Source organism: Amblyomma americanum, chromosome 11, assembly GCF_052857255.1.
Source record: "Amblyomma americanum isolate KBUSLIRL-KWMA chromosome 11, ASM5285725v1, whole genome shotgun sequence".
In the NCBI taxonomy this organism is placed as follows: Eukaryota; Metazoa; Arthropoda; class Arachnida; order Ixodida; family Ixodidae; genus Amblyomma; species Amblyomma americanum.
In genome coordinates, this window is record NC_135507.1 from 59,872,268 (window position 1) to 59,931,646 (window position 59,379).

Here is a 59,379-nt window from a genome sequence, read left to right on the forward strand (position 1 = left end):
GGGGCCACGTTTATTTACTTTATACATAATTGACATTGTCAACATTCCATTAACTCCTAATATTATGCTGTATGCCAACGATACTGATGCCTTTCTTCTGGCTCGTCTTCAAGTGTTTGAACAGCAATCTGATGCCTGGCTTAAACTGAGTTCGCGGTTTGACTCTCTGTTAACCGACTGAAATAAAACATCAACAATACAAATTTTATGCTCTTCCATCCAAAAAACAAACTATTAGATCATCACATCAAATTAGCTTTTAATGACTTGAACATCGAGCAAGTCCATACTTGCCAATTTCTATGTGTATATTTTTACAGTGATATGGGGTGGACAGATCACGTAAACTGCATGAGACTGAAAATGGCCAGGTCTATTTGTGTTATCTATCATATAAGGCATCTGCTCCCACTACAGGTTAAAAAACAATGTGCCCTTGTTCACTCCCACCTTGTGTACTGCAACCTGGTTGGGGTACCTGCAACAAAACTGATTCATATAAATTTTACAGTTCAGAAAAGGGCTCTGCGTTCATTATTTTCATGCCCAGATGTCAAAGCAAATCTTTTGCAAACATTTCATGTTCACTGTTTCTTTTATTCCTGCAATTTGAGTTTGGCTGTTCACATTTTTTAAAAGTTAAGCATAATTTCAGTTCTTTCCGGAATGCTTATAATTCAAGAAACGTTACATATGGTTTACGTGCGGTCGCCCCATCCACTGCAAAACTTGAAACGAACTATGGAAAACAAGCTATAGATAACCATATTGTATTCTTATGTACAATCAGTCTCTTGCATAAATTCCTGTAAAAAATCATAGTGTATGTGCATTTAAGAAGAAACTGGATTCTTTTTCCTCGTGTATAAATTTAAACTAAGTCTGTATACTTAGTTTTCGTGCATTGTTTACTTTTCTACCCAAATGTGCATGTCATGAAAGTGTTTGCATTTACAGCTAATTGTTGTTCAGCATGTTTTGCATTGTTCACTGTTTCAATTGCGATATATTTTGTTTATTGTTGTGAAAGTGTTCTTTTGTTGTGAACACTGCCACCGTTGTTCAGGATGTATTATTCGGTGTGTAGACCTCGTCAGGAGGCATATTTCGTCTTCCTCCTGTAGCCTCACCTTGAGGGCATATTGTATATTAAATAATATCGCCAATAAATTACTGTTACTACTACTACTACTACTACTACTACTACTACACTGAACTATGCTCAACACATAGTCAGATCAAAGGATACACTGTTTTAGAGGACACAAGCATTAACCAAGGAGTCCCTTAAGATTATGCTAGCAATTTGCAGTGCTCGTCTTTTCAACATCAGTTAGGATACCTGCAAAATGAAACAAAGCAATGCAGTCCAAATCAAAATAAAACTCCAAGGCCCCAATCAGCAACGTCCATATGCCTCGCGCATTTAACAATATTACCATAGATGCTTCGAGGGCATGTAGAAGGAAAAATAAATACTCCAATAGAAAGGTATCAAGGATTTATTCTGGCATGACTCCGGCTATTAAAACACTTAATCGTTACTCATTGCTACAGCAGAGTGCGGTGGTTTCTTTGCTGAAGCAGCAATGTTAATAATCTATGCTCTTTCTTTCAACTTTTCGGCGCGACCAAGTGGCTACTAGTACCGCCGGATGCACCGCCTCCATGGGGCCCCGGAAGAGACAGCAGTGCTTTCAATGACAGTTATGACAGTTGCTCGGCGCATATGTACCACGCTTTTTATGACCACCGCGCAAAATCAAACAGCGCGACAATCGGAGCATTGCGCTAGCTGTGCGATGAAAAGCAGAAGGGACCGCATAAACAAAGTAAATGGTGCATCGATAGTCACGACCGCCAAAGCTACGATAATCTCTCTCGCGACTGTGTGAGCAAGACTCGCACAGAAAAACACAGAGACGCGTTCACTTATTAGAGGCCAAGCGCCAGTGCAATCAGTGCCTTAGCACTTGTTGCGTTTACTTGTCCGCTGGTGCACGCGATATGATTTATCCACTTTGAATGAAAGTACTTAATTCAACCTGCATCAAAGTCAACTGTGTTAACCCTGGCTACCCGGACAGCTTTGACCGCGGCAAAATGATTTGAATCTGTCTACACATTTGCAGAGCTTTGCTCCGATTGGTAAAAGCGCGAACGCGTCAGGAACCCACAAAGCACGCGCAAAGGCAAAACCCAATTTCATTAGCGACATGCTGCGGCTTGACATGCATTGAGCCGCATGCAGCCAGATCTGCAGTACAAGAACAAAAAAAGTTGTCGCGCAGAAACAGGCAAATGCGACAGTTTTTGCATGCTATGATCACGCACCTCGCCACTCGAATTTGTTGCAATCACTGATGCTCATAGCGATGCAGCTTTATTTTCTGTGTCAACCTTGCAAGTGGTTTGCCAGTGCCAGTGGTTAGCGTTTCGTTTTCTTCTGTTTCGCACATTTGACTCGTGAAATCTGCAAGCTGGCTGCCATGCAGTTTACTGGTTGGGTCGCAAACTAAAGCGCTGTGGAATCATACAGCGCGTAAGTTGAGCAATATTTTTTTCCATGGCACTTACGCCCAACGTTAATGGAACTAAGTTGGTTCAATTAACGTTGCTTACGCCAGCAGACTACTACGGCGCTTGGGGTTACCCATAGGATTCTTCAAGGGGTCCACACACCCAAGGCAGGCATTCAGATCATTCCTTTCAACTTTTAAACCACCCGAATACCGCTCCGAGGTGGTCTCACCTGATTTGACTTGGTGGTTAGGCCCCACTAACGTCGTTGGACTGCTGATTCAGATACTTGGAGTAGTGATCAGAACCCTATCTTTATCTCCCTCGCTCCTTCGCGTCTACAGAAAATATACGGCAGCGTACGCATAACATCATGGGACTTAGAACGCGCAGACAATCGTTTGTTTACACTCAACCTGTCTTCAGCACTGTCTCTACTCTGTCTGCTGTTTTCGCGACGCACACTATTACCACTATACTGTAAATCGACTACCCAAAACCGGACATACACCCCCCTGAATCTGTGCACCCTCCATCGTCGTCAACCCGACGACCCACCGGCACTTCCCGCTGTTGTTGTTGTTGCCTGAAACATGATGGCACATACCCACGGTGGGTGATTGGCCAGGGTTTGGTGCAGATCCAAACATGGAAAGTCTAATCCAGGTTTATCTATTTCCCGCTCTTCACCGGGCTACCGCACGTGCACGGCGCTCTGCAAAGCGGCTAGGCAGCTGGCGACGCTGGGCGGCATGGTGTGCCCGCTTGTCCTGTACGCAGGGCAGTCGACATCTTTGGACGACAGTGTTTCACGCCATGGAGCTCCCAATTCTCAGGTTGTAGATTACACAGAGAGCATTCGTCTCGCGCTAAATGTGGATAAGGATACATTTCCACAATAATCAGCCTGTCAGTTTTTTCCACAACATGACTGCACCTTTACATCTGCTGACTTATCCGTTACAGAGCCCTCCGATGGTATTACTTCTGTCCTAACCATGGCAGAGCTGCTGGCCTCCACTGACCGCCTAAAAACTACTACTACTCCCGGGCACGACAGCATATGCCTAACTTCGTATTTCGTAAACTAGGGAGGGACAGTTTTGCAAGCCTTACTTGACTCTTTCAGCGAACTGTGGCATTCTGGCCTCATGCCAGGAGAGTGGAAGCATTCCATTGTGGTTCCAATTAATATCCAAGTCAGCTGGTCAGCCTCCAGTATCTCTCTCGGCCCTTCATCCAATTTCCCTCACGCCTACCATCTGTCAATCTCATTCTTGGCAAACTCTTGTCCTGGTGGCTGGAATCCCATGACTGTTACCCGGATTCCAAATCAGTTTCTGCCAGCAAATTGGAACGGAGGACGGTCTTCCTACTTTGGCTGGTGCTTCACCACTCTCCGCAGAGTCACCTTCTTTGAACCGTGATCGCTACAGACTTAGCAAAGCCATATGATAACATCCTTCACTCTGCCATTCTTGACTCCCTTCAAACTCTTAGTTTCCCTCACTGGTTTCTCCTCTCCATTCACGCTTTTTTATCAAATTGAACCTTCAGTGTGCATGTCCATGGAAAGCCCTTTGGTAACTTCACTTCCAATAGAGGAGTGCCCCAGGCCTTCGTTCTCGTCCCCAGATTATTTAATGTAGCTTTTATTCCTTTTGTTCGAGCCTTAGAGACCATCCCTTCTGTCCGTGTGCTTGCGTATGCCGATGATATAGCCTTGTGGCGCTGTCATCCAAATGCCATCCAGATTGAAATCTTGCCTCCCACCTCTCAGTCTAACCCTCTCACTTACAAAAAAGTGTTTCATTTGCATTGAAAGTAAAGCTGGCTCACGGAAAGTTCCCTCTTTAAATTATATGATAGATAGTTCTCTGATTCCTCAGGTAGAAACTGTTCGTATTCTTAGCCTTCGTCTTCATGAATCTGCGACTGGCGCCCCACCGCTAACAGCCACTCGTCTAATTCGTTGCATAGCTGCGCACTCTGGTGGCGCGCGTGCTCATACGACCCACCAGGTTGTGCGCTTATCCTTCAGGCACTTATATCAGGCACAAATTCAACGTCTCACCCGAAGACATATAGTAGTGTGGGCCATAAAAAGAAAACATTGGCCAATATTAGTCCCACCCGAAGACACATAGTAGTGTGGGCCATAAAAAGAAGACAGTGGGAATCTTCTGAATTAAGCAATCAATCGTGACGCTATGCGTGCCATAACATATCTGTCCCGTTTAACACCCATACCCATGCCTCAGGAGTTCTCCCAACTTAATACACTCAGTGAGCTCATTGACCAACGGGTGGCAAACAGAGTTCGCAAACATTCTCTCCAACTTCATCGTTTAAAGACATTCGCTCTGTTGTCATACTGCCAGCTCACATACAATCACCCCACTGTTTCACCGTCGGTATATCAGCTGTGTATCTGACTGAACGGTGCATATTGTACACGGATGCATCACATACTGCAGAGAGAGGGGAGTTACTGCTCTGTATAGTCCCTCCCATTCGCATCTTAACTCTCATGCAACATATACCGTGGATATGTGCACTCCCTGGGCACTGGAACTTCAACCCATTTACAATGCCACTGCTTCCCTTTGGCTCGTTCTCACATTCAATGCAGTTCACATTTACACCGACTCCCTCGCCGCTCTTAATTAAACAGCTTAAGGCTGTTCGATGGACATTGCAGATTGCACAATCAAGTCATATGTGCCCTGGGCACAGTAGACATGTCCTGTGTGCATACACTGGATTCGTGGCCATGCTCAGGATCCACATAACATTCAAGTGGATGCTACGACTCATGCACCTTGACACACCATACGACCCGCCAACTTCCCCTCTTCCACCAGATTCGTTCCTGTCTCAAGTTTACAATTCCCAAGCTCTGCGCCAGCGAATACGCTACAGTTCCTCAGTGTTCGCACTCTCTACACGTAATCTTACTCGGCAGGAGAAGGTTGCCGTGCGCCAGATTCGGGCAGGGGCGGCTCTGACACCATATCTGTCCATCATCGGTGGCGTGCAAAAGATCTGCCAGCAACTGACAGGTGCCCTCACTGTGGCGCTGCAGCGGACATTTGTGATGTGCGGCACTTATGGACATGCCCAGCGACGGCTGCTATTAGAAAACGGCTCTCTCGGAGGTGGGCCTGCGGTGTAACTGTGAGCGTGACTACGTGAAGTAGACCATGAACAATCATTTTATCTGCAACCTCTGCGGCTACCTCAGCAAAATGGGTCTTTACTCGTTTTAACTTTTTATCTCCTCCATTCCTTCCCCTTTTCTCAACTTATGCCTCACGGCACACTTCTTGAATAAAAAATAAACTAGGCACAAAGTGCAAAGGATTGATATTGCAGAAAGCACAAAATTGCTATGCGTACGGAACAGGCTGCGACGTTTTTAGTTCCTTGCGATCAACCACGTGTTGCTGTCACGTTGCAACAGGTCTGTCTTACCTCCACTTTCTCCGCTAGAAAGGAGCAGGCAGGCCGCAGTGCTGGCTCAGTGGTTAGGGCACTCGGGTATTGACCTGGAGTACCCGGGTTTGAACATAACCACGGTGGCACCGTTTCAATGGAGGCAAAATGCAAAAGGTGCCTGTGTGCTGTGTGATATCAGTGCACGTTAAATATATCCAGGTGGTTGAAATAATTCCTGAAACCTCCACTACCCCAACTCGCAACCCATTGTTCCTTTCTTCTTTCATTCCCACCTTCCTCCCTTCCCTTATGGTGGGCGTTCTGGTGTCCATTGAGATGATGTGAGACATTTACTGCATCATTTCCTTTCCTCAAAAACCAATTTTTCAATTTTCAGGGCCTGTTGTCCACTGTGCACTTATCTGTTCTCAGAAATAGCCTATATTCAGCTAGGTGGCGCAGTTAGGTTTGTTGTTTCTGTCTTGGTGAATGTAGCCTCTCATCCCGTCGGCTGCTTTCCTCCTCAGTTCTCCTTGAATTACACTCTCCCACTGGAGGGCGCGTTGCGCACAGCAATCTGAACCTGCCTACACGCACGAGAGAGACAAGACGCCTCGGGAGGGTCAATGGGGGGAGGGCTTGTTGTTCCGGCTCCTGAAAGTAAAACCTGCTGTGCACAAGTATTATCATCCCTCCGTATTATCCCAAGTATTATCATCCCAAGTATAATCATCCTCAGTATTATCGTATCCCTCATGACAACAAAGAAGCAAACCACAAGGCTTGCTCTAAAGGGCAAGAAAATTTTGCACTTCAGGCATGTAATTGAAGGCAAGATAATTGATGGTCGCTAAGGGTAACTGACTGGATCCCAAGGGAACGCAAGCGTAGTAGGGTGCGGCAGAAAGTTATGTGGCCGGAGGAGATTAAGAAGTTTGCAGGTATAGGGTGGCTGCAGCTGGCACAAGACAGGGCTAGTTGGAGAGATATGAGAGCGGCCTTTGTACTGCAATGGGCGCAATCAGGCTGCTGCCGCCGATATGATACAGATTGCTGAAAATAGCTTTCAAATGTAACTAAGGGACTTTTGGTGTGCAAAAGACATCTCATAGAGTTTAGTTTAGTAAATTGTAGACATTAACAACAATGTTATATGCCATTTATGAAGAAGTTGAGAGGGAAGGCCAGTTTTGTAAAGAAGAGTTCAGAGGGCAAAGAAAAAAAAGATGCCCAATGATTAAAATTAACTTCGATGCGCATTAGAATCATGAATGATAGAAGTTTGTAGCTTTGCTACCACTGATTGCGAGTTCACCTAGATTCAGTGTTCTCAACAGCAGAAAGGCCACTTCCATCAAGAAGAGCTCAGCAGCCAGAAAAGAGATGTGCCCAATGATTAAAACGAATTTAGATGCACATTAAAGTCATATACGATAAAAGTTTGCAGCTTTAGTAAGGCTGATTGTGAGTTCACCTGGGTTCACTGTTCTCAACCTACCACCTAATCCAGCGCGGACATAAACTTTTCTGAAAATGGTCACACAAACAAAAGCAACTGTGAGAAGACAAAAATAACGTGGTTTCTTAAATTTTGCAAATGCTCCGCAAAGCATGCTGGAAAACACCAAGATATCTATAGTACTTCACACAAAAGAGTCCCTTTCGTCTGGACAAAGTCCGTCTTGCCTATATGTGCAGCCATTGTTTTATAAGCAGCTCGTCGCATTTCCCTTTTTCCGGCCTGCTTTAACATTTAAATACGCAGCAGCACCACATCACGCAGTGTGGGCACGTGCCAGCGGACACTCCATGATGCAGGCTAATCGCGACGATATAAAACTAAAAAACAAGCAAAAAAAGTTTTTGCACCTCATGGTGACGCGGTGACCACGTCAAGAGGCATTGTGGTGCCCGGCAGCCGACGAGTGCGCAGAAATACCTGCGCATTCTCTTTGAGGAGGTCAGCGTAAGAGAGCGAGTTGGAACACGGTAAGCGGGACAAATCCAGGGGACGTGTTGGGGGGGGGCAGAGATCTCACATTTTTGCTACTTTCTTTAGGTGCACTGCACCATCAACAGTTTGGAAACAAGCAATCCCGATACCATGAGCGTTTGGAATATTGTGCTTTTCCTGCATTGAGCGGAATTCACACAATGGATATGATGCCACTTGAAGGGAAAACGAGCATTTGTTGCTCTCAACCACTGTCCAGGGACACACAGTATTAGGTTATATGTAGTTATTGGGAATCAGCTTACAAAGCTTCCGTGCAAAAATTGTGTGCCCGGGTTGACGAAGCTGTGTGATACAAGTTTCCTTAATATTATCTTGAATCATTGTGGCAATTACATCCCTCGCCTATAGATCTCACAATTTAGCTTTCCTGCTACATTTGTGAAGCCATGTGGGCTTGTACAGCGGTCACCATTTCATTGACATTTTACATTTCTTTTTGGCATGTCGTCCATGAATTTTGCATGACTATTTTTGGAAATCTAAAGGGAAGAATGGTGCAGCATCAAGTAACGAGGACGACAGGAGAGTACACACATGCACAAGTGCCAAATTTCAAGTTTATTGTTTGGCTGCCACAATGCTGAACTTATACAAGGCAACAGGCTTCCACACATGCACACACGCTCAAGCGGGTGTGTCCTCTCCAGCTGTCCTCGTTACTTCATGCTGCGCCATTCTTCCCTTTAGCATGTCTGCCCAACTTGCCCAATCCTATGCAGTTCTTAATTTATTTTCTACAATATTCTAACATCCCTGATCGGTTATTGAACAAGTATGCAAATTTGTGCTTAGTAGTGTAAAGCCTGCATTTACTGCTCGATAGTAGACGTGAATGTACAGCTGGAGTACCATTCCGCCAAATAACATCCTTTCTGTGCAGTTGTCTCTAATTACTACAATATTACTCTTTTTCAACCATCAAGAACATGTGGATGCCAAACTAAATTAGCAACACCACCTAAATTACGCTGCCACCCCATGGAGGTGTATGATTCTAACCTTCTGCATGCAATATGTAAGGGATATTTCACCGGAATTCTCCTATAGTTTAGTGCTTGTTCCTTGCATGTCACATGAGGTTGTGGTATAAAGACAAGGGCCCAATAGTTTTAAATATCTGTTGGGATAAAAGTATTAATACATATATATAATGGTAATTAAAACAGGTTTAAAAGTGCTGTTCACACAGTGTAGTCATCCCAAATAGTGATGGACCAACCTGCCAAATCTATATTTCTGTTTCAGCAAACTGAAATATTCCTTGTTAAAACGAAGCCGACGAACATGCAGACGTGCGCACACAAATAATCCGAAGTGCTGGATCTATAAAGAAGGAAATGCTTGCATTCATATCGCATCAATAAGAGTCGAAGTGCTTGGTTTCGTTTTCTTTTAGTTGCTTGATCCGTCGCTCTTTGCAACATGTGTGCTCCATCTAAGAATGGCTGAATAAATTATTTGTATTTTTTTTTAGTTCATCTCTGTATACTCATGCCATATCTTTCGGCCCATAAATTTAGAAACACTATAAATGGAGCGACCAGTTGTTATTCGGCGTATCTCCGTGTCATGTCCACAATGTGCTTGCACTGCCATCACGTGTAAAGGCAGTCGTTTCGCCACAGTGCTCACATTTGTATGGACGCTCACCCATGTGGGTACGAACGTGGTGCATCAGGGTGCTATTGAGAGCAAAGCTGCTGACAGCTTCAGCTTTCTGTGGGCGCTATATCCTTGTACTTCGCATGGATGAAAAAATTTTTATTGATTTGATTGACTACAAATCCTGGAAGCTGGTAACGCAATTACAACTGATGAAACACTCCCAAGCAGGAAGTAAACCATTTGCGACCAAATCAAATTCATGAAAAAAAAGATCTAATACTGAAGCGCAAATTTGAGAATGCAATGGCATACTGTCTAGACATAGGGTTCATCTGAAAAACAAAGACACGCCAACCAGCAGAATGCATCTTCGATATGAACAAGGACCCCATGCTGGGAGCAGAAACGTCAAGTAAAACCTTTTTTCTGGTATACACCTCTGTTTTCAAAAGTATTAATGCTCACAACACATAGCTAAATCTAAGGATGAAGTAGAAGTTTCTCGAAGTTCACTGGTTTTTAACAAATGCAACTCCACAAGATGCTCCTCAAATGAAATAATTTTTTAAGTCAATGGCGCCTTGAGAAATGCAGACACCAAAGCATGTTCACTTGAGTTTCTGTAAGTAAAGCATAATACTATAAAGAGGCTTGTTATAGAAATCCTTAAACACCCCAAAACTGCCACTGTAAAATGGAATCAGAACAACACTGAAGAAGGATGGAAAGTTGAGCGAGTTGGTAACAGTTCATGTTGGATGGAACTGTGCGAACAGACGAGAAGAGAAAGACAGAGACAAGCACTGACTCGCAACTAATGATTTTATTGAGAAGAACATACATTTTATACCCAAAAAACACGTGACATATCAGCAACATAGCAATTACGTTGGCATTTACAAAGATTACATCGCTAAACACTTATCAGCTACAAGGTACACTTTCATCAACAACGAGCCTCCCCTCACCCCCCTTATTTTCAGTTCATGAATTATCTAAAAACGAAACCTCCTTATCAACCAGAAGCAAGGAAGGCTGACTAACACACTCTGCTTGTCTTTTTCGAATGAAATATGCCTCTATCATTTCCCTGGCTGTTTTATCTCTGTGGTGAAACAAAATCTTTGTTTTGGTGACCAAGGGGCGGCATTTTTTCCTTTTCTTTTCCTGTTTTCTGCACTCGCGGCAGTGATCTTTCAGATGGAAATAACTTGAATCCGAGAGTGAATTCAAGTGTTCACACAAACGAATATTAAATGCAACGGCCAGTTTGGCCTATGTAAACTTTCTTATAATAGAGTGGAAGCTCATAAACAACTGAGCAGGCGCAATCGACCAACCGTGACCTGTGACTTGGCATTGGACGGGCTAACACTTTTTATTTGTTCATGTTTCTCCAACACAAAGTTTCTCCAACACGGAGTTTCTCCAACATGGAGTTTCTCCAACAGGAATTTTTGTAAAAGCTTTTCACAAGTTGATGAAATAACTGTCCGGCAAACCTGCGGTCTTTAACCTACGGACTTGTGACAGCACACTATGTGGAATGCAAAGATGACACGTGTTCAGAAGGCCAGACCGAATGCAAGACATAGCAATTTCATTTTTTACAAATTTCGAGTGCCCGGATGAATAGTTTAATACAGATTTCTGGGACCTTGGTGAATACCCCCCACACTTGTGGTCGTTTTTGAAAAACAATTTAAGGCTTAAAAACTGGAGAGCATCTTATGATGGAAACACAAACGTGAATGACAATCCCTTTGCACTCTCGCGAAAGAGATTCAAGATGTCCACTATCCTCCTGCTAAAGTTTTCTTTCTCAACCAGCACCAGAAAATCGTCTACAAGTCTCAAAATGCGTATCGCCAGTCCATCAATGTGTTTGTTAATAGCTCTGTCCACTAGACCTAGAAAAATATTGCATAATGTACGTGGGTGCCACCTTCGATCCAATACATATCCCTTTTTTTTGCACATAAACTTCACCTCGCCACCCAACGTATGTGGATTTTAAATAAAACGACAATATTTCAAGAAAGGTCTCGGCAGATACCCCGCATTGACCCATAAAACGTACTTCATCATTTTCTTCAGCGATGCACTTTTTGGCTGCTTCCAACATGACTTTGTGAGCCAGAGAATAATATAGGTCTTCAATGTCGGCACTGAAGCCCGAGCACAACGTCGGATTACTAAGCTTTAGGAACTGGGCCAACCTATCTGCTTTGTCAACCACAAATGGATCGTCCACAACTAACTTTGAAAGATGCTTTTGCAGCTAACTGGATACCGAGTATTGCCAAGTGCCTGCTTCTGAAACGATGGCTCTGATAGGAATGTTGATTTTATGAGTTTTTGCAGAGAAAAACAAATCTAACTTATCACCTTCCACTTTTAGTGTCGTCGTCGCCAGGGACCCAAAATTACACTCGTTTAGCAGTGAAACAGCCCGCTACTTTACACCACTGCAATCTACATTAACCCATTTGAAGCACTTCTCGGCAGCTTCGAAAGCCTTTTCTGCAAATATGCCTTCTGGGGCTGCAACAAAAGGACCTTCTTTATCGGACAAAACAAGCCGCTATTTGTTGTGTTCGAAAAAATCAACCAGAAAACGTAAGTCCTTACTTCTTCGTGACGCTCCCGGCGAAGCTACCAGGGCATCTTGAAGCTCTTTCACGAGAGTGTAAAGAGAATAACATTCACGTTAGAGGTTCCATCAAATGATGCTCTCCAGTTTTTAAGCCTCAAATTGTTTTTCAAAAATGACCGCGTGTGTTGGGAGTATTCACCAATGTACCAGAAACCTGTTTTAAACTATTCTTCCAGGCACTCGAAAATTGTAAAAAAAAGGAATTGCTACGTCTTGCATTCGGTCTGGCCTTCAGAACTCGTGTCATCATTGCATTCCACATAATGTGCTGTCACAAGTCCGTCGGCTAAAAAGCACAGGTTTTCACACAGTGTTATTTCATCAACTTGTGAAAAGCTTTTGCAATTGGTAAGGGCGGAATTTGTGAAACCAAAAAGCGAAAAGTTACATAAGAAACTGTCTGTTATTCCGTATGTACACAAGATAGCACACAATTTGCAAATGTGGCTGGACGTTTCGAAGTCGACGTCGTTTTTTTCAGCTCCGTAAATGTTGAGTGGGCTATGCCGAGCCATTAGCAATCACCATGAACAAATAAAAGTGTTAGCCTGTTCCAATGCCAAGTGGCACACAGGTAACGGTTGGTCGATTGCGCCTTCTCTGTAGTTTATGAGCTTCCACTCTATTGTAAGAAAGTTTACATAGGCCAAACCGGCCGTTGCATTACTATTTGTGTGAGCACTTGAATTCACTCTTGGATTCAAGTTATTCCCATCTGAAAGATCACTGCTGCGAGTTCGGAAAACAGGAAAAGAAAAGCAAAAAATGCCGCCCCTTGGTCACCAAAACAAAGATTTTATTTCACCACAGAGATAAAACAGCCAGGGAATTATGGAAGCATATTTCATTCGAAAAAGGCAAGCAGAGTGTGTTGGCCAGCCTTCCTTGCTTCTGGTTGATAAGGAGGTTTCGTTTTTATATAATTCATGAACTGAAAGTAAGGGAGGGGGGAGGCTCGTTGTTGATGAGAGTGTACCTTGCAGTTGATAAGTGTGTAGCGATGTAACCTTTGAAAGTGCCAGCGCAATTGCTGTTACATGTGACGTGTTTTTTAAGTATAAAATGTATGTTCTCAATAAATACATTAGTTGCGAGTCAGCGCTTGTCTGCGTCTTTCTCTTGTCTTTCGTCTGTTTGCGCTGTTCCACCCACCATGATGAGGACAACAACTTTTGTTGAGACAGTGAGGTGAATGTTTGCCTCCAAATCTATAAAGCAAGTTTGTCAAGACTGGCAATGCAATTTGTATTAAAAATATGCAACATGCAATGATAGCAGATTATTCGAACACAGACAATGCACAGGAATCTAGTGCAGTAAAGCCTTCAAAAATTTAAACCAAGAGAAAACTCTAAAAACCTGCAAACAAAAGCGAGCAATCTTTATCATCAGGCGGCTAAGCTTTGTTTCTCTGCTCTTGAGTCCCAATAATACAGCCACAATATAAGCAAGAAAAGAATAATGAAACAGCATGCTTCTCTGGTGGCATTAAACCCCCAAAAGAACGCAACATTGCACTGACGTAAATAAGTCAATTTGCTCCCTAGTGCCAAACACTGCAACCAGAATTCACGTACATCATTCAATGCACTGAAACTAATAAAGTGACGACATGATCATACCTGCACATGGCACGATTTAAGTCTCATTCATGACGGTACCAGCTTGGTATATTCAGGTTTCTCATGGAGGAGTATAAGCAACCGAAGGATTGCTCTGTGCGGTAGTACTTTGAAGAAATGTAAATGCCATTTTTTCGCAACAAAGCAAATTAAAAAGTGAGACAAGTTAGCTAGCAATAGTTTTAACATCTAATGCTGGGAAACGGTATCAAAATTTTAAGGAACTGTGGTTTTTGAAGCATGTTTGTTGTTCTCATGGCATTTTAAACTGTATTTTTCTTTAAACATCACTGTGCAAAACTGACACTGATAAGGTCTTTCACTCTTATGTGCTCGCACATGCTTAGCAAGGGCTGTACTCCGTTTAAAGGCCATGGGGCAGAGCTGGCACTGGAATGGTCTTTCACCTGTGTGGGTGCGAATGTGTTTCACCAGTGTCTCCTTTTGAGTAAAGCTACTCCCGCAGTGGTCGCATTTGTATGGACGCTCACCCGTGTGGGTACGAATGTGGATTCTCAGGGTGCTCTTAAGAGCAAAGCTGTTGTCACATTGGTCACACTTGTATGGACGCTCACCCGTATGGGTACGAAGGTGGTGCACCAGGGTGCCCCTTTGAGCAAAGCTGCTCTCACAGTGGTCACACTTGTATGGACGCTCACCCGTGTGGGTGCGAAGGTGTCGGTCCAGGTGGCCCTTTCGAGAAAAGCTGCTCCCACAATGGTCACACTTGTAGGGATGGTCATCCATTTGGGTGAGAAGGTGCTGGTCTGGGTGGTTTTTTTTCATGAAGCTCCGATTGCAGTGGGGGGACTGGTGCAGCTGCTGACTCATGTTCTCCCCAGACAGCACTCCAAGCCTGGGATCAGCTTTGACCAGGCCTGCACAAAGAAAGGCAGGGTGTTTTCAGGGCAATACGAGAAAATTCATGTTATATCTAACTTGGTGGTGGCAATATTACACATTTAACTTGTTTATTTCAAGGTCAATGGGTTGAGCCTTAAAGCAAGATGTGTTTTTAAACAAAATTTCCTAGTATTTGTAAATATCCATGGAGCTGGAGGGAGGTTTTACCTTGAAACAATTACTCAGAGCAATGAGCATACTCTGTAGCCAGCTTATGAGTTGGAACAACTTAGACAAAGTGCTCGTATAATACCTGGCTTCATGGAGATCTTCCAAACCTGCCCAAGAGTTTTGCACGAATAACGTAATGACTATGAGCTTTCAGTAGTGATACAGTACGCCAGAAATGAGTGTATTCCTTCTGTCTCTCAAAGGGAAGTAAAAAAAGTTACTAAGGCAAAACTTCTCTACTAAATCTAGCATAAACAAGGATTGGTCGTGTGACGAAATGAATGCAGAATGGAAATGGTCAAATTGAAAACCACAAGGACAAAACCATTTCTGTTGGCAGTGTCACCAATGTAATACATAGCAATAAAGATAAGCATGAATTGTTAATAGCAAATCAGAATGAACCAGACTAGATAAGTATTTCCCAACAGTAAATAGGATCACAAGCACTCGCATTAGAAGCTCCTGTAGACATCAGATAAAACAGTAGTGATTAAAATCGCCCTACAAAATATGAAAGCACACCAAAAGGTATTACTATTGCTGTGCAGAGCTCACATTTTAAAGATGTATGCAGAAGCGTACAGAAAACAATAAGCCATGAAATAATGAGACACAGAAGCTCAAAAGGGTGACAAAACGACAATGGAAACTGAGAAGCTAAACTGGTGAGACAACAGCGAAAAAAGCAAGAAAGAGTATGATGCACAGAAGGCACAGCCACACAAACACATGCACTTTTTGTACTGCAGTTTTTTTTTCTGTCTACGCTCTAGCTTTCGTCTGCAACTTGTGCTGATGTCTACTGGATCCCAAGGTTCCCTCAGAAATCATGAAAAATTCCACCTGTAGAATGTTTCACGATATCCATTGTTCACGTTGCAATGATGGTTGGCTGTTTTATGGGGTTTAGCATCGCACAGCAGGTCAGGATATCAGGGATGCCATAGTGGAGGGCTCCAGGTAATTTCGACCACCTGGGGTTCTTCAACATGTACTGACATCACACATTACATGGCCTCCTAGTAATTTGCCTCCATCAAAATGCGACCACAGCAGCTGGGGTTGAACCCGTGTCTTTCGAGTCAGCAGCCGAGCACCCTAACTACTGAGACATCATGGCGGGTTGCTGCAACGATGAGGTAGTGTTCCAGGCGTTAACAAGGCAGGGTCTGATACGTCTTATTTTGTGCAACGATACCAAAGTCTGAGATCACTAATTATGCTATTTTACATCATGAACATCAAGCAGTACAGCCTGACTATGCTGGAAGCAGTGGTTTTAGAAGATGGTCCGTCCGGCAGCTTGTGCACTCATTGGTCGCCAGTATTGCATTGGATGCCTGCAAAATGAAACAGAGCAAAAAGTTGATTAGAATAACTGCAAGACTGCAGACCACAGTATTTTGTTAAAGAAGCATGAACACCTAATTTTGATGGAAGGTTTTCGTCTCTACAATGATGCAGAAGACACTACTATGTATGAATCATCACGTCATCTTTGGCTATGATCAGTAAATAATATATAGTCAAATTCTTCAGTCCTGCTTCTTCAGTTTCAACACCTGAACAATGACTGTGACGTCAACGTGTGCATATAGGTCACGTGCGGCATGACATAACTGCAATTGCTGCTTCTGCATTTGCTGTCATTCCATCACTTGAGGCAGGCTGGGTTTAGCATTACAGTGAATTAAAACGAGGAAGCAGCGATTTGATCACAGTTCCTTCGTTACTCACATGACTCATAAGCAAGAAAAAGCAAGAACAATACCAATCTTCGAATAAAGTAACCTCCCAAGCTCCGTTGACTATGATCCAGTATCTCCGACAAGCATCCCCTCAAAGCTGCTTGAACGTATAACATGAAGCCTTATGGCACACTTTGAGGCAATTAATTTTTATCCTCAACAGTTGTTTTAGACAGCTACTCAACAGCATGGACTACACAACACAGAAGACATGTTCAAATAAACGCAATTCCACAATCACTTATTACAGTTTTCCGGCCCTAAAGCAATACAAAAATTATCAATAGGTATTAAACACTTCTTGGAAAGGCCTGTGCAATTTATGTGCGCAGTAGTAGGGTACAACTTAAAAAATGTTATCTATAAGGTGCCACATTACTCCACTGATCGATCCCAACAGTAAACAAAATTAGCTACCTAAAGTTCTAGTGTGTTGAACAATTAAAAGGCATAAAAACTTTTGAGCTGATAATAATGTCGTGTGATCAGCTTTTTTACGTAAACACTTTAACAACAGACTGTTTATTCATCACACAGAAATTTTGCCCAGCAATCATTAATCTGAGCAGTTTCCCTGCGGACTTAGTGTTATCCAAACATACCAGTCATAATTCATCTCTTCCAAGCGTCCCATCCAATGTTACACAGCATGCCGCTTTGTTCTTTTAGTGTGTGATTAGCCTTCTCAAGTAACAGGAAACGCTTTGACAAATTGCTTTTTCTTAACAAAGAAATTCTCTGCAGTGGTTATGAATGTCGGCAGAGATTCACTTCAGACTTAGTAGTATAGGACCATACAAATCATAATTCACCTTTTTCGAGCATCTAGCCAATTACACTGAGTGCCATGCAGAATTCTTTAGGACACGATTAGCTTTCTTAAGAAGAAACACTTAAACGACACACTACTTTTTTGTCATTGAGAAATTCTGTGCGGCAGTCATGAATGTAGGCAGAGTTTCACAAGCGGCGTATTCATATTTATTTATTGATTTGTTTATTTATACTTACTGCAGCCCCACAGGGCCTATTGCAGGAGTAGGGATGTAAGATAGATGGTAAGCAGTTGCGTATATATGTTGATTCATGCATGCGTACATACATAAAGGTACATAATAGATACAACATAAAACGAACAAAGAATAAGTGTTAATGACATTCAATGGCAGCCAAAAAATATGGAAGTGTAAGTGAATGAATTTCGCCCAGCAGGCAGCTCCAGCTTATGATGGTATGTGGGAAGAAGCTGTATTTACATGTATCAGTGCATGCGTAAAGTGGAGAAATATTTGAACTATGATTGCGCATAATTGATAATGGAGTAGAAAAACTAACAAGGTGCTCGCTGCCATGAGGTGCACAGAGCTAATGAACATATATATATGCCTGAGGCACTCGGAGCACCTTCGCCATGAAAGTGGGGTTGGACATAGTGTGTCGAGACTAGACAGGGGTGAAAATTCTCTGTCGTAGCAACGGTAGATAAAGCGAATTGCCTTCTTTTAGACAGATTCAATTTTTTCGCAGTACTTATTGTGGATATGGGTTCCAAACAGCAGAGATGTATTCTATAAGCGGTCGGATTAGTTTTGCAGGCTGAAAGTTTTTGTATGACTTGGTGCTGTGTGTAATGTGCGCCGTAGATACCTGAGTCTCTGAAGTTCTTTACTGCAAGTTAAACTGATGTGATTGGACCAAGACATGTTGCACATGAAAAGCAGTCTGAGGTATCCAGCCGTATCAATCCTAATTAACCTGTTTCCAGTGTCCCGTCCGTTGCTACACACGGTGCGTGCTATCCTTTTTAATGCTCCTACAGCAGATAAACGACCTGCCACTCGCTTATAGGCATCCTGCGCCTGCCAGGTGCCTCCACCATCTGCGATGTGAGTTTAGTGCCACCAGTGGCCAGTTTTCCAATTTTGCATCCCGACAAGAACAGTGCTGTTGAAATTCCGATGGTGTTGTCGGGCTGCAAAAGGAACAAGGGAGATCGGCAACGGAAAGGCAAGGAAACCTCTACACCACTATTTATATATTATACAATGCAAGACCAAATGAGAATGCTAAGATGTCCAATCAAGTGAGCAGATGTAGACAGTGCCGAAGCAGCAACATACTGCAAATCTCTAGGAGCTGTGACGAGCTACCTTAGATACAATGTCCAAGGGAGGCTTCGGTTGTGCTTCCATGTCAGTAGACACTAGCAACAAACAAATACTGCAGGAAACCTTACTAGCAAAGTCACATAACAAAGGTGACAAACTTAAAGCTCGAAGGAATCTACGTCACATTGGCCCATTAGTTATTTCCCTGTACTTCCACTTGTCAGCGGACACTGTCACAATGCGCAGCTAAACCTATGTACAAGTGCATGCTGCAAAGTGAGGCTCCAGCGCAGGAGTTCTTCGAAGGGGTAGCCTGTTCGTGAGCCGCACCTTGCGCGGTCGCAGACTGGCTTAAGTAGCTGCGACGAGACAAATACCAAAGGTCTTAAGTGCATGTTGACATCTGCGAGCTCCAGACGCCATGCGACAATTATATGTTCCGTACCCCGGCCACACCTCCCCAACACCTGGGCAGGAGAAATCCTTGTATGTATTCCTCTCGATTCCAGAGTTTTGACTGGCGGACAGTGCGAGCTACTCTGTCGCTTGCCCCAAGTTTCACTTGCCGTGAAAGAACTTCTGCAGTGTCGCCACAATGGGGCCAGTGGCTTTTGCTTTTTCTGAACCCGTCTGGTCAGTTTGGCCTTAGAGCGGTGCTTATCGCATCTGGAAAGCCGCGGTGACAGTTTAAGGCGTTTACAATGTTGACCAGTCCTCAGTGCTACAATGTTTTGTGCCCATACTTTGTCCTTTCTCTGGAAACTATCGCATGGTTTGGCTCTCCTTGCGCACAGCCACCTTCTGGACACTACCCTGGTTGTTCAGTCCTGCGTGCCTTCCTTTCTAGCAGTGCCCTCACCTTTCACATCTGCTTTTTGATGCAGTACCGAGCTGCATATCCCACTTGAATTCTAACTATTGGCTCATGCTTTCGATGAGTCACTGCACGCCTTACCCCCAAACTGTCTCGACTGCACTTTACTTTCTGCGGGGCCTAACAACTTTCTCTCCTGAGGCTTGCTATCCGACCTTATGATCCTAACTCCCTGTCCCGCAACTTGATCTCAACCACGCTCTTTCACCAACGTTGCGTTCTGGCCCGAGGTTTCAGCGGTGCATTCAAGTGACTCACTGTCACTCTTTTACAGCAAAGCGTTGTCTCCATTACTTGGCTAATATTGTGTCACTAGCTGACCTAATATTGTGTCACTAGCTGTGTCACTAGCTGACCAAGCGGGGTTCCTGGGCAGGTCGCATGACACTCAGATGGGAGCGCTGCCAGCTTCCTTCACTTCGTACTTTAGAGTGGGCCTCTACACGAATGGCAAAATACCCCTAAAGAGCTCTTATCGCCTTCTGATAGTTGCTGACCTCCTCGTCGGTCAGGTGCACTAATACACCGCTGACATCACCTGGGAGGATGGTCAGCAGCATCTTTACCCAGCAGTCCTGGTCTAGCTCCTCCTCAGCGCAAATTTACTTGAACATTTGCAAGGAAAGTTGCAAAAATTTCTCCTCTTCGAAAACTTCTCAAACAAGTTCTTCCTTTTTCCATTTCAGCAACTGAAGTTTAGGTGTGAGCTCCTGCAGCTCTTGTGCGTGCAGTTTCTCTAGCTCAACCTGTCTCTCACGACACTTGGCTTGCCATTCCCTTTCTCATTCCTCACAAAGTTTTTGCCTTTCCTGTTCTTTCTTGTCTAGGAGCCTCCGCTCGGGAATCGTTTCCGAAGTTTTGTCTGCCTCCTTGACTGTCACATCCTCCACCCGCAGAATGCCCAAAGTCGCTTCTCTTTTTTTAGTGGGGTCTACTGTAATGCCCAGTCTTCCCAAAATTTCAAGGAGGTCCTCTACCTTGAAGTTATCCATCGCGGATGACACCTTGTGCCGGTTATGCCTCCTGAACACAAGCCCCATCTTGATGCGAACAAAATACAAAATTGCCGAAATCTCATTTCCCAGCCAGCAATCAGAAATAGCCCCATCTTGATGCGAACAAAATACAAAATTGCCGAAATCTCATTTCCCAGCCAGCAATCAGAAATAATCAGGATACATTCCGTTCAAATGTAGTCTGTCAGCCGCTATCTTTTGCTGCCGGCGAGGAATGCACGCATAATCTCGACCAAAGAGCTGATCAGCTGGCTGAATGCATCTAGAGCAAGCAGGTTTACTGTACAAATTTAGCTGCGTATCGTATCTGTATGTAACACAGCTCTACCATAGTGGCTAGCAGTTGACTGAAAGGGACTACAATCCTGCTTTGCGTGTCGGCGGTGCATTTGCTTGCATTATGATCCGCGCTGGAGAATTCTCTTTAGTTTTTTAATTAGCCAAACACGAGCAGATGCATGCGTATGGTACTTCTTAGATGTTTTAACCATTTGTGGCAGAAGGCCCGAGCATCAAGCTCTACGACAGTTGACGACGACAGAATCAGCGCACCTAGGCTGCCGTAATGTGAAAACTGTGTTTCCAGATATATGCCCGCATAGATGCCTCGAGCAATGTGCTGGTGAGGGCTTTTAACAAGGGACATGTTTCAATCAATCAAGCATTTCTCAAAGCATATCTGCCTTTCCTTTGCGCAGAATGCAGCAAATACTATACGATGCTGTGTCAATGCTACAACTCGATGAACACGTTCAGCACATGAATTATGTGCACAGACTGGGAGCAGGAATCCGCGGCCGCTCTCAAAAGAGCCCTCGAACACCATTGCAATATGAGCTGGGCGAACGAAATTAACAGCAGAAATATTTTGTGCATATCCATGCGATCATAATATGAAGCGAAAATTTGTGCTTCCGAGGTGGTGAGATGATCGAACTTGGATCACACACACGTATGCAAACCAAATAAATGAACAGCGAAAACTACCACAAAAGGCGGCCACTACTGGCGACAGAGACGATATGCACCATGGTCTAGTCGAGAAAAGCGCTTGCATCGTGCAAAACATCGCACAAAGAACCGTGGTCCTTCTAGTCTATATAAAAATGGCCACAACCATTTTTCGCTACCATACCACCTGTCTGTTGTCTGCTGGTTGCCCGAGCACTGCCAACACAAAATCGTCCTGGCAAGTCTGGCTGGCCAGTGGTAGCCCGAAACCGCTGACCCAGCCAGTAGGTACACTGTCAAAATAAAAAAAAAAGTGAACACATTCTGGGCAGCCACCGGAAGTGCGCAGGGCAGTTGGAGAAAATCGAGCACCTGGCTCCGCGCTCTTGCAACCCAAAGTCAGCCAGCAGGCAGAAAGAGGTGAATAATCGAAGAGGCCCAATGTGGTAATGCCCACGGCAGGAGGCGGTGTTGATACTCTCTCACAGCTCGGTCAATGGACAGGGGAATCCTCGAACACTGTTGCATCGACGTCACCAATACGGTCCCGATCCGGTCGATGCCTCCGTAGGAAAGGAGAGCCACGCCGATTCCCAGCAGGTGAATGAACATTCTTGTACCCTCCGGCCTGTTGTCTGAAACATGGGACCTCCGTCGAGGTCGCAGCTGTCTTTCAATTAACATCCCCAACACAACCTTGATGCTGCTTCTGTCGCCGCCGCCGCCGCCGTGGTCACCCCAGTCGAGGGAGTTTGCGCCTCAATCCACTTAAGCTGGAATGCATTCGGATCATAACCGCGCCCTATAGGAATACATGCCAAGAAAATTTTCTAACCAGTTTTATGATTTCGCAGTAAACAGATTATTGTTGTCGTCCCTTTGTAAAGAAAAGCCAAGTGCACCTTAGAACAGATAATGAAAGTCTGGAACGCCATTTCAAAGGCGATGTATATTTAAAGCACCGTGGAACGGGGGGGGGGGGGGGCACGTGTCACCTTTGGATGGGAGCGCCGGGGGTGAGTGCAACACACGCATAACAAAACTTCAGAACAATTTTTTCTGTTTCACAGTCTACTCGTGGTGGCAGCCATTCGCTTACAGTTGGCAAGTGCTTTGAAGATGACATGACAAAGTGTGCAATGTCATTCCAAAGCCAAATATAGCGAGCGCTATATTTGCTCACTGATGCAGTCGTTAAAACTGGACAGCCTAGACAGCTCTACATAAAAAGTTTTCAAACGGCATGATAAGCGAACGAAAGCAAATCGGGTACCGTAGCAGACAAAACCACTGGCCGCCTCCACTGCCCGCTTGAGTGTTTGTAAAGGCAGCAGGGTTTTGGGGGTCAATGGACTCACAGGATTCTATTGATGTGGAAACTCGAATAAAAGCGTTAAGCTTTTTGAATCCAGCAGTGTTCACGATGTGAGGGAACTTGTAACTGAAAATGGGAGCGAATGAGCGTCGCCTCCTGCCACAGGCTGCCTAGAAAGATGCCACTGCAAAATAAGCATTTTCAAACCACTCCTTCATTGCAAATAAAGAAATAATATGCACTCCTCAACACTAAGCCCATCGGCATCTAACTGACCTTTTATGCCACATGACACAAGTTTATATGTATATAACGTATCTCCACTGTCATCGTGTACAGGCAGTTGCCTGAAAAAGCTATCAATAGCTTCAGCTCCTTTGGGTTAATCCATTCTTGTACTCTGAGAAGATGAACAGAAAATTTTATTGATTTATACACAAATCTCATAAATTACATCATACAGTTACAATTGATAAAAATTCTCAACTACAATGCAGTTAAACACTGGTTAACCCACAACATGAAAAAAGCAGCTGAAGTATTGGAGCCCACACCACACTGCTGAAATTCTAAATGCACAGGAGAAAATCTTTTACTCAAATTCTGTCTGAAACCTTTACTTCCGCAAGCTGCTTTAAACTACGATAATTTTTATGTCAATGGTCGCCTGTCAAATCCTATCACCAAAGCAAGTTCACCGAGTTTCGATAAGCCCATCTGTGAGGGCTGACAGCAAAAATACTGAAATGTTAAAGCCACTAAGGTCAAATGGAATAAGACAAGAAGTGCTGTTGTGACAGCAACACACAACTCTGTCACCTAACTGAAATAATATTTGACAAGACTCGCTTTCCTGAATATACAATGCCTAAAAAATTTAAACTACATTAAACGTATTTACACTATTGTAAGCCTAACTATTTTTCAAAATTTGAAAATCCAAAGTGAGGGGGTCGATTTACGATCGAAACCAAAGCATGACATCATAAATAAAGGTGAAATAAACAATATATCAGGGATGCTACAGCGTGGTTACATTTTTGCTGCACGGCTCTGTCGCATCGTTCCTGGTGCTGGCCTTGAGAAGCTGCTATGTCAACGCGCAGAACCGGGATCCCCCCCGCACGACGGCCTAAGGCGGCTGTTGGTAAGCAGGAAACCGGCACCCACCTTCTCCCCTCCACTTCCCACGTGTGGTTGCAGATCGCGGCTGCTGATGAGCGGCGGCCCAAAAACTCATTCGTGTTCTACTCTTAATAACCATCCTCGAAGTTTTTTTTTGCTTTTAACTGCGCCCTCAGCGCTCAAGGGAGCGTCAATATTTGATGGAAGGGCTGCTGTTCCAATCGCGGCGACACCGCCACTTGGAATGATAGCGGCGCCTGGGAGTGTCGGTAGCCTATGGAAGACCCGACGCTGCTCATGCGTAGTTTCTCTTTGGCTCTGACGCATTTCACTGCTGCCGGCCGCGTTTCACAAGTTTTTAATCTAGTGCTTCGTCAGTCGTCATTTGTGCTTTGGGTCCGGTAAGCGACCGGTGCTCGTTCACGACTAAACTCAAGATTCCTGTCGTTCTTTACGGCAAAAAAACAAACAACTGCATGCCAGGGTGGAAGTTCGACGTTTGCAACACGTGATACAGGTGTGGCAGCTGAAGCGAGGTACAAATTTCAGCTGTTCCACGCAATGTCGTGATGTTGCTGTTTGCGAAGTGCGGGATTTCTCTAAACAACAATCACGACAGCAGCGCTAGTTGGACGATGGCACAAGTGTGGAGTAGTCCAGTGACTAATAAATCTTCATTTTTGAATGTGCCCGAAGGCATGCCCGCACGCGGCAACGGATAGCGGCTGATGATAAGTGGTGGCCGCAGGATAATGCTATTGCATTCTATTTTCAAAGGCCAAGCTTAAACAACCTCTAAGTTTTTATTTTTTCTGAAATGTGATATGGGGGGCCTACTTACATACGAGTCGACTTACAATCGTGTAAATACGGTATTTAACAAACGGTAACGCACAAGACTGGTGTGGCAGAGTTTTCTTTCTTTTTTCTAAAATTTACACAATAAGAACAGCCTCAGAACTTACCAGTAAAAGCAAGAAACGTATATCATTTGGAGGTTGGGCTTTGTCTCCTTGTCCTTGCCTCCCAATAAGACAGCAAGCATTATGTACTCATGGTAGTATAAAACACAAAAAGAACACAGCACACTGTAAAACACTTTTCTTTCACCTGCCTATGCTTTTTCTGGTGGAAGGACAAGAAATAATGCCAGTAATGCACAGAGTAAGAGTTCGTTAATTAAACCCTCATTAATTTGGAATTACGAACATAATTTGAATTGCTGGCATGGTCCGAACCAATCTCTATACAAGGCTGTGGCATCAGATGCCCACTAATTCGGACGCTACGAATCTCGCATTGGTTAGTTCGAATGGGCTCCCGAAAGGAGGTTGCATCTAGGAATGACCGGCATGGAAACAGTTCACAAAAAAGCCCTTTTTAAACGTGAACTGTATCCTGTGGAGAGGCCGGCACACCTCTCTCGGGGAGGCCCTTCAGGGGGGCCCTTCCCATTTTGAAGACATTATGCTTTGATGCTCCCGACAAAGCACGTGCAAAAAGGACTTGATGCAAATGCTAAAAATAACCGTTGTTGCACTGTTTTCATCTCAAAAGCAGGCGACTATTTCCCAATCTTTCATCAAGTAAACTTGCTATGATACAAGCTGTGCGCGTTAGTCTTTTTCGAAGGGGTTCAATAATTCAAACATTTCTACTGGTCCCATGAAGTTTTAATTAGCAAGGTGTAACTAAATTATACACCCAAACTTTACTCTTGGTGCAAAATACCATGTTCCAATGAAAGATTTCCCTTGCACATACCATGCCAGTCCCAGTCAATTACAGAAACAGCTCAGTATGATCACACTTCTTATGGATAAGAGAAAGGACCTGAAAAATTGGCCAATGCCAGTTTACTTTGAGGCCATGGAAATTTGCATACTTTTAGCCAATCAGGCTATTATGCTGTTAGCTGGCAATGCCTCCCATATCCAATTTAAGTAAAAGGCAACAAACCTTTACAGAAGTGCAGTTTTTCCAGAGTGTGTATTGAGCTCATGGCGTTCTAAAAGGTGCTTTTCATTGAACACCTTTGTACAGAACTGGCATTGATATGGTTTTTCTTTCTTGCGGGCTCGCACATGCCTTGCAAGGGTTGCATTCCGTGCAAAAGCCATGGGGCAAAGCTGGCACTTGTACGGACGCTCACCAGTGTGGGGGTGAAGGTGTGCCACCAGGATTTGCTACTGAGCAAAGCTGCTCCTGCAATGGTTACACTTGTGTTGACGCTCACCGGTGTGGGTACGAATGTGCCTCATGAAGTCATATTTTCCTGCAAAGCTCTTTCCACAGTGGTCACACTGGAAGTGATGGTCACCCGTATGGGTGAGAAGGTGCGGCTCTATGAGGATTCCAACTGAAGTGGGCGGACTGGTGCAGCTGCTTGCTCATCTTTTCCCCACGAAGCATTGCGACCTTGGGATCAGCTGTAACCACACCTGCAGCAGGAAAGGCAGGGTATTTTCAGTGAAAAGTGGGGCCACACGTGCTAAAGCTCATTTTGTAGTGTGGCCAGTAATCTATAAATAAACAAGGCAATCTCGTGCAGTAATTAGGCTAACAAAATTTGCTGACCATGGTTTCCAGCATAACAATACTTGAAAGGGGGCGCATGCATGGATTTAATAAGTCTTTATTTCTGTTATACAACCCTATATTACTTTCTCAAGCTATTAAGGCCATCAAAGAGAACAGGGAAAATGATCATCCTTCTGAGCTAAAAATCAATCAATGGGATGAATTACACCAAAGACCCACTTGCTAATATACTCAACAAACAGTTTTTAACTGCCAGAGCATACCAATCTTCTCTTAGCTGCCGCTTAGCTCAGACTGCAGATTCTTACTTGCCCTCCTGCAATACTGATTTTATATTTTTGTCCCCTATTTTAGTAGATGTTTTTCCATCATTAAAGCTTTTGGAAACACATGCTCATCTGGAGTTGATGAAGTTGCTGTTTTTTCCATAAAATGTGCTGTTAATGCTATCGCTGCACTCCTTACTCATATTTGTAATAGAATGCTGCTCTCTGGTGTATTCCCCAGCAAATTAAAAGTTGCATATGTTGCTGTGTTGTTCAAAGGAGGCAACAAAAATTACCCGTACAATTATCGTCCTGTTTCGGTATTGCCTCTGTTTTCAAAATTAGCGGAGCGCGTACTTTTCAGGCCAGTAAATAACTTATTACAAGCTAAGGCAGGTAAATGAACCCAATCAGCACTGTTTGATATTAAAAATGCTATAATTAATAATTTTCAAAATAGGCTTCTTTTGTTAGAATTTTGCTTTGATTTGAGCAACGCCTTCGATTCCGTGAAGCATTCCATACCATAATATAGAGGAGACACTTATGGAGTCGGTTGCAAATGCACTTTTGGAGAGTTATCTAACTGTACGGATCCAGTATGCTCAAGCTGACGATGTAAAATCCAATCTAGTTTTGGTTCGGTAAATTTCGGTCTCTGTCAGTGTTCAATTTTGGGGCCACGTTTATTTACTTTATACATAATTGACATTGTCAACATTCCATTAACTCCTAATATTATGCTGTATGCCAACGATACTAATGCCTTTCTTCTGGCTCGTCTTCAAGTGTTTGAACAGCAATCTGATGCCTGGCTTAAACTGAGCTCGCGGATTGGCTCTCTGTTAACCGACTGCAATAAAACATCAACAATACAAATTTTATGCTCTTCCATCCAAAAAACAAACTATTAGATCATCACATCAAATTAGCTTTTAATGACTTGAACATCGAGCAAGTCCAGACTTGCCAATTTCTATGTGTATATTTTTACAGTGATATGGGGTGGACAGATCACGTAAACTGCATGAGACTGAAAATGGCCAGGTCTATTTGTGTTATCTATCATATAAGGCATCTGCTCCCACTACAGGTAAAAAACAATGTGCCCTTGTTCACTCCCACCTTGTGTACTGCAACCTGGTTGGGGTACCTGCAACAAAACTGATTCATATAAATTTTACAGTTCAGAAAAGGGCTCTGCGTTCATTATTTTCATGCCCAGATGTCAAAGCAAATCTTTTGTAAACATTTCATGTTCAATGTTTCTTTTATTCCTGCAAGAGTTTGGCTGTTCACATTTTTTAAAAGTTAAGCATAATTTCAGTTCTTTCCGGAATGCCTATAATTCAAGAAATGTTGCATATGGTTTACGTGCGGTCGCCCCATCCACTGCAAAACTTGGAACGAACTATGGAAAACAAGCTATAGATAACCATATTGTATTCTTATGTACTATCAGTCTCTTGCATAAATTCCTGTAAAAAATCATAGTGTATGTGCACTTAAGAAGAAACTGGATTCTTTTTCCTCGTGTATAAATTTAAACTAAGTCTGTATACTTAGTTTTCGTGCATTGTTTACTTTTCTACCCAAATGTGCATGTCATGAAAGTGTTTGCATTTACTGCTAATCGTTGTTCAGCATGTTTTGCATTGTTTATCATTGTTCACTGTTTTAATTGTGACAAATTTTGTTTATTGTTGTGAAAGTGTTCTTTTGTTGTGAACACTGCCACCGTTGTTCAGGATGTATTATTCGGTGTGTAGACCTCGTCAGGAGGCATACTTCGTCTTCCTCCTGTAGCCTCACCTTGAGGGCATATTGTATATTAAATAATATCGCCAATAAATTACTGTTACTACTACTACTACTAGTACACTGAACTATGCTCAACACATAGTCAGATCAATAGATACACTGTTTTAAAGGACACAAGCATTAACCAATGAGTCCCTTAAGATTATGCTAGCAATTTGCAGTGCTCGTCTTTTCAACATCAGTTAGGATACCTGCAAAATGAAACAAAGCAATGCAGTCCAAATCAAAATAAAACTCCAAGGCCCCAATCAGCAACGTCCATATGCCTCGTGCATTTAACAATATTACCATAGATGCTTCGAGGGCACGTAGAAGGAAAAATAAATACTCCAATAGAAAGGTACCAAGGATTTATTCTGGCCTGGCTCCGGCTATTAAAACACTTAATCGTTACTCATTGCTACAGCAGAGTGCGGTGGTTTCTTTGCTGAAGCAGCAATGTTAATAAGCTATGCTCTTTCAACTTTTCGGCGCGACCAAGTGGCTACTAGTACCGCCGGATGCATCGCCTCCATGGGGCCCCGGAAGAGACAGCAGTGCTTTCAATGACAGTTATGACAGTTGCTCGGCGCATATGTACCACGCATTTTATGGCCACCGCGCAAAATCAAACAGCGCGACAATCGGAGCATTGCGCTAGCTGTGCGATAGAAAAGCAGAAGGGACCGCATAAACAAAGTAAATGGTGCATCGATAGTCACGACCGCCAAAGCTACGAAAAGCTCACTCACGACTGTGTGAGCAAAACTCTCACAGAAAAACACAGAGACGCATTCACTTATTAGAGGCCAAGCGCCAGTGCAATCAGTGCCTTAGCACTTGTTGCGTTTACTTGTCCGCTGGTGCACGCGATATGATTTATCCACTTTGAATGAAAGTACTTAATTCAACCTGCATCAAAGTCAACTGTCTTAACCCTGGCTACCAGGACAGCTTTGACCGTGGCAAAATGATTTGAATTTGTCTACACATTTGCAGAGCTTTGCTCCGATTGGTAAAAGCGCGAACGCGTCAGGAACCCGCAAAGCACGCGCAAAGGCAAAGCCCAATTTCATTAGCGACATGCTGCGGCTTGACATGCATTGAGACGCATGCAGCCAGATCTGCAGTGCAAGAACAAAAAAAAGTTGTCGCGCAGAAACAGGCAAATGCGACAGTTTTTGCATGCTATGATCACGCACCTCGCCACTCGAATTTGTTGCAATCACTGATGCTCATAGCGATGCAGCTTTATTTTCTGTGTCAACCAGTGCCAGTGGTTAGCGTTTCTTTTTCTTCTGTTTCACACATTTGGCTCGTGAAATCTGCAAGCTGGCTGCCATGCAGTTTACTGGTTGGGTCACAAACTAAAGCGCTGTTGGATCATACAGCCTGTAAGATGAGCAATATTTTTTCCATGGCACTTACGCCCAACGTTAATGCAACTAAGTAGGTTCAATTAACGTTGCTTACGCCGGCAGACTACTACGGCGCGTGGGGTTACCCATAGGATTCTTCAAGGGGTCCACACACCCAAGGCAGGCATTCAGATCATTGCTTTCAACTTTTAAACCACCCGAATACCGCTCCGAGGTGGTCTCACCTGATTTGACTTGGTGGTTAGGCCCCACTAAGGTCGTTAGGCTGCTGATTCAGATACTTGGAGTAGTGATCAGAACCCGATCTTTATCTCCCTCGCTCCTTCGCGTCTACAAAAAATATACTGCAGCGTACGCATAACATCATGGGACTTAGAACGCGCAGACAATCGTTTGTTTACACTCAACCCGTCTTCAGCACTGTATCTACTCTGTCTGCTGTTTTCGCGACGCACACTATTACCACTATACTGTAAATGGACTACCCAAACCCGGACATACACCCCCCTGAATCTGTGCACCCTCCATCGTCGTCAACCCGACGACCCACCGGCGCTTCCCACTGTTGTTGTTGTTGCTGCCTGAAATATGATGGCACATACCCACGGTGGGGGATTGGCCAAGGTTTGGTGCAGATCCAAACAGGGAAAGTCTAATCCAGGTTTATCTCTTTCCCGCTCTTCACCGGGCTACCGCACGTGCACGGCGCTCTGCAAAGCGGCTAGGCAGCTGGCGACGCTGGGCTGCATGGTGTGCCCGCTTGTCCTGTACGCAGGGCAGTCGACATCTTTGGAGAGTGTTTCACGCCATCGGAGCGCCCAGTTCTCAGGTTGCAGATTACACAGAGAGCATTCGCCTCGCGCTAAATGCGGATGAAGATACATATGCACTGTAATCAGCCCGTCAGTTTTTTCTACAACATGACTGCACCTCTACATCTCCTGCTGGCTTATCCGTTACAGAGCCCTCCGATGGGATTACTTCTGTCCTAATCATGGCAGGGCTGCTGGCCTCCACTGAATGCCTAAAAACTACTACTACTACCGGGCACGACAGCATATACCTAACTTATATGTTATCCTATGGCTTTGATCCGTCTGTAGCGATCACGGTTCGAACATGGTGACTCTGCGGAGAGTGGTGAAGCACCAGCAAAGTAGCAAGACCATCCCCCGTTCCAATTTGTTGGCAGAAACTGAGTTGGGAATCCGGGTAACAATCATGGGATTCCAGCCACCAGGCGAATACGGCGAGAATGAGATTGACAGATGGTAGGCGTGAGGGAAATTGGATGAAGGGCCTATAGAGATACTGGAGGCTGACCAGCTGACTTGGATATTAATTGGAACCACAATGGAATGCTTCCACATCTCCTGGCATGAGGCCAGAATGCCACAGTTCGCTGAAAGAATCAAGTAAGGCTTGCAAAACAGTCTCTCCCAGTTTACGAAATAAGAAGTTAGGTATATGCTGTCGTGCCCGGTAGTAGTAGTAGTTTTTAGGCATTCAGTGGATACCAGCAGCTCTGGCATGATTAGGACAGAAGTAATCCCATCGGAGGGCTCTCTAACGGATAAGCCAGCAGGAGATGTAGAGGTGCAGTCATGTTGTAGAAAAAACTGACGGGCTGATTACAGTGCAAATGTATCTTCATCCACATTTAGCGCGAGGCGAATGCTCTCTGTGTAATCTGCAACCTGAGAATTGGGCGCTCCCATGGCGTGAAACACTCTCCAAAGATGTCGACTGCCTTGCGTACATGACAAGCGGGCACACCATGCCGCCCAGCGTCGCCAGCTGCCTAGCCGCTTTGCAGAGCGCCGTGCACGTGCGGTAGCCCGGTGAAGAGCGGGAAATAGATAAACCTGGATTAGACTTTTCATGTTTGGATCTGCACCAAACCCTGGCCAATCCCCCACCGTGGGTATGTGCCATCATATTTCAGGTAGCAACAACAACAGTGGGAAGCGCCGGTGGGTCGTCGGGTTGACGACGATGGAGGGTGCACAGATTCAGGGGGGTGTATGTCCGGGTTTGGATAGTCCATTTACAGTATAGTGGTAATAGTGTGCGTCGCGAAAACAGCAGACAGAGTAGATACAGTGCTGAAGACGGGTTGAGTGTAAACAAACGATTGTCTGCGCGTTCTAAGTCCCATGATGTTATGCGTACGCTGCAGTATATTTTTTGTAGACGCGAAGGAGCGAGGGAGATAAAGATAGGGTTCTGATCACTACTCCAAGTATCTGAATCAGCAGCCTAACGACCTTAGTGGGGCCTAACCACCAAGTCAAATCAGGTGAGACCACCTCGGAGCGGTATTCGGGTGGTTTAAAAGTTGAAAGGAATGATCTGAATGCCTGCCTTGGGTGTGTGGACCCCTTGAAGAATCCTATGGGTAACCCCACGCGCCGTAGTAGTCTGCCGGCGTAAGCAACGTTAATTGAACCAACTTTGTTCCATTAACGTTGGGCGTAAGTGCCATGGAAAAAAATATTGCTCAACTTACGCGCTGTATGATTCCACAGCGCTTTAGTTTGTGACCCAACCAGTAAACTGCATGGCAGCCAGCTTGCAGATTTCACGAGCCAAATGTGCGAAACAGAAGAAAACGAAACGCTAACCACTGGCACTGGCAAACCACTTGCTAGGTTGACACAGAAAATAAAGCTGCATCGCTATGAGCATCAGTGATTGCAACAAATTCGAGTGGCGAGGTGCGTGATCATAGCATGCAAAAACTGTCGCATTTGCCTGTTTCTGCGCGACAACTTTTTTTTGTTCTTGCACTGCAGATCTGGCTGCATGCGTCTCAATGCATGTCAAGCCGCAGCATGTCGCTAATGAAATTGGGCTTTGCCTTTGCGCGTGGTTTGCGGGTTCCTGACGCGTTCGCGCTTTTACCAATCGGAGCAAAGCTCTGCAAATGTGTAGACAAATTCAAATCATTTTGCCACGGTCAAAGCTGTCCTGGTAGCCAGGGTTAAGACAGTTGACTTTGATGCAGGTTGAATTAAGTACTTTCATTCAAAGTGGATAAATCATATCGCGTGCACCAGCGGACAAGTAAACGCAACAAGTGCTAAGGCACTGATTGCACTGGCGCTTGGCCTCTAATAAGTGAATGCGTCTCTGTGTTTTTCTGTGAGAGTTTTGCTCACACAGTCGTGAGTGAGCTTTTCGTAGCTTTGGCGGTCGTGACTATCGATGCACCATTTACTTTGTTTATGCGGTCCCTTCTGCTTTTCTATCGCACAGCTAGCGCAATGCTCCGATTGTCGCGCTGTTTGATTTTGCGCGGTGGCCATAAAATGCGTGGTACATATGCGCCGAGCAACTGTCATAACTGTCATTGAAAGCACTGCTGTCTCTTCCGGGGCCCCATGGAGGCGATGCATCCGGCGGTACTAGTAGCCACTTGGTCGCGCCGAAAAGTTGAAAGAGCATAGCTTATTAACATTGCTGCTTCAGCAAAGAAACCACCGCACTCTGCTGTAGCAATGAGTAACGATTAAGTGTTTTAATAGCCGGAGCCAGGCCAGAATAAATCCTTGGTACCTTTCTATTGGAGTATTTATTTTTCCTTCTACGTGCCCTCGAAGCATCTATGGTAATATTGTTAAATGCACGAGGCATATGGACGTTGCTGATTGGGGCCTTGGAGTTTTATTTTGATTTGGACTGCATTGCTTTGTTTCATTTTGCAGGTATCCTAACTGATGTTGAAAAGACGAGCACTGCAAATTGCTAGCATAATCTTAAGGGACTCATTGGTTAATGCTTGTGTCCTTTAAAACAGTGTATCTATTGATCTGACTATGTGTTGAGCATAGTTCAGTGTAGTAGTAGTAGTAGTAGTAACAGTAATTTATTGGCGATATTATTTAATATACAATATGCCCTCAAGGTGAGGCTACAGGAGGAAGACGAAGTATGCCTCCTGACGAGGTCTACACACCGAATAATACATCCTGAACAACGGTGGCAGTGTTCACAACAAAAGAACACTTTCACAACAATAAACAAAATTTGTCACAATTAAAACAGTGAACAATGATAAACAATGCAAAACATGCTGAACAACGATTAGCAGTAAATGCAAACACTTTCATGACATGCACATTTGGGTAGAAAAGTAAACAATGCACGAAAACTAAGTATACAGACTTAGTTTAAATTTATACACGAGGAAAAAGAATCCAGTTTCTTCTTAAGTGCACATACACTATGATTTTTTACAGGAATTTATGCAAGAGACTGATAGTACATAAGAATACAATATGGTTATCTATAGCTTGTTTTCCATAGTTCGTTCCAAGTTTTGCAGTGGATGGGGCGACCGCACGTAAACCATATGCAACATTTCTTGAATTATAGGCATTCCGGAAAGAACTGAAATTATGCTTAACTTTTAAAAAATGTGAACAGCCAAACTCTTGCAGGAATAAAAGAAACATTGAACATGAAATGTTTACAAAAGATTTGCTTTGACATCTGGGCATGAAAATAATGAACGCAGAGCCCTTTTCTGAACTGTAAAATTTATATGAATCAGTTTTGTTGCAGGTACCCCAACCAGGTTGCAGTACACAAGGTGGGAGTGAACAAGGGCACATTGTTTTTTAACCTGTAGTGGGAGCAGATGCCTTATATGATAGATAACACAAATAGACCTGGCCATTTTCAGTCTCATGCAGTTTACGTGATCTGTCCACCCCATATCACTGTAAAAATATACACCTAGAAATTGGCAAGTATGGACTTGCTCGATGTTCAAGTCATTAAATGCTAATTTGATGTGATGATCTAATAGTTTGTTTTTTGGATGGAAGAGCATAAAATTTGTATTGTTGATGTTTTATTGCAGTCGGTTAACAGATAGCCAAACCGCGAACTCATTTTAAGCCAGGCATCAGATTGCTGTTCAAATACTTGAAGACGAACCAGAAAAAAGGCATTAGTATCGTTGGCATACAGCATAATATTAGAAGTTAATGGAACGTTGACAATGTCAATTATGTATAAAGTAAATAAAAGTGGTCCCAAATTTGAACACTGAGGGACACCGAAATTTACTGAACCAAAACTAGATTGGATTTTGCTTCGTCAATCTGAGCATACTGGATCCGTACAGTTAGATAACTCTCCTAAAGTGCATTTGCAACGGACTCCATAAGTCTCTACTTTGTAATATAGTATGGAATGCTTCACGGAATCGACGGCATTGCTCAAATCAAAGCGAAATTCCAACAGAAAGAAGCCTATTTTGAAAATTATAATTATAGCGTTTTTAATATCAAACAGTGTTGATTGGGTTGATTTACCTGCCTGAAAGCCATACTGTTGGGGCAGATTAGATGCTTAGCTTGTAATAAGTTATTTAGTGGCCTGAAAAGTACACGCTCTGCTAATTTTGAAAACAGAGGCAATACCGAAACAGGATGATAATTGTACGGGTCATTTTTGTTGCCTCTTTTAAACAACACAGCAACATGCGCAACTTTTAATTTGCTGGGGAATACACCAGAGAGCAGCATTCTATTACAAATATGAGTAAGAAGTGTAGTGATAATATTAACAGCACATATTATGGAAAAAACAGCAACTTCATCATCTCTAGGTGAGCACGTGTGTCCAAAAGCATTAATGATAGAAACAACATCTGCTCACATAGGGGACAAAAATATAGAATTAATATTGCAGCAGGGCAAGTAAAAGTCTACAGTCAGAGTTAAGTGACAGCTAACAGAAGATTGGTATGCTCTGGCAGCTAAAAACTGTTCGCTGAGTACATTAGCTAGTGAGTCTCTGGCATATTTCACCCCATTGATTCTTATCTCAGAAGGAAAATCATTTTCCCTGTTTTCTGTGATGGCCTTAATACCTTGAGAAAGTAATATAGGGTTGTCTAACACAAATAAAAACTTCTTGAATTATAAATTTTTACCGAGAATTTTTAAATTCATGCATGCGCCAATTTTCATGTATCCTCATGCTGGAAACCATGGTCAGGGAAATTTGTTAGCCTGATTACTGTGTGAGATTGCCTTGTTTATTTACAGGTTACTGCCCACACCAATAAATGAGCTGTAATATGTGTGGTCGTGCATTTCACTGAAAGTACCCTGCCTTTCTTGGTGCAGGCATGGTATTCCCATCGTCACAGTGCTTCCTGGGGAAAATACGAAAAAGCAGCTGCACCAGTCCGCCCACTGCAGTCGGAGCTTCATTAAGAAAGACCCCATAGAGCCGCACCTTCTTACCCAAACTGACGACCATCAATTTCAGTGTGACCACTGTGGAAAGAGCTTTGCACGAAAATACGACTTCATAAGACACATGCGTACCCACACTGGTGAGCGTCCGTACAAGTGCCAGCTTTGCCGCATGGCTTTGGCACCAAATGCAACCCTTTCAAGGCATGTGCGAGCCCGCAAGAAAGGAAAACCATATCAGTGGCAGTTCTGTACAAAGGCATTCGACGAAAATAGCCTTTGACTGCCGTGAACTCAATACACACTGTGGAAAAACTGCACTTCTCTAAAGGTTTGTTGCCTTTTAATGGAATTGGATATGGCAGGCATTGCTAGCTAGCAATATTATAGCCTGTTTGGCTAAAAGTATGCAAATTTGCTTGACCTCAAGGTAAACTGGCACCGGGCAATTTTTCAGGTCCTTTCTCTTATTCCTAAGAAATGTGATCATACAGAGCTGTTTCTGTAATTGACTGGGGCTGGCATGGTATGTGCAAGTGAAATCTTTCATGGGAACATGGTATTTTGCAGCAAGATTAAAGTTTGGGTGTAAGTTTTAGTAACAGCTCGTTAATTCAAATTTCAGGGGACCAGTAGAAAGGATTGAATTGTTGAATCGCTTCGGAAAAAACTGACGCGCACTGCTTGTATCACAGCAAGTTTACTTGATAATAGATTGGGCAATAGTCGTCAGCTTTTGAGATGAAAACAGTGCAACAATGATTATTTTTAACATTTCACTCCTTTTTGCGCATGCTTTGCCTGGAGCATCAAAGCACAATGTCTTCAAAATGGAAAGGCCCCCCCTGACTGGCCTCCCCGAGAGAGGTGTGCGGGCAACTCCACAGTATACAGTTCAAGTTTAAATGGGGCTTTTTTGTCAACTGCTTGCTGTGTCGATCATTTCTATATGCAGCCTCCTTTCGGTTTGGGAGCCCATTCGAACTAACCAATGCGAGATTTGTAGCGTCCGAATTAGTGCGCATCTGGTGCCACAGACTTGCATAGGGATTGGTTCGGACCATTCGAGCAAGTCAAATTATTCAGAGTTCCAAATTAATGAGAGGTTAATTAACGAGCTCTTACTCTGTGCGTTACTGATGTTATTTCTTGTCCTTCCACCTTCAAAAGCATAAGCATTTGAAAGAATAGTGTTTTACAATGTGTTGTTTTCTTTTTTTGTTTTATACTACCATGAGTACATAATGCTGGCTGTCTTATTGAGAGACAAGGACAAGGAAACAAAGCTCAACCTCCAAATGATATACGGTTCTTGCTTTTACTGGTAGGTTTTGAGTGTGTTCTTAGTTTTTAAATTTCAGGAAAAAGAAAACTCCGCCACACCAGTCTTGTGTGTTATCATTTGTCAAATACCGTATCTACACGATTGTTAGTCGACTCGTATGTAAGTCGACCCGCCATATCACATTTCAGAAAAAATAAAAACTTGGAGGTTGGTTAAGCTTGGTCTTTGATAATAGAATGCAATAGCATTATCCTGCGGCTGCCACTTATCACCAGCCGCTGCCGCGTGCGGGCCTGCCTTTGCGCACATTCAAAAATGAAGATTTATTAGTCACTGGACTACTACTCCACACCTGCAACATTGTCCAACTAGCGCTGCCGCCGTGATCGTTGTTTAGAGGAATCCTGCGCTTTGCAAACAGCGACATCACCATATTGCGTGGAACAGCTGAAAATTTTGCCTCGCTGCAGCTGGCCCACCTGTATCACCCATTGCAAATGTCGAGCTTCCACCCCGGCGCACAGTTCTTCATTTCTTCGGCATAAAGAATGACTGCTATCTTGAATGTAGCTGTGAACGAGCGCCGGTCGCTTACCGGACCCGGAGCACAAATGACAACTGACAAAGCACTACATTAAAGACTTGTGAAACGCGGCCGGCAGTAGTCAAATGCATCAGAACCAAAAAGAAACTACACGTGAGTGGCGTCGGCTCTTCCGTAGGCTACCGACACTCTCAGGTGCCGCTGCCATTTCGAGTGGCGGTGGCGGCGCGATTGGAACCGCAGTCCTTGCCACCAACTATCGATGCTCCCTTGAGCGCCAAGTGCGCAGTGAAAAGTTAAAAAAAAAACTTAGAGCATGCCTATTAAGAGTAGAACGCGAATGAGTTATTGGGCCGCCGCCCACTCATCATCAGCCGCGATCTGCAACCACACGTGGGAAGTGGAGGGGAGGGGGTGCTGGTTTCTTGCTTACCAATAGCTGCTATAGGCCGCCGCGCGCGGGGCAGGGATCCCGGTTCTGCACGTTGAGATAGCAGCTGCTCAAGGCCAGCAGCAAGAGCGATGCGACGGAGCTACGGAGCAAAAATGTAACCACGCTCTAGCATGCGTGATATATTGTTTATCTCGCCTTTATTTATGGTGTCATGCTTTGGTTTCGATTGTAGATCGACCCCCCACATTGGATTTTGAAATTTTGAAAAATAGGTTGACTTAGAATCGTGTAAATACGTTGAATGTGGTGGCAATTTGTTAGACATTGTATTTTCAGCAAAGTCAGTCTTGTCAAATATTATTTCAATTAGGTGATGAAAGTATTGTGTTGCTGTCACAGCAGCACTTGTCTTATTCCTTTGGACCTTAGTGGCTTTGACATTTCAGCATTTTTGCTGTAAGCAATTACAAATGCTGGGCTTATCGAAACTCAGTGAACTTTCTTTGGTGATTAGATTTGGCTGGAGATCATTGACGTAAAAATTATCATAATTCAAAGCATCTTGTGAAAGTAAAGGTTTCAGAAACGGAATTTCAACAAAACATTTTCTCCTGTGCATTTAGAATTACAGCAGTGTGCTGTGGGCTCCAATACTTCAGCTGCTTTTTTCATGTTGCGGGTTAACCAGTGTTTAGCTGCATTGTAGTTGAGAATTTTTATCAGTTGTAACTGTGTGTTGTAATTTATGAGATTTGTGTATAAATCAATAAAATTTTCTGTTCATCCTCTCACAGTACAAGAATGGAGTAACCCTAAAGAGCTGAAGCTATTAATACCTTTGTCAGGCAACTGCCTGTACACGGTTACAGTAGAAGTGCGTTATAGAAATATAAACTTTTGTCGTGTGGCATAGAAGGTCAATTAGATACCGATGGATTTAGTGTTGAGGAGTGCATATTATTTCTTTATTTGCAAAGAGGGAGTGGTTTAAAGATACTTATTTTGCAGTGGCTTCTTTCTTGTGAGCCTGTGGTAGCAGGCAACGCTAATTCGCTCACATTTTGAGTCATAAGTTCTCTCACATCGTGAATTTTGCTGGATTCAAAAAGCTTAACGCCTTTATTCGATTTTCCATATCGAAAGAAGCTTGTAAGTCCATTGACCGGCTGAAACCCCCTGCCTTTACAAACACTCTAGTGGGCAGCGGAGGCGGCCAGTGGCTTCGACCACGCCATCGTCTGCTACGGTACCTGGGTTTGCTTTCGATCACTTATCGTGCCGTTTGAGAACTTTTCATGTAGAGCTGTCTTGGCTGTCCAGTTTGAACGACTGCATCAGTGAGAAAATATAGCGCTTGCTATATTTGCCTTTGGAATGACATTGCACACTTTGTCGGTCATCTTCAAAGTGCTTGCCAACTGTAAATGAATGCCTGGCACCACAAGTAGACTGCGAAACGGAAAAAATTGTTCTGAAGTTTTGTTACGCGTATATTGCACTCATGCTTGGCGCTCCCAGCCAATGGTGACATGCGCTGCCCCGTATTGCGCTGCTTTAAATATATGTCGCCTTTGAAACGACTCTTCAGACTTTCACAATCTGTTCTAACGGAACCCGGCTTTTTTGCGAAGGGACAACATCATCAGAGCACTGTGAAATCGTAAAACTGATTAGAAAATTTTTCTTGGCATGTATTCTTATAGGGCACTGTTATGATCCGGATGCACTCCAGCTTAAGTGGATTAAGGTGCGAACTCCCTCAACAGGGTTGACCACAGCAGTGGCGGGGACAGGCCACAGAGGCAGCGTCAAGTGGCCAGTCTGTGCTTGGGTCGTCAAACAGAGCGATGCTGTTGAAAGGTTGTGCTGAGGATGTTAATTGAAAGACGGCTGCGACCTCGGCAGAAGTCCCGCGTATCGGACAGCGGGCGGAAGAGAACTAGGACGTTCATTCACGTGCTGGGAATGGCGTGGCATTCCTTTCCCACGGAAGCACCGACTGGAAAGTATTGGTGACGTTGACACAACATTGTTCGCAGATTCCCCTTTCCATCGACCGAGCTATGAGAGAGTATCAGCACTGCCTCCTGCTTTCGGCATTATCACATTTGGCCTCTTCGATTATCCGCCGCTGGCTGCCTCCTGGCTGAATTTGGGTTGCAAGAACGCGGAGCCAGGCGCTCGATTTTTTCGGACTGCCCCGCACACTTCCGGTGGGTGCCCAGAACGTGTTCGTTTTTATTTTTTTTTTTTATTGTGACAGTGTACCTACTGGCTGGATGAGCGGTTTCGGGCTGCCACCGGGCAGCTAGACTTGCCTGGACGATTTTGTGCTGGCAGTGCTCGGGCAACTAGCAGAGGACGAAGAGGTGGTATGGTAGCGGGAAGCGGTTGCAGTCATTTTGATATAGATTAGAAGGACCACGGTTCTTCGTGCGATGTTTTGCTCGATGCAGGCGCTTGTTTCGACTAGACCACAGGGCTTATCGTCCGTGTCACCAGCAGTGGCCACCTTTTGTGGTATGCCGCTGCGGTGGCTGAGTGGTTATGGCGCTCGGCTGCTGGCCCGAAAGACGCGGGTTCGATCCCGGCCGCGGCGGTCGAATTTCGATGGAGGCGAAATTCTAGAGGCCCGTGTACTGTGCGATGTCAGTGCACGTTAAAGAACCCCAGGTGGTCGAAATTTCCGGAGCCCTTCACTGCGGCGTCTCATAGCCTGAGTCGATTTGTGACGTTAAACCCCCATAAACCAAACCTTTTGTGGTAGTTCTCGCTGTTCATTCATTTGTTTTGCGTACGTGTATGTGATTCAAGTTCAATCGTCTCACCACCTCGGAAGCACAAATTTTCACTTCATATTACGATTGCATAGATATACACAAATATTTCTGCTGTTAATTTCGTGCACCCAGCTGACATTGCGATCCTGTTCGAGGCTTTTCACGCGAGTGACCGCAGATTCCTGCTCCCAGTACGCGCGCATATATGCATGTGCTGAGTGTGTTCAGTGAGTTGTAGCATTGATACGGCAGCGTGTCTGCATTCGCTGCATTCTGCACAGTGGCAAGGCAGATATGCTTTGAGATATGCCTAATTGATTGAAACATGTCCTTTTTTAAAAGCCCTCACAAGCGCATTGCTCGAGGCATCTATGCGGGCATATATGTGGGCACGCAGTTTTCACATTGCAGCAGACGAGGTGCGCTCATTCTGTCGTCGGCCACTGTCGTGCAGCTTGATGCTCAAGCCTTCTGCCACAAATGCTTAAAACATGTGAGAAGTACCGTACGCATGCATCTCCTCGTGCCTGGCTAATAAAGAAATAAAGAGAATTTTCCAGCGCGGATCATCATGCAAGCAAACGCGCCGCCGACACGCAAGGCAGGACTGTAGCACCTTTCATTCGAGTGCTATCATCTCCAGTAAAGCTGCATTACATACAGATACGGCACGCACTAAATTTGTACAGTACAGCCGCTTGCTCCAGATGCGTTCACCGCAGCGGTGGCCAAGCGGTTGAGCATCAGCCTCGCATGCGGGAGGTGCGGGGTTCGATCCCCATTTCTGCCGGGTACCCACTGCTGATACAATGGGTACAAACCTTCCCGTGGTCTGGTGCTCGGCTTTAGAGTGAAATGCTTGGGAAATGGGTCTTTGGCCCGACCTTGAGAAATGAAAAATACCTTGTGCCTTAGTGCTCTTTGGCCGTAGATGCCGTTGCACCATAAAATACCATGCTCATCATCATCTAGGTGTGTTCAACCAGCTGATATTCACTTTTGTCGAGATAATGTGTGCATTCTTGGCTGCCAGCAAAAGATAGCACCTGACAGACTACATTTGAATGAAACGTATCTTGATTATTTCTGATTACAGCCTGAGAAATGAAATTTCGTCAATTCGTGTTTTGGTTCAAGGTAGAGGTCTTCCTTGAAATTTCGGAAGGACTGGGCATTTCAGTAGACCCCACTAAAAAAGAGAAGCGACTTTGGGCAATATGCGGGCGGAGGATTTGACAGTCGAGGAGGCAGACGAGACTTTCAAAATGATTCTGGAGTGAAGGCTCCGCAAGGAGAAAGAACAGGAAAGGCAAAAGCTTCGCGAGGAATGAGAAAGAGGATGGCAAGCCAAGTTTTGTGAGAGATAGGCTGAGCTAGAGAAACTGCATGAACAAGTGCTGAAGGAGCTCACACCTAGAGTTCAGTTGATAAAATGGGAAAAAGCGAGAGCTCGCTTGAGAAGTTTTCGAAGAGGAGAAAGTTTAACAACACCCCTCGCAAATTTCGTGAAAATTTACGCCGAGGAGGAGCTAGACCATGGCTGCTGGTTAAAGACGTTGCTGACCATACTCCTGGGTGATGTCAGCGGTGTATTAGTGCACCTGACCGATGTGGAGGTCAACAACTATGAGACAGCGATAAGACTTCTTTACGGGTATTTTGCCATTCCTGTAGATGCACACTCTAAAGTAAGAATTGATGGAAGCGGGCAGCACGCCCATCCGAGTGTCATGCGACCAGCCTAGGAGCCCCGCTTGGTCAGCTAGTGACACAGCCGTTGCTCAGGAGAGTAATGACACGGCAGGTTTCAGCCCAAAAAGGTACGCCAGTTCGGCAGCTGCAGGGGTAGCATTTGTCAATTTAGAGGCGGAGAAAAAATTTTTCAGCTACCTCATCGAAAACAAAGCCGAGCGACCTGCTTCGTTAGCGAGCACTGATGACGCCAACAAAGCCAAAAAGTGCCTTTCTCTAGCCCCGAAGCTGAGGCTGTTTTTACAAGTGAGGCTGATGCTTTCTTTCAAGAAGAGGGTAGTCAGTTTGCAGGCCAGTTCAGTAAAGGATACAAAGGAGACCCTCCTTCAATGCGGCTGGCGAACAATAGTAGCAAAGTATTGGGGACAACACTTTGCTGTAAAAGAGTGACAGCGAGTCACTTGAATGCACCGCTGAAACCTCGGGCCAGAACGCAGCTTTGGTGTAAGAGCGTGGATTAGATCAAATTGCAGGACAGGAAGTTAGGATCATAAGGTCGGATAGCAAGCCTCAGGAGAGCAAGTTGTTAGGCTCAACAGAAAGTAAAGTGCAGTCTAGACAATTTGGGGGAGACAAGTGGGAAATGCGGCTCGGTGCTGCGTCAAAGAGCAGATGTGAAGGATGAGCGCACTGCGAGAAAGGGAGGTGCGCAGCACAGAACAGCGAAGGCAGCGTCCAGAAGGCGGCTGTGTGCAAGGAGAGCCAAGCCATGCGGTAGTCTCCAGAGAAAGGACAAATTACGGGCCCAAAACATTGTAAGGCCAAAGGCCGGTCAAGAGTGTAATCGTCTAAGACTCACCGCGGCTCTCCAGATACGATAGGCACCGCACTAAGGCCGAACTGACCAGACAGGTTCAGAGAAAGCGAAAGCCACCTGCCATGTTGTGGCGACACTGCAGTTTTTGCACGGCAAGTCAAACTTGCAGCAAGCCACAGAGTAGCATGCACTTCTCGCCAGTCAAAATTCCGGAATCGAGAGGAATACATACAAGCATTTCTTTCATGCTGCCCAGGTATTGGGGACATGCGGCCGGAGTGCGGAACAAATTACTGTTCTATGGCATGTGGAACCCGCAGGTGCCAACGCGCACTTAAGACCTTCAGTATTTCTCATGTCACAGCTGCTGAAGCCTGTCTGCGACCCCACAGGGTGCGGCTCGCGAAAAGACGACCTCTTCTAAGGACTCCTGCGCTGGAGCCTCGCTTTGCAGCATGCACTTGTACATAGGTTTACCTGCGCATTGTGAGAGTGTCCGCTGACGAGCGGAAATACAGGGAAATAACTAATGGGCCAAAGTGGCGTAGTTTCTTGCGTGGGCACTACGAGATTGCTTCGATGTTTAGTTGTCACCTTTGTTATAAGGCTTTGCAAGTAACGCTTTACCTGCAGTATTTGCTAGTTGCTAGTGTCTACTGACACGGAAGCACAGCCGAGGCCTCCCTTTGACATTGTATCTAAGGGAGCTCGCGACAGCTCCTAGAGATTTGCAGTATGTTGTTGCTTCTGCACTGTCTACATCTGCTCACTTGATTGGGCATCGGAGGCATTCTCATTCGCTCTTACTTGTATATTATGTAAATAGTTGTGTAGAGTTTCCCTTGCCTTTCTCATAATGCCGTCTCTGATCTTCCTCGTCCCTTCTCCAGCCCCGACCACGCTATCTGAATCTCAACAGCACTGTTCCCCTCGGGATGCAAAACTGGAAAACTGGCCACTGGTGGCCCAGTGTAACAGCCTGTAAGCTCGAAAGAGGCGAAATATGATTAGTATGGTCGTATCCGAGTAAGTCTGAAGTGAATCTCTGCCTACATTCATAACCACTGCACAGAATTTTTTGCTTAAGGAAAAGCAATCTGTCAAAGCATTTCTTGTTACTTGAGAAAGCTAATCACACACTAAAAAAACAGTGGGGCACTCTGTGTAACAATGGACGGGACGCTTGGAAGAGATGATTTATGACTGGTATGTTTGGAAAACACTAAGTCAGCAGTGCAACTGGTCAGATTAATGATTGCTGGACAAAATTTCTGTGTGATGAAGATACAGTCTGTTGTTAAAGTGTTTACTTAAGAAAGCTGATCACACGACTTTATTATCAGCTCAAAAGTTTTGATGTGTCTTAATTGTTCAACATAGTAGATCATTAGAAAGCTAATTTTGTTAAATGTTAATATTGGTCAGTGGAGTAATGTGGCACATTTTTATGTTGTACCCAGTGCACATAAATTACACAGGCCTCTCCAAAAAGTGTTTGATCACTATTAACAATTTTTGTATTGCTATAAGGCCGCAAAACTGCAATAAGTGATTGTGCAGTTGCTTTCATTTGATCATGTCTTCTGTGTTTTGTAGCCCATGCTATTGAGTAGCTGTCTAAAACTGTGCTATTAAGGATAAAAATTAATTGCCTCAAAGTGTGCCATAAGGCTTCATGCTAATTCAAGCAGCTTTGCGGGGATGCTTGTCGGAGATATGGGATGATTGTTAAAAGAGCTTGGGAGTTTACTTTATTCAAATATTGCTATTGTTCTTGCTTTTTTTCTTGCTTATGAGTCGCGTGAGGCACGAAAGAACTGCGATAAAATTTGCTGGTTCCTCGTTTAAATTCACTTTAATGCTAAACCTAGCCTGCCTCAACTGATATAATGACAACGAATGCAGAAGGAGCAATCATATTGCAGTTTTGTCATGCCTCACGTGATCTATATACACACGTTGACGTCACAGTCAGCAGGCAGCTGTTGAAACAGAAGAAGCATGACCGAACAATTTGACTATAAATTATTCACTGTTCATAGGCAACTATCACATGGTGATTCATGCATAGTAGTGTCTTCTGCATCACTGTAGCGAAGAAAACCTGCCATCAAAATTGTGTTTATACTTCTTTAACAAAATACTGTGGTGGGGAGCCTTGCAGTTCTTATTCTGAACAACCTTTTTGTTCTGTTTCGTTTTGCAGGCATCGAAACGAATATTGGCGACCTATGAGTACACAAGCTGCCCAAAGGACCATCTTCTAAAACCACTGCTTCCAGCATTTGCAGGCTGACCTGCTTGATGTTCATAATGTAAAATAGCATAGCCAGTGATCTCGGACTGTGGTGTCATTGCACAAAATCGGACGTATCAGACCCTGCCTTGTTAATGCCTGGAACACTACCTCATCCTTACAGCAACCAGCCAAGGTGTCTCAGCAGTTAGGGTGCTCGGCTGCTGACTCGAAAGACACGGGTTCGATCCCAGCCGCTGTGGTCACATTTTGATGGATGCAAAATGCTAGGATGCCATGTAATATGTAATGTAATGTAATGTGCAGTTTCAACCCTAGGTGGTTGAAATTACCTGGATCTCTTCCCTATGGCATCCCTTATAGCCTGAGTTGCTGTGCGATGTTAAACACTATAAGCAAACCAACTGTCTTTCCAAAGTGAACAATGGATATTGTGAAACATTTTTCAGATGGAATTTTGCATGATTGCTGAGGAAACCTTGTGATCCAGTAGACTGCAGCACAAGTTGCAGACGCAAGCTAGAGGGTACAGAGCAAAAAAAAAACTGCAGTATTAAAAGTGCATCTGTTTGTGTGGCTGTGCCTTTTCTGCATCATACTCTGTCTTGCCTTTTGTGCTGTAGTCTCACCAGTTTAGCTCTTCAGTTTCCGTTGTAGTTCTGTCACCCTTTTGAGCTTCCGTGTCTCATTATTTAATGGCTTATTGTTTTCTGTATGCTTCTGCGTACAACTTCTTTATAGTGTGAGGTGTGCACAGCAGTAGTAATTCCTTTTGGTATGCCTTCAGATGATGTGCGGCGATTTTTATCTCTACTGTTTCATCTGATGTCTATAGAAACTTCTGATGCTTGTGCTTCTGATCCTATTTGCTTTGGGAAATACTTATCTAGTCTGGTCTGTTGTGATTTGCTATTAATGATTCATGTTTATCTTTAGTGCCAAGCTTTATTTTGGTGACGCTGCTGACAGAATTGGTTTTGTCCTTGAGGTTTTCAATGTGAGTGCTTCCGTTCTGCATTTATTTCATCGAACCACCAGCCATCACTATGCTAGATTTATTAGAGGAGTTTCACCTGCATAATTTTTTTACTTTACTTTAATAGAGAGAAGGAATACGCTCATTGCCAGTGTACTGTGTTTCTAGTGAAAGCTCATGGATATTATTTGTCAAAAACTCTTGGGCAGGCTTGGCAGATCTCCATTAAGGCAGGTATTACACGAGCACTTTGTCTAAGTTGCTACGACTTAAGTTGGCTACAGAGTATGCTCGTTGCTCTGAGTAGTTGTTTGAAAGTTAAAATATTCTCCCTCCAGCTTCATGGAAATTTATAAATACTAGCAAATTTTATTTAAAAACTCTTCTTTTTGTTTTGATGGTCAACCCATCCACCTTGAAAAAAAAACTTAAGTTAAATGTGTAATATTGCCAAATTTGCTATAACACGCATGGTCTCGTATTTCTCTGAAAACACCCTGCCTTTCTAGGTGCAGTCCTGGTCACAGCTGATCCCAAGCTCGGAGTGCTGTCTGGGGAGAACATGAGTCAGCAGCTGCACCAGTCCCCCCACTGCAATCGGAGCTTCACAAAGAAAAACCGCCAAGAGCAGCATCTTCCCAACCATTTGGATGACCGTCCCTCCAAGTGTAACCAATACGGAAGTAGCTTTGCTCAAAAGGTCAGCCTGAAAAACCACCCACGTACGAAGACTGGTGGGCATCCATACAAGTGTGGCCACTGTGACAGCAGCTTTGCTCTCAAGAGCACCCTGAGGATCCACCTTCCTACCCACACGGATGAGCGTCGATACAAGTGTGACCACTGCGGGAGCAAATTTGGTCAGAAGCGCCACCTGGGCCAACACCTTCGTACCCACACGGGTGAGCGTTCATACAAATGTGACAACTGTGACAGCAGCTTTTCTCAAAAGTACCACCTGGTGCCTCACCTTCGCACCCACACGGGTGAACGTCCATACAAGTGTGACCACTGTAACAGCAGCTTTGCTCTAAAGGGCAACCTGCAGCAACATCTTCGTACCCACACGGGTGAGCGTCCATACAACTGTGACCACTGTGGGAACAGCTTTGCTGAAAAAGGCACACTGGTGAAACACCTTCGCACCCACACGGGTGAGAGACCATTCCAGTGCCAGCTCTGCCCCATGGCCTTTACACAGAGTACAACCCTTGCTAAGCATGTGCGAGCCCATAAGAGTGAAAGACCTTATTAGTGTCAGTTCTGCACAATGATGTTTAAAGAAAAACAGAGTTTAAAACGCCATGAGAACAACAAACACGCTTCAAAAAATCACAGTTCCTCAAAGTTTTGATACCTTTTCGCAACATTAGATGTTAAAATCATTTCTAGCTATCTTGTCTTTATTTTTAATTTGCCTTCTTGAGAAAAAAGTTGCAAATTTGCATGCCTTCAAAGTACATCCGCATAGGGCAATCCTTCTGTTGCTTTCACTCCTCCTTAAGAAACCTGAGCATACCAAGCTGGTACTATCATGAATGAGACTGAAATCCTGGCATCTGCAGGTGTGATCGTGTCATAATTTTATTAGTTTCAGCGCATTGAATAATGTGCGTGAATTGTGGTTGCAGTGTTTGGCACTAGCTAGCAAACTGACTTACTTACGTCAGAGCAATTTAGCTTTTTTTTGTGAGTTTGATGCCACCAGAGAAGCATGCTGTTTCATTATTCTTTCCATGCTCATGTTGTGGCTGTAGGGAATTAAGAGCAGAGAAACAAACCTTAGCTGCCTGATGATAAACATTGCTCGCTTTTGTTTTCTGGTTTTCAGAGTTTGCTCTTGGTTTAAGTTTTTAAAAATGAAGGCTTTACTGCACTAGATTATTATTACCATTATTAGAAATACTGTCAACCTTCAGTTGAGGGTCATTACAAATAGGGATGTTACACATAACATTCATACTAACATAAAGAGCCAGATACAAAAAGAAATATGCACATGCACTGCAGTGTCCTATGGATACAACACAGGATACGATATACAGGCTATAAGACACGTATTCAAACGATCAGCCATCTGCCGTACGCACTAAACAGAAAAAAAAACAAAAGAAAAGCACTGCGATATCCACATGGTACAGATGTTAGTAATGGACCTTGACTGCATTTGCAAACAATGCGGTATCAGAACTGCAAACAATTTCTGCAGGCAGCTTGTTCCACAGCTGTATTGCCTCTGGGAAAAACGAACAACCACAGGCATTGGTTTCAGGACAGTTACGGTTGAATCGCTTCACTATGATTTAAGTGGGAGCTCTGTCTGCCTGGAGGTTTTAAGTACAAATTTTTATTATTTTTTAGTTTGCCGTGAATTATTCGAAATAACGTTTTAACTCTGCTTCTTGCACCTATCTTCCAATAAATCAAGACCGCAAGAATTTCTGTCCTTCTATATTTCGAACAAATAAAGCGTGCCGCCTGGCGTTGCACCTTCTCTATCTTGGCCCACAATACCTTTTGATGGGGCGCCCATGCTGCTAATGAATATTTTAGGGAGGGTCGAATAAGAGATCTGTAAGCCAGCAGCTTAACATCTTTTGTTGTCTTTCGCGGTATTGCTCTTAGAAAACCCAGTTTCTTTTGTGCTGCTGAGCATACTCTTTCTACGTGATTGTGCCATTTTAAATCGTGCGACATAGAAACGCCAAGATATTCGAAACAAGAAACGTTAACTAGATTGTATTCTTGAATATCATGCTGAAAAATAAAAATATTCTTTTTTGCAGTGATATGCATGTGTTGTGATTTGCACATTCATGTGCATTATCTGTCGAGTAATCCGCTGTTCTTGCATGTGGCATATCTTTATTACAAATTGCATTGCCAGTCTTAACAAACATGCTCTATAGATTTGAAGGCAATCACCTCACTGTCTCAACAGCAGCTGTTGTTCTCATTCCATTTTACAGTGTCAGTTTCGGGATATTTCAGCATTTCTGTAGCATGCCCTTGTATATTATGCTCTGCTTACGGAAATTCAAGACAACTTGCTTTGGTGGCTGGATTTCTCAAGATGCCATTGAGATAAACTATGTCAATTTATAAACAGCTAGCGTAGTTGCATTTGTTAAAAACCAGTAATCTTGAAGAAACATCTACCCCATCCTTAGATTTAGCTAATGTTGTGAGCATTAATACTTTTGAAAACAGAGGCGCCAACCAGAAAAAAGGTCTTACTTGATGCTTCTGCCCCCAGCATGGGGTCCTTCACAGTGAAGATGTAGGCTACTTGTTGGTGCGTCTCTTTGTTTTCAGATGAACCCCCCGTGTAGCCAGTATTCCATTGCACTCTCAGATTTGCTCTTCAGTATTATATCTGCTTTTTTTCATAAGGTTGGTTAGGTCACAAATGGTTTATTTGCTGCTTGGGAGTGTTTTATCAGTTGTAATTGTGTGCTGTAACAGTTTCCAGGATTTGTAATCAAATCAATAAAATTTTTCTCATCCATACAAAGTATAAGGATGTGGTGCCCACAGAAAGCTAAAGATGTCTGCAGCTTTGGTCTCAAGATCACCCTGATGCACCACCTTCGTAACCACATGGCTGAGCGTCCATGCAAGTGTGAGCACTGCAACGAGGTGACTGCCTTTAAACATGGTGGGAGTGCAAGCACATTGTGGACATGACACAGACATACTCCGAATATCAACTGGTCGCTCTATTTATAGTGTTTTTAAATTTATGGGCTGAAAGATATGGCACTAGAAGACAGAGATGAACTAAAAACAAATAAAAATTATGAATTCAGCCGTGCTTAGAGTGCAGATGTTGCAAAGATCGACGGGTCAAAGAACTGAAACAAAACAAAACCAAGCACTGCTACTCTTATTGATGGGATATGATTGCAAGCATTTCCTTCTTTATGGATCCAGAACACTTCAGATAATTTGTGTGCGCACATCTGCACGTTCGTCGTCTTCGTCTCGGCAAGGAATATTTAAGTTTGCTGAAACAGAAATGTTGATTGGGCAGGTTGGTTCATCACTATATGGGGTGGCTGCACTGTGTGAACAGCAGAGCTTCTAAACCTGTTTTAATTATATATATATGTATACATTTATGGGGTTTAACATTCCAACGGTACTCAGGCTATGAGAGATGCGGTAGTGGAGGACTCCGGAAATTTCGACCACATGAGGCTCTGCGTACCAACATCGCACAGTACACAAGCCTTTTGAATTTCGCCTCCATCGAAATTCGTCCATTTCGGCCGGAATCGAACCCGCGTCTTTTGGGTCAGCAGAAGAGCCACCGCATTGGCCATATATATATATATATATATATATATATATATATATATATATATATATATATATATATATATATATATATATATATATATATAGTTATGAATACCGTTATCCCAGCAGTTCTATAAAATTATCGGCATTTGTTTTCGTTCTCTTCTTCTCTTCTTTCATCTGCTCACAAATGAGACGTGTTGATTGACAATGCTCTTCACTTTCTTTTCCTGAGGAAAGTGAGTCTTTCTACCACAACCTGATGTGACATGCAAGGAACAAGCAATAAACTAACGGAGAAACTAGTGAAATATGCCTTACACGTTGCATGCAGAAGGTTAAAATCATACACAACCCTGGGGTGGCAGCATCATTTAGGTGGTGTTGCTATTTAGTTTGGCATCCTCATGTTCTTGATGGTTGAAAAAGAGTATTGAAGTAATTAGAGACACCTGCACATAAAGGGTTTATTTGGTGGAATGGTACTCAGCTGTACATTCAAATCAATCGAGCATTAAATTCCGGTTTTACACTACTAAGCACAAATTTGCATGCCTATTCAATAACCAGTTAGGGGTGGTAGAATATTGTAGAAAATAAATTAAGAAGTGCATAGGATTGGGCATGTTGGTCAGACATGCTAAAGGGAAGAATGGCGCAGCATCAAGTAACAAGGACAGCAGGAGTGGACACGTGTGTGGGGCGTGTTGCCTTGTATAAATTGGGTGTAGTGGCAGCCAAACAATGTTTATAAAGTTGGCGTTTTTGTGTGTGTGTACTTTCCCATTGTCTTCATTACTTGACGCTGCATCATTCTTCCCTTTAGCTTTCCAAAAATAGTCATGCAAAATTCATGGAGAGCATGCCATTAAGAAAAGTGAAATGTCAATGAAATGTCGGCCACTGTTGTAGACCACATGGCTTCGCAAATATAGCAGGATAGCTAAATTGTGAAAGCTATAGGTGTGGGATGTAATTGCCATAATGATTGAAGATATTTAAGAAACTTGTGTCACACAACTGCGTAGATATGGGCATGCACTTTTTGCACTGAAGGTTTGTGAGTAAGCTTACTCTTAATTACTACATATAACCTAATTCTGTGTGTCCTTGGACAGTAGTTGAGAGGAGGAAATGCTCCTTTTGCTCTCAAGTGACTTCATGTCCTTTGTGTTAATTTCTGCTCAACATAGAAAAAACAATATTCCAAACAATTATGGTATCGGGCTGGCATATTTCCGAACTGTTGTTGGTACAGCGGATGTAAAGAGCAAAAATGTGAGATCTTTGCCTCCGCCCCTCCCCCCCAAGTCTTCTGGATTTCCCCTTCCCAGCATCTTCCTCCTCGCTCTCTTATGCTGGCCTCGTTAAAGAGAGTGGGGAGCAGGTTTTTCTGCCCACTCAGTGGCTGCAGGCACCAGAATGCCCCTTCACATGTTCACCGTGTCACCAGGAGGTGCAAAAACTTGTTTTGCTTCTTTTTATTTTTACACTGTCGTGATTAGCCTGCATCATGCAGTGTCCGCAGGCACGTGCCCACACTGCGTGTTGTGGTGCTGCTACGTATTTCAATGTTAAAGCGGGCTGGAAAAAGATTAACTTTATTTTGCATTCCTTGAGGGAAACGCGACGAGCTGCTTATAAAACAATGGCCACACAACATAGGAAAGATGGACTTTGTCCCGACGAAAACGACTGTTTTGTGTGAATTACTGTGTATCTCTTTATGTTCCAGAATGCTTTGCGGAGCATTTGCAAAATTTAGAAACCGCATTATATTTGTCTTCTCAGGGTTATTTTTGTTTGTGTGACCATTTTCAGAAAAGTTGATGTCCACTCTGGGTTAGGCAGTATAGTGAGAATAGTAAACCCAGGTGAACTTGCAAATCAGCGGTAGCAAAGCTGCAAACTTTCACCGTTTATGACTCTAATGTGCATATTAATTCATTGTAATCATTGGGCACATCTCTTTTCTGGCTGCTGAGCTCTTATTTATGGAAGTGGGCTTTCTGCGGTTGAGAACAGGGAATCCAGGTGAACTCGCAATTAGTGGTAGCAAAGCTAAAGACTAATATTATTTGTGAATCTAATGCATGTTTTAATTCATTTTAATCATTGGGTGCATCTTTATTTTGGCCTCTGAGCTCTTCCTTACACAAATGGCGTTTCCTCTCAAATTCTTTGTAAATGGCATTCAACATTGCTGGTAATGTCTACATTGTACTAAACTAAAATCTATGAGATGTCTTTTGGACACCAAAATATCCTCACAGTTATATTTACAAAAGCTTTTTTCAGCGACATGTATCATTATCACCAGCAGCAGTAGCAGCAGCCTGATTACGCCCACTGCAGTACAAAGGCCTCTCTCATGTCTCTCTAACCAACCCTGTCCTGTGCCAGCTGCAGCCACCCTATCCCTGCAAATGTCATAATCTCATCCGCCCACGTAACTTTCTGCTGCACCCCACTACGCTTGCCTTCTCTTGGGATCCAGTCTGTTACCCTTAGCGACCATTGCTTATCTTGCCTTCAGTTACATGCCTGCCCAGGCCAGTTTCTTCCACGTGAATAAGGCTATGATGTCGTTAGCCTTCATTTGTTTTCTGACCCACTGCGCCTTCTTTCTGTCTTTTAACGCTACACCTATCGATCTTCTTTGCATAGCTCGCTGCGTTATCCTCAGTTTAAGCTGTAGCCTTTTCGTTACCCCGTTTCTGTACCATACGTAAGTATTGTTAAGCAGATACAGCTGTTATATATGTTTCTCTTTATGGATATTGGTAAACTGTCATTCAATCTGAGAGAACCTGATAAATGTGCCCACCTCATTCTTATAGTTATAGTTACTTCAATCTCGTGATCCAGATCTGCAGTCACTACATGCCCTAAGTAGACATATTCCCTTACTACTTCCAGCACCTTGCTACCAATTGCAAACTTCTATTCTCTTTCGAGACAGTTGAATATAACTTTGGTTTTCTGCATGTTAAATTTTAGACGAACCATTCTGCTCTACCTGTGTAACTCATTGTTCATGTTTTCACTTTATCTCCCGATTTACTTATCAAGACAACATCATCAGCATTTTGCAGATTACTAAGGTATTTTATGTTGACTCTTATCCCCATCTGTTCCCAATCCAGGCCTCTGAATACCTCCTGTAAAGAGGCAGTGAATAGTATTGTTGAGATCGTGTCTCCCTGCCTGAAATCCTTTCTTATAGGAGTTTTATTGCTGACGTTATAGAGGACTGTGATAGCTATGCACCAGTTATGGATGTCTTCCAGAATTTTTATATGATGCTCTTCTACACCCTGTTTCCGCAATGCCTGATTGACTGCTGAATTAGTTTTGACTGTGTCAAAGGCCATTAATCTATAAAGGGGGTGATTATACTCTGCACATTCCTCTGTCACCTGATTGATGGTGTGAATATGGTCTGTTGTCGGCTACGTTTTAAGAAAGCCAGCTTGACCATTTCGTTGATTGAAGTTTAAGGTTGTCCTGACTCTATCAGCAATTAACTTAGTAAATACCTCATAAGAAACGGATAGTAAGCTAATGCATCTGTAACATGTTTTCTTTCCGTTAAGAGTTCTAGCACTGTGTTCCAAATATTAACTGTTTTTCTATGCATTACTTTTGTATTTAGAACTGTTGTATTGGAAGTAAGCTGTATGTATGCGTGACATCTTACAGCCGTTTACAAGGCGACCAGTATTGTGACAATAAAATTAAAGATGCTACTCAGGATTATTTTCTAATCTGTAATAGTGTTTGTCGACACATTTGTTTTGTGTCTGGAACTGCATGTGTTGTAATTATTTTGTACGTGCCATTTCTTACGGTCTTTAAGGGCGACCAGTATAGTGCCAATAAAAAAAGATGCTGTTTCGCACTAGTCACTTTGCTGACCAATAGATTTTTGAGAAGAAATAAAAATGACTTTTTTGCATATGCGCTGCCTCTGATTAGTTGTCGCAGAAGCTTACAGATTGCAAGCTGGAAATGAAACCATGTGACACTTGACGATCTTGCTTCATACATTAGCCAAGTGGGATGTCAAAATCAGCCTGTGTATCGTTCAAGCACATAGATTCAGAAGAATTCTGAAGAGGCTGTTGGCTCCATTCAATGTCTTCTGTCTGTTGCCCAAGACTGAGGGCAGCTTAAGTTCCTACTCAGTTTTACTTTTCCCGATGCCTCAGTGTACCTTAGAATGATACTGAATTGCAAACTTTTCTTGCCATTTAGAGCGTGCCTTCTGGTTTGCTTCTTTGTAGTCATGAGGGAGACGTGCCACTGCAATCTAGAGTAACATTTTAAGGCGATTATAGTACTTGCGCATAGCAGTTATTAAATGAACAGTTTTAAGCGCCAGAACAACACGCCCTGCCATTGACCCTTCGGCGGCGTCTGGTGCATGTAGGCAGGTTTATTGCCGTGCGCAGTGCAGTCGCCGGTGAGAGAGTGTACTTCGAGAACTTAAGAGCGAAGCAGCAGGAAAGCGGTATATGTCACGCGAGAGTTAAGAGGCAGATGGTTGGGACTATACAGAGCAGTAACTCCCCTCTCTGCAGTATGTGATGCATCCTTGGACAATATGCACACTGCAGTCAGATACGTGGCTGATAATGACGGGGAACAGTGGGGTGATTGCCTGTGAGCTGGCAGTATGACAACAGAGCGAATGTCTTTAAACGAAGTTGAAGCTAGAGAATGTTTGCGAGCTCGGTTTGCCACGTGCTGGTCGATGAGTTCACTTGGTGTGTTAAGTTGGGCGAACTCCTGTGGCACTGGTATGAGTGTTAAACGGGCCAAATATTTTATGGCACGCATAGCGTCATGACTGATTGCTTAATTCAAGGGATTCCCACTGTCTGTAGGTGAGATGTTGAAATTGTGCCTGATATATTATCAGTGCCTAAAGGATGAGCGCACAGCCTAGTGGGCCGTGTGAGCATGCGCGCCACCAGAGCACATAGCTATGCAACGAATCAGACCTACAGTAGTGTGAGCCGATTTATGGGTGGCTGTTAGCCATGGGGGCCAGTCCCAGAATTATGAAGAAGGCCAAGAATTCGAACAGTTTCTACCTGAGGAATCGGAGAACTATCTTAAAATTTAAGGAAGAAGCTTTCCGTGAGCCGGCTTTATTTCCAATGCAAATGAAACACTTTTTAGTATGTGAGAGGGTCAGACCTAGAGGTGGGAGGCAAGATTTCAATACATCCAGCGCGGGCTGGAGGATGAACTTATGGATAGTCGCATCTGGATGACAGCACCACAAGGTTATATCAACGGCATACGCAAGCGCACTGATTGGAAGGGACAGTGTCTAGGGCTCGAACAAGACGAATAAAAGCTACATTAAATAATGCAGGGGCAAGAAACGAGCCCTGGGGCACTCCTCTATTGAAAGTGAATTAATTTACCAAAAGTCTTTCCATAGACACGCACACTGAACGTTTGATTTGCTAAAAGGCGTGAATGGAGAGGACAAACTGGTGAGGGAGACTGAGTTCGAAAGGAGGCAGGAATGGCAGAGTGAAGGATGTTATATGCCTTTGTTATATCTGACGATCACATACGATTCGAACAAGACTCTGCGGAGAGTGGTGAAGCACGTCAGCAGCTAAAGTAGCAAGACAGTCCTCCATTCCATTTTGTGGGCGGAAACTGATTTGGAAATTCGGGTATCAATCATGGGATTATAGCCACCATGACAATCGTACGGCGAGAATGAGCTTGCAGATGTTAGGCATGAGGGAAATTGGATGAAGGGCCGAGAAAGATACTGGAGGCTGGCCTGACTTGGGTACTGGAACCACTATGTAATGCTTCTATTCTCCTGGCATGACGCCAGAATGGCACACTTTGCTGAAAGTATATATCAAGTAGGGCTTGCCAAGCAGTCCTTCCTTTACGGAATCAGAAGTTAGGTATATGCTGCTGTGCCCGGGAGTAGTGGTACCCATGCAACTTATAACTTCTATAAAACATCTTCAAACAACTCCAAACATCTAGTAACATCTAACTCTAGATTGAAACATTTAATAGGCATCTCAGGAATAGAGGTTTATCCACAAACATTTTAAAAATGCACTGACAAAAGAGGTTTATTCACAAATGTTTTAAAAACATGACAAAAGAGGTTTACTCATAAACGTTTTGAAAACTTCTCTAAATACACATTTTCCACTCAATGTTTTAAAATTTCTCTGACGAGTTGTTTACCTGAAAACGTATGCAGATATGAAACTGCAGGTATGAAACTTTTCTGTATAAGAGAAGTTTGGAAGGCGGCCCGTGCAAAACAAGCATCCTGCTGCTTCTAGTTTTAATTGGCAAGCATTTTAGTTTTTTTTATTGCACACTTATATAATAAACTATGTTCAGAGACTGATGAAATGGGTTTTCTTGTCTCATTTGCATAGTGTATTTATGCTGCAAAGGGCAGCTGCCCGCCCTTTGCAGTTCGACCTCTGCTGCACATATCTGAGCAAACAAAATCTGCAGCTCTAAAAAAAGCATGCGCACTAAACCTAATGAAATAGCCCAGAAAAAAAAAGAACAATGGGTCCAGTAGGGCATACCATTCGATTCCAGTTGGAATCAGTTGGACCCAAATGGTCAGCCAGTTGGGTTCATGAACCCAACTGGGTAGCCTATTTGGTTTCCCTAGTTCCAGTTGGGCATTCCAATTGGTTCCGCGTTTCCAACTGGATCACCCAACTGGTTTGTGAGGTTCCAATTTATTTCGGCACTCCCAGTTGTATCACCCAACTGGAACCATTTGAAACCAATTGGGGTTCCTTGTTGTACCCAAGAGAACCAATTGAAGCTGATCTCCCAACTGGAAGCTCCAGTTGGTTTTAACTGGGTGATCCAATTGGAAAGTCTAAGTCAATGATGTCCTTCATTCTGTATATATATTTAGCTGGCTATAAAACACAACACTAGGCTAATTACGTTCTTGTAAAAGAGATATAGTAGCCGCTTAATCTCTTGAATACTTTTCATTACTTCCATCGTCACTGCCGGCGTTCTTAAATAAGATAGCTTTACTTAATGTTCAGCCACCACTGCCTCCAGCTAGACGGTATATATAAATGACTGCAAAAGTGTGCTTTGTGGGTATACATTAAGAACTTGTGTTTGTATACAGTGTTTGACTCCTTGTGTGTAATGCATGTTTGTTGGTGTCTCTTGATTTTCATAACGATGTGTATTTATAATAGTTCTCTTGTAGAAATGTTGGCAGCAGTCTCACAGCAGTCATAGAAGAAAGGCCATTTGGTTACAATGCAATTATATATTTTTTTGCTGACCAGTTCAAACCATTTGAGTCAAATAGGTATGCCAACTTAGTTGGTGGGCCATTTCGTCTGGTTGGGTGGCCAATTATTTCTAATTGGAAGCACCAGTTGGGCTCAACTGGTCGAGCCCAATGGGTGCTGAAAACACATTTGGTTTTCGACACATTGGTTTCAAGTGGAACTTTTCCAACTGGACCCATTGTTTATTTTGGCTGGGATCCCAATGGTTGATTTTAGAGAGTTCTAAATATATACATAGTGATCTTTAGTCTAGGCTTCATATAAGGAGCCATTTCCAAAAAATAAAAATGTTTAAATGTGTTCTTAAGAAGTTTTTACGAAGAAGTTTTCTAGATCTTTTTTTTTGGCGGGGCATTGCGGCCGGGCACGGCACGCATCCAAACATAGCCTTAAATGTGCTCATCTTTGCCTGTCTGCAGGTTCCGCTACTGAACGGTTCATTTACAATGTCATCCACTATGTTTACTGAGCTGGATCCATGGAGTACAAGCCGATTGCCGAGCCTTAACTTCAGCCGCCATCAGTGACGGCAAAGTGCGCTGTCTAAAATCTAATCCAGAAGCATTCACCAATCACCGTCGACCACGGTTCCGCCGACTGTCTACATAAGGAAGCATCTGGATCCTACTCAGTTGTGGGCACGGCACACATCCGAACGTGGCCTCAAATGTGCTCATCTTTGCCTGTCTGCAGGTAAGACAGAGTGCACCTTCGTT

At 43.7% G+C, this 59,379-nt stretch overlaps 2 protein-coding genes across 2 annotated transcripts; one reads left to right on the forward strand and one right to left on the reverse strand.

Moving 5' to 3' along the window:
* Positions 1-13,177: 13,177 nt before the first annotated feature.
* LOC144110635 (uncharacterized) lies at positions 13,178-14,838 on the reverse strand. Its single transcript, XM_077643675.1, has one exon. It carries the CDS (start codon positions 14,687-14,689, stop codon positions 14,075-14,077), a length of 615 nt encoding a protein of 204 aa, XP_077499801.1. The 5' UTR covers positions 14,690-14,838; the 3' UTR covers positions 13,178-14,074.
* A 16,339-nt stretch (positions 14,839-31,177) lies between these two features.
* On the forward strand, positions 31,178-49,735 carry LOC144110804 (uncharacterized). Its single transcript, XM_077643895.1, has 3 exons — positions 31,178-31,329; positions 36,202-36,413; positions 47,528-49,735. Exons 1-3 carry the CDS (start codon positions 31,178-31,180, stop codon positions 48,271-48,273), a joined length of 1,110 nt encoding a protein of 369 aa, XP_077500021.1. The 3' UTR covers positions 48,274-49,735.
* Positions 49,736-59,379: the final 9,644 nt, after the last annotated feature.

Coding starts and splice junctions, on each gene's coding strand:
- LOC144110635 (XM_077643675.1), bottom strand. CDS start 14,689: ATGAGTCAGCAGCTGCACCAGTCCCCCCACTGCAATCGGAGCTTCATG.
- LOC144110804 (XM_077643895.1), top strand. CDS start 31,178: ATGGTGACTCTGCGGAGAGTGGTGAAGCACCAGCAAAGTAGCAAGACC. Junction 31,330..36,201: donor GAGAATGAGATTGACAGATG/GTAGGCGTGAGG, acceptor TTCTTGGTGCAG/GCATGGTATTCCCATCGTCA. Junction 36,414..47,527: donor ACACATGCGTACCCACACTG/GTGAGCGTCCGT, acceptor CTGCCTTTCTAG/GTGCAGTCCTGGTCACAGCT.